The 55,796-nt window shown below is 49.7% G+C and overlaps 1 protein-coding gene across 1 annotated transcript; it reads left to right on the top strand.

Moving 5' to 3' along the window:
• On the top strand, positions 26,374-55,143 carry C8H8orf74 (chromosome 8 C8orf74 homolog). The gene is made up of 4 exons (XM_018051849.1): positions 26,374-26,441; positions 27,953-28,145; positions 53,842-54,173; positions 54,853-55,143. Exons 1-4 carry the CDS (start codon positions 26,394-26,396, stop codon positions 55,141-55,143), a joined length of 864 nt encoding a protein of 287 aa, XP_017907338.1. The 5' UTR covers positions 26,374-26,393.

Below are 55,796 nucleotides of genomic sequence, written 5' to 3'. Positions count from 1 at the left end.
GGGGAGGGAGAAGCGGCAGGGGAGGGGTCACCTTGAGCCAGATGCTGCTGAGGAAGGAAAGGCAGAGAAGATGGGGGTGCCCAGCCCCGGGGGAGGTCGAGGAGTGCAGGCTTGGCGGAGGGTGGGGTGGGGATGGCTCTGAGATCACAGTGCTATCTCTGTGTTAGTCCGGGTTCTCTAGAGGAACAGAACCCGTGGGATATATACAGATTCACAGAAAGAGATTCATCATGAGGGATTGGGGCAGGCAACTATGGAGGCTGGGAAGTCCCACAGTCTGCTGTTTGCAAGCTGAAGGGCCAGGAGTGCCAGGGGTGCGATCTGATCAGACATCCGCAGGCCTGAGCACCAGTTACAAGTCCTGGTAGTGGCAGAAGGCCCAGCACCAGGAGCTGGGTGTCCAAAGGCAGACAAGGGCTGTCCCAGCGCAAACAGTAAGAGAATTCTCCTTCCTCAGGCTTTTTGTCCTCTCCGGGCCCTCGATGGTGCCCACCCCGTCGGTGAAGACCATCTTCTTTACTCAGCTGATGATTCAAATGCTAATCTCTTCCAGAAACACCCTCACAAACACACACTCAGAAATAATGTCTTAATCGCTAACTGGGCACACATTGACCTTATCAAGTTGACACATAAAATAAACCATCACACACCGGTTCTAACAAATGACATAAAATAACCTGGGGAAGCCACGGGGTGTGAGAATAGTGGAGAGGGACCTCTCTAGCTGTCTCGTGGTTAAGACTTCGCCTTTCAATGCAGGGAGTGCAGGTTCGATCTTGGTCGGGAAGCTAAGACCCCACATGCCTCGTGGCCAAAAATCCAATATGTAAGACAGAAACAATATTGTAACAAATTCAATAAAGACTTTAATTATAGCCCACATCAAAAAAAAAAAAAAATACAGTGGGAAATCCCCGTCCCCTGTTCAGGTTGAGGTACACCCGGCCAGCACTCCACTCATGACCCTTCAGTGGGATGGAGGCAGAACATGCTACTTGAGTCTTTTCTCTTCTGGACAATAGATGGGAGCAGTTTGTGTGTGAAGTCTGGAGGTGGAAAGGGCTGCGGGGAGACAGGCCTTGAATCTGGAGCTTGCTGGGCAACCGTCCAACCTTCAAAGCTGTTTCCTCCCCTGTGTGGTGGGGACAACAGTGTTTACCAGGAAGTTGGAGATGATGTTACAAAGCACGTGGCACATAGTAGGACATCAGTAAAGATTAGGTCTCCCTTTCGGTTTAGCTCATTGGTAAATAATTCTTGGCTATGCAATTCAACTTACCCAATCGATGTATGTGACTATCTCCACCCAAGATTCAGGAGAGGAGATGCCCTGTCTTATCCTGATTTCCTGTTTCTGCCCTGAGCTCCTTTAGCACTTCCTGCCTCATTCTCATGCTGACTGTGTGGCTGTCACGTGTGTGTGTGCATGCGTGTGCGCAGCTTATTTCTCCTGCTGTATTAAAGGGGGTGGGGTGAGAATCAGGCATTTGTTTGGGGGTCCCCAGTGCGTGGCACCATGCAGCATGTTTGCTCAGGAAATATGTGCTGAGTATCCGCATGAGTAATGGATGAACGATCATTGGACAGAATGGCCTATGAATCTCTACCTGAGGTTGACCCGATACAGGGTCAGTGAGGTCAGCATTGGGATTTCAAAGCATTCGAGGGCCCTTTGATGGTTCTGGCACTATTTGGAACCAAGAATGTCCTACCCTCTGAGACTGCTTGGTTCATCCATCAGAGACATCAGTTTCTACCGTCTGCTCTTTGGGCTGAGGCTGTACTGTTTGAGTGGTACCCAAGCCACTGCCCTGGTTTATCTGTTATGCTTAGCTGCCCTCACCAGCCCCCTCAACTCAGGGCCTGGGGCCACTGAATCCCAAGTGCCACTCCGAGAGAGAGGCTCAGCCTCTGAAGTACCCTAACCTTGACCTCACTGATTCTCTATCAGGTCAGTCTCAGATGGAGAATCACAGGCCATTCTGTCCAATGAGTGCTCATCATTTACTCATTCAGTTGCTCAGTACCTCCAAGGTGCCATGCACTGAGGACCCCACAATAAATGTCCTAGTTCTCAGCCCCAACCATCTCCTAGTACAGTAGGAGAAATGAGCTGTGCATACTTGTGTCATTCAGGGGCCCCACGGGAAACACAGGGCCCAGTCCAAGGGTGTTTAGGGAAGAAATGGAACTTCCCTGAGTCTTTTCTTGGTAGTAACAAATCTGCCTGCAACTCAGAGACAAGCGTTGAGGTCGATTCCTGGGTTGGGAAGATCCCCTGGAGTAGGAAATGGCAACCCACACCAGTAGCCTCACCTGAAAAATATCATGAACAGAGGAGCCTGGCAGGCTATAATCCAGGGGTCACAAAGAGTAGACACAACTGAGTGACTAAGTGCGCAGGGAATAAACAAGGGGGAGCATGTCTAACACCCTGTGTCCAACAAGGGACAGGGATGTGCCTAGGAGACAGTGTCAGTGGGAAGCTGTGCCTCAAGGGGCACCAGGGAGAAGATAGCTCTGCTGAACCAGTGAGAGCTGAAGCTATGGAGCAGCCACCACCTGGCTTTGAGTAAAAGAGCGCAGACATTGCCTGAGCTATTACCTGGCAGGGAAGGGGAATGAAATATCCCAGCCTCTCGCTCCTCTTTCCCTCTCATCTCCTGCTGGTGCTTCCCACTGGTCAAACCCAACCGGAAGCCAGAGGGCGAGGGAGCCCGAGAGGTAAACCATGGAGGTCAACTCCCAGGTCAAAGGACTAAGCATAAATCAGGCAGGGCAGATGGAGATTTAACAAGCCAAACACCCCAAATGAGATCAGCTTCCAGCCAAAGGAAGCCTTGGGCAGGGTCATCTAAGACTCTGAGTGCATTTCGGCTCCATAAACATGCTCCGTAACTCTACTACCTGCCAGACACTGGGGAGTCAGAAGCCGGCCCAGAGGAGTCCACAGTCTTGGGAGAGAAGCCAAATGACATCTTTTTTTTTTTTTTTAATCCTTCTTGAATCTGTTATCAACCTAGAACAATAGGTGGGACTCCGAACCTTATCATCCCCACCCACCTTAGAAACCCAAAGCTTCATACGCTTTCCACCCTCTCTTGAGCATCCTAAAAGAATGTGACTGGGAGCACTGACGTCATCCTATGAGACCAATTCAGGCCTTCACTGGGCAGTGACTTCCTGAAGACCTACTACATCCTGGGCTTTGTCGAGAAGGACCAGGCGGCTTCTCATGACAGAGGAGTTCTTTAAGGTTCTGCTCTCCAGGCAACTGGGAGCTCTTTGATTGAAAACAGCACGACGAGCATCCCATCTCCTCTGGTTTTCTCTTCCCTTCCCCTCCTGGCACGAAGTATCTTTCAGGGAAGCACCTGAGGAGGGTGATGGGGCATGTGTGGAGAAGGCAGAGGTTGTGGGAGCTCCTTGTACTGTTCTCAAAACTTCTCTGTAGCTTTGGAAGTTCTTCAGATTAAGTGTTGGTCACTTAAAGAGCACAAGTAGTATGGACTTGGGATCAGGTGGAGACCAGTGGGTGGAGGCAGCAGACATGAGAAGATGCCCCCCTCCCCGGTCAGGCCATTGCACTGACCCGTGAACAGAACTGTTCCCATGGAAGCACAGGCTGGGCGATGGGCTTGGGCTCCTGTGCAGCTTTGCCGCTAACTCCATCCTTTATTCAACAGCTTTCCGTGGATGACCTGCCTGCTACCAGGTATGGTGGTAAGTGCTGTGTGGGTGTGGATAAATCGCTTTTCCTCTCTGGGTCTCGGTTTCCTCATCTCTAAAATGAGTTATTTGGATTCAGTAATGCTTGTGGGTCTTTCTAATGCTCACCCTTTCTGAACCCATAACGAAGGCTCTAGGCCATCTCACGTCTGGCCCTTGAAGAGGGATGCTGGGGACTTTCGCAGTAAGGTTAAGGCTAGCTTTGTCCAGCATAAAGAAGGCAAAAAGGAGAGGAGCAGGAAGGTCAGCCACAACCCCTCAAAGTTACAGGGCTACCCTTTGGTAGCTGTAAAACCTTGAACTTGGGCTAAAGAATGAACCTGTCTGCACCTGGTCACCTCTCCTGTATGAAGTGGTGATGTCAGCCCCTGCCCTCAGGGCTCTGTTGGGGATTCCCTGAGCCCTCGCTGCCCACGCAGTGCCTTCCCTCTTCCCCTTCCCTCCTCGAATAGCATCTCAGCACCCCCACCCCCACCCCACCAGCCCCGAGGAGCCTGCTTCATAATGACCTCCTTGGATGAAAGGCGCTGGGGCAACAGGAAGGACTGTTGTTTTAACTGCTCTGCGTTTCCTCCCATTGTCTCCAGCATTATAAACAAGCCTATTCCCCAAAGCCACATCTGATAATCCAGCTGCAGGAGGTCAGTGGTCAAGCAATCAGAAGTGCTTTTAGCTGGGATTAGGTAATTCAGAGCTGGGCTTGATGCCCGCAGCAGGTCGGAACCAACCTATCCTTAATGACACGGGGAATGACCTGGGCATAGATGCCTCTCAGCAGGGAAGATGTCAGATGCCCAAACAGTGACCAGGTCAAGGGTCAGCCCATGCACACGACTCCCTGAGACAGCTCCCCAGGCAGCCCAGCCTTGGAACCTGAGGTCATGACAAAGACCCTGCTCAAGGGAGGCCCTTTGCAATATGCAAAGCACTTTCACCCACTCAGCTGTTCCTTGCAACTACTTCATGAGGGAGATAGGCAGAGTGTTTAGAGGGAGAGAACCTGGGGCCCAGAGATTAGGCACGTCTACTGAAGGTCCACAGCGCAGGTAAGGAGAGAGCAGAGCCTTCTGGACCAGATTTCTGGACTCAGATGGTCAGAAGCTTCGGCCCCTCCAGGCTTATCACAGAGTCTGCCCCTGAGTGGAGCTCACAGTCTCCTTCAGTGTTTCCCTAACGACTGAAATCAAGCCAATTAGGGGACACATTAAAGGCACACTTACTGTGCGTGATGTTGTGAGGGGACCAGAAGAGTCCTCCAGGCCTTTGTGGCATTAATTGGAGGAATTATGCTGTTGTTTAGTCTCTAAGTCGTGTCCAACTCTTTGCGACCCCATGGACAATAGTCTACCAGGCTCCTCTGCCCATGGGATTTCCCAGGCAAAAATACTGGAGTCCAGCAAAAAAAAAAAAAAAAAAAAAATACTGGAGTGCGTTGCCATTTCCTTCTCCAGGGGATTATCCCGACCCAGGGATCGAACCCACGTCTCCTGCATTGGCAGGTGGATTCTTTACCACTGAGCCGCCACAGAAGCCCTTAAATAGAGAAATAAGCAATTTATTGTCTCCTTAAACAAGAAATGAGTATCAGTTTAAAAGTATGTATATACTTGAAAGAGCTCCCCGTTTAGTCAGGCAACCCGCTGGATGTGTACTACGTGCTCTAGCTGATTACAGCTCAGCTGAGCTTTCCTGCAGGGAAGGGGTTAATGGAGCTGTTATTTGTGGTCACTTATTTCCCTAAATTGGTTGAGACAGCAGAGGAAAGGGGGGGGGGGCGGAATAGGAAGAGAGAGAGGAAAAATGGATTAGTTTCAAGATCAAAAGATGCTCAGAGACCCAAAAGGAAATACAAGCTCCAGGGGTGGGGGGATTTTCAGGACTCTGTATCCTCTTGATAAGGAACTAGTTCTTGGGATGGCCCCACCCTCCTGTCTGAAGCCCCAGGGCCAGGTCCCCTCCAGAGCGAGAGCAAGCGATGCACCCCCTGCCAGAGCCGATGAGCAGCTTAGGCAGTACAAACCCAGAACCTGGAAAAATCCCTAAATCCACAACAAGAAACAACATCTAGAAAGCACCTGCTTTGTAATGTTTTGTTACTTGCAGGTATGGCTTATGTCAATGCTATACGTGGACACAAAACTATTGGCTCAGCTTGCCCGTGCAAAGTAAATACATTCCAACTCATTTCCATTCGTCCACAGGCATTTGTGATGCTCTGCCGAGTTCTACCCAGTACTAAAGCAATGTGGTTAACATTGAAGGTAAATGTATAAATGGAAGGATGAAGCAGGAATTTTCCCTGGATGCTTGGGACTTCCACAAGAATTTGAGACTGTTTCACGCAGGAAAAGGACTGAAGAAAGAACTGCAATAATACATTGCCTTGATTTTTTGTTTTCTCACAAAATTAAATCAAACTTTCTGCTCAAATTTTTCGAGGGTTGTACTATTGGGACCAGAGCTGAGGACAAATAAGAAGGTTTACCAGATCGAGGAATGCAGATAAAACCTGTTAATTGTTCCACAGACTGATGGAGGAAATACACATGGGCACTTGGGGCCAGTCATTCTCAGCTCCTCTGCTCTCTGATAGAACAGGCACGTGTCATTTCTGCTGAGGCCCTTGGATTATCTCCAGTTCTGGTGTCTGTTACTCCATTATCATCAGGAAAGTTGATGCAGCGGAGAGAGAAGGAGAGAGTGAAGGGGAGAGAGAGAGAGACTGGAGAAATTTTGTAATCCGGGATTCAGCTAAAGCAGTTCTATCCTAGGCATGTCCCATCTCTTTCCTTTGGCTTCTTGTTGCTGTTTTCAATTTCTTTAATAAACTGTGCTATCTGAGCAGCTTACTGTAAGATGTAAGCCTTTCTATTTCACGACTCCTGGGAAAGCTTGGCTAAATACTACTCACTCTACCAAACCATCAAAATATCCCCAGCCAACAAATGCAGAAGATGAAGGGCATTTAACTTGGCAGAGATGAAACGAAAAGCATTTTGAGTAAAAGGCATGGCATGGGCAAAGGCCGTGGGGCATTTCCCTCCTTTTAGGGCAGGGGTCCCCAACCTCTGGAATCTCACACCTGATAACTTGAGGGACACATTCTCAGCTTCTCAGAAAGGAGGAGAAAGCATTTATAGTAATGTCTTGAGGGAGGTAGGGAGAAGCCCTGTCTTTCCATCTGTTTCTCTTGCCAGGTAACAGAGTCTGGAAAAAGCTGGAATGTGGTCTTTCCTGCCTGGGAGAGAAAAGCCAATCCTTGAACCAAGAAAGAGAAGCCCCAGGTTCAGCCAATGACCTAGACCTAACGTGGGCGGTGGAAAGATGGTCCTTGCTTGCCCTGGGGCTTGCCGGCTACCTTTCACCTGGGCAGGTGATGGTATGTGGCAAAGCCTCCTGTTCCAGGAGCATGTTGATAGATCCATGGAAATTCAGAGGATGGAAGCAAGTGGAAGTTTACAAGAAACTGATTTACAAGACCAGAGCAATAAAACTGGATACTCTGTGTGTCATTCTGGCACACATGGCAGGGGCATGTGGAAGGAGAGTGGGAGGGAGTCAGGGAGGGTAGCAGCATGTTCCAGCATCTGTCAGCAAGGGCGAGTGTTGCCAGGAACTGGTTTAGAATTTGGGGAGGCCCTGTTGGGTTCCAAGAGCACCCAGCCTCGTTCTGCCTTCTGCGAAAACTTGGCTGCTCCTGCCTCTCTTCTCCCAGAGGACCAAAGCTGCATTCAAGGGTTGGCAACTGGCACCACAGAGAGAATGCTCAGGTCCGGGGGTCAGTGACCCTGATGCTGTCTCCCTGGGGCGGTAAGGGCTCAGGGACTTCAAACCACATCTGTGGACTTCTTATTTCTTCTCCAAAAAGTGATGAGGCTGGACAACATGGTCCCTAAAAATCTTGGCCATCTTCAGTGTGTATTTCTGCAGGAAGCCAGTGGCTCTCCTGAGCTGTAAGGGAACGTTCAGGGGTGGCCATCCATCCCTGCCACACCCTGTCCTTAGAAGGCGTCCATGAAGCTGCTGCTGCTGCTGCTAAGTCGCTTCAGTCGTGTCTGACTTTGTGCGACCCCATAGGCGGCAGCCCACCAGGCTCCCCCATCCCTGGGATTCTCCAGGCAAGAACACTGGAGTGGTTTACCATTTCCTTCTCCAATGCATGAAAGTGAAACGTGAAAGTGAAGTCGCTCAGTCGTGTCCGACTCTTAGCAACCCCATGGACTGCAGCCCACCAGGCCCTCCGTCCATGGGATTTTCCAGGCAAGAGTACTAGAGTAGGGTGCCATTGCCTTCTCTGGTCCATGAAGCTACATGAGCCCAATTCACCCCTGCTCTCCACTACACAAAGAGCTATGGTGGCTAAGAGCTGACTAGGTCAAGGTGAGGTTACCATATCCGCCAAGAGAGACACAGTACCTGCCCTTTCCCTGTTTAGCTTTTAGCTGGCCCATTCACTATCTGGACCTTAGTTTTTTCATCAATAAAATAAAAACAAAGTCCCTGCCTATTTCATAGGCTTGCTCTGAGGATGTTATGAAGCTGGTGATGGTGGGAGCTCTGTCGATGCCAGAGCAGCAGTTCTCACACTCGGCTGTGTGTTAGCATTCACCCAGAGCCTCCTCAGAGACCCCTACCAAACTGGCCCTTTCCCAATGTACAATCCTAATGTACAGCCAAGGAAATACTTTTCTTCAACTCTGTGTAAATGCAGGGGCTATTAACGCCCATAAAGATGAAATTTCAGTCAAGCAATTATTCAGTTTATATAAAACTAAGCTGGAGAAGACTTTTGAGAGTCCCTTGGACAGCAAGGAGATCAAATCAGTCAATCCTAAAGGAAATCAATCCTGAATATTCATTGGAAGGAGTGATAGTGAAGCTGAAGCTCCAATACTTTGGCCGCCTCATGTGAAGAGCCACCTCCTTGAGAAAAGACCACGATGGGCTGGTAAAGATCGAGGGCAGAGGAGAAGGGGGCTACAGATGATGAAATGATTGGATGGCATCAACAATTCAGTGGACATGAGTTTGAGCAAACTCCGGGAGACAGCGAAGGACAGGAAAGCCTGGCGTGCTGCAGTTTGTGGGGTCGCAAAGAGTCGGACACAACTGAGCGACTGAACAACCACCACCAGTTTGACCCCATTTCTCTCCTAATGATTGCATATGTTAACGTTGTTTCACATAACACCGAGTGACTACAATTCTTCAGATTCTCCTGGAAATGAGGAAATAAACAAATAGAAAAAACAAAATCTTAATCTCTATAAAGATCTCAAACCAGTGGCTCCCAATCATCAATCTTCAAGACTAAATGTGTATCTAAACCACCAGAGGTTCTGGGTGAAGTTACAGGTTTTCCAAACCCCAGTCCACAGAATGAACGCAAACCTCTGAGTGGGGAAGGGGTCCGAGCCATTGGTCCAGGTGGTTCTGAAGCTCAGCCAGGCTGGAGAACCTCTGCCAACACCTTCTGGGATGGGTACATCCTGCCGGGAAAGAGGGCCTCCTGGAAGGGACGAAGTTGTGTGGCTTTGAGCCTTCGGGTTCTGCTACCTGAGCCTTCGTGTTTCCACCCGGGAAATGAGATCCTGTAAAAGATGGGTTCTGGTGGCGCTCGGAGTCTCAGCCAACAGGTAGTTTACTGTTGTACAGCTCCCATCTCGCAGGCTTCCCAGGTGGCACCGGTGGTAAGGAATCCTCCTGCCAGTGCAGGAGATGTAAGAGACGTGGGTTCGATCCCTGGGTTGGGAAGATCCTGCGGAGGAGGGCCTTTCCACCCACTCCAGTATTCTTGCCTGGGAAATCCTATGGACAGGGGAGCCTAGTGGGCTACAGCCCATGGGGTCACAAAGAGTCGGACATGCAACTTAGCACATGCAAGCACGCAGACACATCTTGAAGCCCTGTCACAGCTGGCCTGAGTGGAGGCTGCTGGTAGACTCAGATTCCATGCTGTTGCTGGCTTTGGCTGGCTCCCCGCTCTTTCCGCACCCGCACTGGCTCAGCCCCTCATCTCACTCAGAAAGCCCGGTTCCCTCAGCCCCCTGCAGACTCTCCTGCCCCATCTTCATTCCCTCCACTCAACAGACACAGACTGAGCCCCAGACTCGGCACTGGACCACCGCAGAAACACGACAGAAACCTCCCTTGCACCTGGAGCTTGGGGTCTAGTCTGGGAGAGAGACGAGGGCAGGGCTGTGATGGGAACAGCAAAAGGCACCACGTGAACAGTACAGACGCACCCTGAAATGTTGCTGAGAGTCTGCTGTGATACTGATCTCACAGCCTCAGCATCCGTTTGTACCCTCAGGATGACGGAGGAAGTGGAGGCTGGGAGATTGAAATTACCCGGAGGCAGGCGACAACTGGGGAATGAAGTTGGGGTTGGAACCCGAAATTGAGGAGAGCAGTGCTGGTTTTCTGAATAAGTGCCCTCTGCGCTCTGCTTACACCTTGTCTTTTATTCAAGAGCCATCGAAGAATCTTACTTTACGTGGTTTTACTTTACGTGCCTTACCAGGGCCCTGGGGAGGATGGACCCAGAGAAGAGGTGATGCAAGCCCTAGAAACTTCCCAGAAATTCCATGTTCCCAGTGCCTGGTCAGGAAGGGAGGGAAAGATGTGAAGTCCAGGTGGAGGCATCCCCTTGTCCCCTCTGGACTCCCCATCCCCAGGAAGGGGTGTAGATAGAGGAAGGCCAGAGATAGCCCCTCAAATGTCCAGGGCCCAAGGCAGAGCCTCTGTTGCTGGTGCCTCAGGGTGGAAGGCATGGGCAGAGCCCTGGGCTCAGACGGTGAGATGGGAGTTCTAAAGCAGTTCAGCTACTCCCTAGCTCTGAGGCCATGCAAGTGACTTCACCACAGGGTGCCTTGCATACAAAGCCAGGAGACACTGCTTGCCTCAGAGACTGCTGCAGTGAAGACAGAAATGGGTAGGAAAAGCCTGTGGTGCACCCCTGCTCTAAGGCACTTTGCATCTTTTTTTTTTTTTCCAATAACAGCTCTCAGCTGTCACCACCTTAGAGCTTGCTTCCGTGGAAGGCAGCGTAGTCCAAGGCCACGCTTGCAAAGGAGCACAGCCAATGATAGGCCCACTCCCCGGCTCTGAAGCCCTGTCCTCCTGCCCCCAGTGGGGCTGCACTAAAGAGCTGTCCTGCCTTCAGACTCCCTGTGAAGTCGGCTGAGTTGCCATCGAGACTCCATGGCAACCTAGCTCCTCCTGCCCATCCTGCTTCTTTCTCTCCCTTTCGCGGGGATGGGCTCTTGTGCCACAACTACTGAAGCCCAAGCACCTGAGCCCGTGCTCTGCCGCAGGAGCAGCCACTGCCGGGAGAAGCCCGCACTCTGCAGCTAGTGAGTAGCCCCCGCTCGGCCTGAAACGAAAGAGCAGCCCAGACAACAGTGAAGATCCAGAACAGCTACATAAATAAGTAAAACTAAGCTTAAAAAAAAAAGAATTCCAAAGTCTTAACTTGGTCAAGCCATTGAAAGAAGCAACCTTGAAACTACCCTCCTCTGGACTTCTGCTTAGATGATATGGGGTTAGACAGCAAACTCCATATCTGAAAGCTACTTTTAGCCGAAATTCTATCTCTTGCAGGCAGAAGCATCCTAACTTGCAACAGTGGCCCAACATGCAGTTTTGACCAAAGGGACCCAAGGACCCAGGGTGGCATCAGCCAGGATATCAAACACGAACTTCCATTATCTATACCCAGAGCAGTGAACTGCCGCTTGACCAGCACTGGCGCACACCATGAACCTGGAGGCCATCCTGTCACACGACAGATTAGGAAATGAGGCTCGGGGAAATTATAAGGACAAGAATCCATGGTTCTTTATATTTCACAAATTGCTTTTATATAGATCATCACACTTAATCTTTACAAAAATGACTATTATTATCCTCATATTATAGGTGAGTAAGCTAAAGCTGATGGGGGATATTAAACCATTAACAAATGCATTGTGTTCTCTAGTTTATGAAGTGCTTTGCACATCATCATTTCTCTAATTATTACCTTTAAATCCCGTCTCTAAGGTGGCATTTTATAGACGAAGAAGCAGGCTCGGAGGGTCGGCTCACTTGGCCGAGCTCCACTAAGCTCCAGGCTGTTCTTCCTACATCAGTGGTTCTCACGGTGCAGGCCCAGGACAGACAGCTTCAGCATCACCAGAGAACGTCTTAGAAATGCAAATTATTAGGTTCCACCCAGACTGACTGAATCAGAACCTCCAGGGTGGAGCCCAGCCATCTCCTCTGCTAAGACCTCCAGATGACTCTGATGCACACTCACATGTGAGAAACGTTTGCTTCGTAGCTTCAAGTTTCTCTTCGCTGACTGGTCCAAAGTTGCCCTGCTCAGTGAGACGGGGGTCTCAGTTAAGGCCGCGTGCTCTTTCTAGCACAGAAAGTGAAAGTGAAAGTCATTTAGTCGTGTCCGACTCTTTGCAACCCCATGGATTATACAGTCCATGGAATTCTCCAGGCCAGAATACTGGAGTGGGTAGCCTTTCCCTTCTCCAGGGGATCTTCCCAACCCAGGGATTGAACCCAGGTCTCCTGTATTTCAGGCACATTTTTTTAACCAGCTGAGCCACCAGGAAAGCCCAGCACGGAAAACTGAGGCTAAACTCAAAAAGGAAGTTGGATCCCGAACCAGAAGATAAAAGCTAAGTTCGCAGCTACTGACCTGAGACTGTAAAATTATGAAGCATACACTGTACTGAAGAGGATTGTCTTTCAACCTTGAAGAAAATTGTCTCAGATCAAAAAGCAGAGGCAGTGCCATTGTATACGTCATACAAATGACAAACAGAATCCAGCTAGTGGGATGGCCAACAATATATCAGAATAGCCACCCAGAAGAACTGAACACTCTTTGGAAACAGATCCATAATTTGGTGTGGGGAAGAGATACTAAATACAGATCACCAGCCATTTACAAATGTGATGTCATCTAAGCCTAAACAATCCTTCCTGGTAGGTATAATCCTGCCACGTTATGCTTAAAGTACCTGGGGCTCAGAAAGCTTAAATAACTCACCCAAGACTCACTCAGTTAATGAATGGTGAAATCACTATTCAAATAAAGGTCTGGTTTTCTCCAGATTCTGAAATTTTTTTTCTTTTTTTTTTTGCTGCTTCACTTTATTATTGATCATGCTGCATGTGGGAGAAAACCTTCCAAAGCAGCCCAGCACCAACGTCTCGTCTGCAACCTTGAGGCTGGCTTGGTCCCCAGTGAGGACCGTCTTTAAGCCCTCTTTGCTTCCACGCCCTCCATTCTGGAACCCTTGCAGTGATTCATTTGATGATTTCTTATAATATTTTCAGACACTGAAGCTGAGGGAAGGTCCTGCTCTTTGGGGGTTCTTCATTAAAAGGAACAATGTCCACCCAGCATGACCCCGGTGCTTGTGGCCACAACCAGACATGTGCACCCACGATCTGAGCCAGAGTGAACATTCTTTGTGTTCCTGTGTGGTTGGTTTGTATCAGCCTGGTACCTCCTGCAAGCCACAGGGTGGTTGCTCAAGAGATATTGTTGACAGATTGATTTACTGACTAATTTATACGACATACTTATCCAATGACATCGGTGTCTTGGAGGGAGTTCAGAGGAAAATAACCAAGCTGATTAAAGGATTGGAAAATGTGCTTTACAGGGAAAGGTTATAGGGACAAGGGTTATTTAACTTGGAGCTGAGAAGCTGATGAACAGTGCGTGTACAGGCCATCTTGTTGGAAAGAAATGATGGCTGGTTGTGCCTAACCAAGCCTCTTCCCAGCTGGAAGCCAGGCCCCAGACAGCACAGATACCACACAAGCAGCCAGAGCAGGGCTGGGCATTGCGGCTGCTGGCGGCCGCCGTCTCTCCCCAGCGCCAGGTCTCCCCCGCCCACACACGTGCATATACACAAACACAAGGACACCCCTGCGCACACACACACACACGTGAAGGCTTGCACACCCGTCCCCCCAACCCCACACACACATATGCAGACATGCATTGGAGCACCTAGGTGTTGAAAATGGCAGCCAGCTCTTCTCTTTCCCCAAGGTTAGCCAAGGCCCTTCCCAGGTCACCGGAATCGATAGGAATCTGCGATGATGCTGACGCATCTTAGAGGCACACAGGGAACAACTTAGGTTATACTTCTTTGGAGGCTGCCCCAGGTGGGGATGTTCGCACTGTCTATGTGGTTCTTTTGGCTGAAGGAAGGGCCAAATGCCCGCCCAGGGCCTCCTCCACAGTCACACTGCTAGGAGGCAATGGCTTGTGCCCTTTCCCATGACTGCGGAGCAGATTCCTCCTCCATGGAAGGAGCCATGGCCGGGGGCGGGGGGGACGAAGAGGATGCAGGCCAGGCTTCAGGCACACTTAGGGGCAGTCACGCTGGGCTTGGTCCTCACTGCTTGAACGCCTTCTGCCAATCACCCTGGTCCCCTGGCCTCGGTCTCTCTGTAGGCAAACCTGGGACAGGAGGATGGCACTTGCCCCACCCAGGGATGAACATGAATGTGAGAAGAACAGGGAGGAAAGAGCTCACAGGCAGATATGGGCTGGGCTTGGTGGCCTTTCCGTAACTTAATCCTTCGGGGCCACCCTCTCCTCTTCTGTAGAAACAGGCTCAGGGTTGCTAGCCTTAAAGCCAGAAAATGCAAAGAGGCGATGCCTAGGGACCCCGACCCACTCCTTGCCATTCTTTCTGTCGCCCTGGCTCTGGGTCCTCCGAAAAGCGAACGTGCCCCAACCCCCCACACAGCGGGTCTGCTCTCCTGCAGGTGTGGGGGGGGGCAGTCTCCCTCCTCCAGGAGCCCGAGGAGGGTCCTCAGAAGAGATTTCTCCCTCTCAGGCTCTAGCGACTGTCTCGTTCCCTCTCCAGGTCCAGGCTCTGATACTAACAACCTGTACGTCAACGAGCAGGAACCTGCATCTCAGCAACGCCGTGTTGCAACATGACCCTCTAGCACACAGCCCGGCCAGCGGGGGAAGAGACCCGGCCTTCTGTCATGCAAGCATCTCGCTCAGGACGTCTGTCCCACAGTCAGGCACAAGCACTTCCCTGTTGGCTCTTGCCCAGACCCCAGATACTCTGCCCCTGGGCTGACCGACCCCGTGACACGGACTCACCATCCTCTGGGAGAGCACAAGGGCAGGCCACCTCCCCTGAGTCCTCTGAGCCCCCTGGGGTGGGGGTAACATCCAGCGGAGGGAAGTCACGCCTCTCTCCCTGCCGTGGTTCAGCCTCCTGGGGCCGCAGGGCTGGCATACTCAGGGCCGCTCTCCTTGTCTCCAGGACCCAGAGTCCCAGCCCCAGAGAGCAGGTACCTGGTCTCCTCTGCCCATTTGCACTGAGGCCAGACACCCAGCATCTCTCCCCAGAACAGAGCTGGATTACGACAAACCCAAGGAGGATTAGGGGGACGCCATCTGCAGAGAGAGTAATTAGCTTAGCCAGCTACACAGACTGTTCCTGGCCCTCTGCCCAAGGGTACACTCTTCAGGACAGTTAAACACAGGCTTGTAGGGGAGCCCGCCAAGCACCGGGGCTAATAGGGGCTCCCCTCGGCCCTGATTCCAGTGGCCTGCATGGGCCACAAGCAGCCTGTGCTGGCAAAGGGCACAGGACACCCACCCCACGGAAACACCAGTCCTGAGTGGGGGACCCTGGGGGATGAGGTAGCTGGCTGGTTGCCATACACGAGATAGGAATTAGGTACATTAAGTCCCCTACATGTGAACCTTCAAGTTGAGAGCTTGCAAAGCGCGTCGGTGTCAGGCACAAGCGACAGCACGGCTTGCCCTCCGTCTCATATGGCTGATGCCCCTTCAGCTCTACCATCTCCCACCTCCTCTCCTGCCTCCAGTCAGTAACTCTTCTTGGCCATTCACTCGATGCCAGCCCCCGTATGCCTGCTGTAAGTACTACCGAACTTTTCAAGGTACTGCACTGTAAGATTAAAAATGTTTATTTTGTGTGTTTGTTTTTTAATATATCATTTGTGTGAAAAGCATCCTAAACCAACGACAGAACAGTACTACACAGCCGACTGTGTTGACTGGGCGCCTAGGCCAATGTTGTTGGGTTTTGTTTCTTGTTGTTTAGCCACTAAGTTGTGTCCAGCTCTTTTGCAACCCCCTGGACTGCAGCCAACCGGGCTCCTCTGTCAGTGGGATTTTCCAAGCAAGAGTACAGGCATGGGTTAGGGTTTCCCAGGTGGTTCGGTGGTAAATGATGTTGGATCTACAAACAAATTGGGTTTACAAACATGCTCTTACAACAGAACTCGTTCAGATGTGGGGACTTAATGTACACAGAGCCCTGAAAGAACCAGCTAACAAGTTAACCCACCCATCAGCTGTTTTCTCTACCAACACTGAGTAACCAGTTTCCCCTGGGAGGACTATTCTTACTATTTTAGAGTAAATTGATCATTTGGGTTTTATGTTGGCAGCAGTTTGGGGGAAACCTAGCATTCTCAAATACACTCTGAGGGCAGAAATTGATTCTTTCTTAAAATACCGTGTTTAGGTGGTCCGGGGTTCCCTGCAGGCAGGGATAACCGTGTGATCAGAAGCATGGTGTTTTCCTCACTGGAAACCAATCGGGTTGATGAGCCATCTGTAGAAACTGCCGAGCCTGAGCGTGCTGGGCCCCAAGCACGGTGCTCTCTGAGGTCAGCTCTCCTGCACTGCCCACTCTTTAGTGGCATGAGCCCTCCACTTCCTCGCTGTCACTGTAGCCCCGCCCTCCTGATATCCTCGAGGGGACCCCCATGTTACCCCCCACCCCGTGCCTTCCGAGGGACCGACTGGTCTCCCACAAAATTGCAGCCTCCAGACCACATTTCTCACTTTGGTGCAAAGTCCCCTGTCCCTTTGGGGAGTTCACCACCTAGCCTGTCCACGCTTGTGCGCTCTTTCTCAGTCCCCTTAGGCACATTTTATGAAAAAAAAAAAGGAAAGAAAATTATGTATCTGTCTATTTGGCTGTACCAGGTCTTAGTTGCGGTATGAGGAAAAAAAAATTTTTTTCATTGTGGCATGTGGGATCTAACCCCCTAACCAGGGATCATACCCTGGCCCCCTGCACTGGGAGCGTGGAGTCTTAGCCCTGAGCCACCAGGGAAGTCCCCCCGTGGGCACCAGTGGCAGAGATCCCTGCTGCCCTCCAGTCCTGCCACCATCCCATGAGACTGTGCTGTGCTTAATTAGTCAGTGGCCTCATGTTCCCTTGATTCAACCCCCTGCGTCTGCACCCCGCATCACCAGCTCACTGCCCAGGACTTGGCCCTCATTTCAGGCTCGACTCTGGAAGCCTCGACCTGTGGGGTGAATCTCAGCCCGGCAGTCTTGGGCTGGCTTTCCTCTCCCGCCACCTCCATCCTTCACCCTTAGCCAACTATAGCCACCTTCCCCAATCCCGTCAAGCCCTCCTCGCTTGAGAACTCTCTGCGCCAGTCTAGCGCCCTCAGGGCATGGCTTCAGTCACCCTCCTGGTCCACTCTTGCCCAAGACAGGAAGCATCTGCGGGTAAGGCCTGACTCCATTCCTCCAACAAATATGCATGGAGTGTCCCCCACATGACAGACCCTGTTCTAGGCACTGGGTCCTAACAGAGCAAAGACCCTGCCATCATGGAGGTTACATTCTTGTGGGAGAAAGCAGAGTAAATCCATACGCGTTAGGTGGTTGTAATTGCTGGGAAGGAAAATAAAGCAGGACCAGAGGCTAGAAGGGCTTCCCTGGTGGTTCAGTTGGTAAAAAATTCACCTGCAATGCAGGAGACCCTGGTTCAGTTCCTGGGTTGGGAAGATCCCCTGGGGAAGGGACAGGCTACCCACTCCAGTATTCATGGGCTTCCCTGGTGGTTTGGGTGGTAAAGAATCAGCCTGCAATGTGGGAGACCTGGGTTCGATTCCTTGGCTGGAAAGATGCCCTGGAAGAGGGCACCGCAATCCACTCCAGTACTCTTGCCTGGAGTATCCCCACGGACAGAAGACCCTGGAGGGCTACAGTCCATGGTGTCACAAAGGGTCAGACACAGCTGACTAATTAAGCACAGCACAGTACAGAGGCTAGAGAGAGCAGGGCGGGAGGTGGGGCGGGCCTTTTAAAGGCGGGGTCAAAGGGTGCATCTCTGGGGCTGCGACCTGTGGTTAAGGCCAGAGTGAAGTGAGCTGGCCAAACAGGCAGCTAGGAAATGAGCTGCCCCCAAACTCCAGGTAGGGCAAGAAAAATACAAAAGCCCTGAGAAGGAACGTGACCGAGGCCTAGAGAGACCAGCAGTGCAAATAAAGTAAAGGAGAGTGAGCGCAGACAGGACGGGAGAGGGAGGCAGGAGCCGCGTTAGGGCCGACTTTGGAGGCTGTGTCTGCATCTCGCACTTTAGCAGGCTGGCGGCTCCTCTGCTCCGTTCAGTCTTTGAGTAAATGAATGAACCGAACTTGGAATCATATGGAGGTTCACTAACAGGCTGAAGTGTCTTAAAAATGACTTTTTTCATCTGTGTATCTGCCCACCCCTTCAGGGTCCTCCCCCGGGAAACCAAGGGTTCCCATCTGTCGAAGGGCTGCATACTTCCAAGGCTTAAATCTGCCTTCAGAGAAGTGTCCACAGTAGGGTAGACTCCTGCTTCCTCAGCATGATTTGGCCTCCATGGGGCTCCTTTTCTATTAATGAGTGGACTTCCCACCCTCTCCAGCCCTGGAAAAGTCTCCCCAAACTGTCCCTTTCTCAAGGCCCCGCCAGGAAGTTGGACGTGCAGCTCACTTTGGTGACCAGGGGACATATCCGGCAACCAAAACACCCCCACTTCCTGGTTCTGGCAGATCACTTTACTTCTGTGAACAACGTTTCTCTGCCTGGTCTATCTTATGACCTGACTTGACCCAACTAGAGCTCAGAAATCAGTCTCCATACACTGAGAGACTGAATATAGCTACCTGTAACTCTAAGACCAAGTAACTAACAGTGGCTTAACCAAGATGTGGGTGGTTTTTCCTCTCACATCCAAGAAGTCCTGAGGTCAGTGGCCAGTGGCTGGTGCAACAGACCTCAGCTGTACCACCAGGGACCCCAGGATGGGATTCCCACCCATGTGCTTGCAACATGACTGCAGGTGTTGTGAGACCCAGTGGCTGTTGTTGAGTCGCTAAATTGTGTCCAACTCTTGTGACCCCATGGACTGCAGCCTGCCAGGCTCCTCTGTCCATGGGTTTATCCCAGGCAAGAATATACCAGAGTGGATTGCCATTTCCTTCTCCAAGGGATCTTCCAGGCCCAGGGATCAAACCCACGTCTCCGGCCTTGGCGAGTGATAAAGAATCCACCTGTCAAGCAGGAGATGTGGGTTCTATCTCTGGGTCAGAAAGATCCTGTAGAAGAAGAAATGTCAACCCACTCCAGTATTCTTGCCTGGGAAATCTCATGGACAGAGGAGCCTAGCGAGCTACAGTCCAAAGGGTCACAAAGTCAGACACGACTGAGTGACTTAAAAACAAACAGCAACAACATATATGTGAACAGAAAGCTATGTATGCCATGTAAGTCCCTTTACAGCAGTGTTATCAGTCAGGAGCCTTCAGGGAATCAGAACCAAGAAGATAGATAGATAACAGAGGGGTAGGTAGGAGACAGACAGACAGATGGTAGGTATTTAATAGGTTGACAGATGATTGATGGGTAATTTGACAGATGATTGATGGGTAATTTGACAGATGATTGATGGGTAATTTGACAGACGGCTGACAGATTAAATGATAGCTAAATAGATAAACAGGTTTCGCTGGTGGCTCAGCTGGTAAAGAATCCACATTCAATGCAGGACCCAATGAGCCATGCCATGTAGGGCCACCCAAGATGGACGGGTCATGGTGGAGAGTTCTGACAGAACGTGGTTCCTTGGAGAAAGGAATGGCAAGCCACTTCAGTGTTCTTGCCTTAAGAACCCCATGAACAGTATGAAAAGGCAAAAGTGTATGACACTGCAAGATGAATGCCCCAGGTCACAGGGGCCCAATAGGCTACGAGAGAAGAGTGCAGAAATAACTCCAGAAAGAATGAAGAGACGGAGCCAAAGCGAAACAATACCCAGCTGTGGATGTGACTGGTGATGCGAGTAAAGTTAGATACTGTAGAGAACAACATGGCATAGGAACCTGGAGGGTTAGCTCCACGAACCAAGGTAAGTTGGAAGTGGTCACACAAGAGATGGCAAGAATGAATGTCAACACTTTGGGAATCAGTGACCCAAAATGGATGAAAACGAATTTAACTCAGATGGCCATTATATCTACTACTGTGGGCAAGAATCCTGTAGAAGAAAAGGAGGAGCCATTATAGTCAACAAAAGAGTCCAAAGTGCAGTACTTGGGTGCAATCTCAAAAACGACAGAGTGATCTCTGTCCCTTTCCAAGGCAAACCATTCAATATCACGGTAATCCGAGTCTATGCCCCAACAACTAATGCCAAAGAAGCTGAAATTGACAAGACCTTCTAGAATGAACACCAAAAAAAAGATGTCCTTTTCATCATAGGGGACTAAATGCAAAAATAGGAAGTCAAGAGATACCTGGGGTAACAGGCAAGTTTGGCCTTGGAGTACAAAATGAAGCAGGGCAAGGGCTAACAGTTTTGTCAAGAGAACGCACTAGTCATAGCAAACACCCTCTTCCAACAACACAAGAAAAGACTCTACACATGGACATCACCAGATGGTCAACACCGAAATCAGATTGATTATATTCTCTGCAGCAGAAGATGGAGAAGCTCTACACAGGCAGCAAAAACAAGACCAGGAGCTGACTATGGCTCAGATCGTAAACTCCTTATTGCCAAATTCAGATTTAAATTGAAGAAAGTAGGGAAAACCATTCAACCATTCACATATGACCTAAATCAAATCCCTTACAATTATACATTGGAAGTGACAAATAGATTTAAGAGATTAGATCTGATTGAGAAAGTGCCTGAAGAACTATGGACACAGGCTCATGACATTGCATAGGACGTGGTGATCAAGACCATCCCCAAGAAAAAGAAATGCAAAAAGGCAGAATGGTTGTCTGAAGAGGCCTTACAAATAGCTGAGAAAAGAAGAGAAGATAAAGACAAAGGAGAAAAAGAAAGGTACATTCATTTGAATGCAGAGTTCCAAAGAATAGCAAGGAGAGATAGAAAGCCTCCTAAGTGATCAATGCAAAGAAATGTGGAAAACAACAGAATGGGAAAGACTAGAGATCTCTTCAAGAAAATTAGAAATACCAAGGAAACATTTCATGCAAAGATGGGCACAATAAAGGACAGAAACTATATGAACCTAACAGAAGCAGAAGATATTAAGAAGAGGTGGAAAGAACACACAGAAGAACTATGCAAAAAAGATCTTCATGACCCAGATAACCACGATAGTGTGGTCACTCACCTAGAGCCAGACATCCTGGAGTGCGAAGACAAGTGGTCCTTAGGAAGCATTACTAAAAACAAAGCTAGTGGAGGTGATGGAATTCCCGTTGAGCTATTTCAAATCCTAAAAGATGATGCTTTGAAAGTGCTGCACTCAATATGCTAGCAAATTTGGAAAACTCAGCAATGGCCACAGGACTGGAAAAGATCAGTTTCATTCCTTTCCCAAAGAAAGGCAATGCCAAAGAATTTTCAAACTACCACACAATTGCACTCATCTCACATGCTAGCAAAGTAATGTTCAAAATTCTCCAAGTGAGGGTTCAACAGTACATGACCCAAGAAATTCCAGATGTTCAAGCTGAATTTAGAAAAGGCAGAGGAACCAGAGATCAAATTGCCAACATCTGCTGGATCATAGAAAAAGCAAGAGAGTTCCTGAAAAACATTTACTTCTGCTTTACTAAAGCCTTTAACTGTGTCAATCATAACAAACTGTGGAAAATTCTTAAAGAGATGGGAATACCAGACCACCTTATCTGACCCTGAGAAACCTGTATGCAGGTCAAGAAATAACAGTTAGAACCGGACATGGAACAACAGACTGGTTCCAAAATGGGAAAGGAGTAGGTCAAGGCTGTATATTGTCCCCCTGCTTATTTAATTTATATGCAAAGTACATCATGCAAACTGCTGGGCTGAATGAAGCACAAGCCGGAATCAAGATTTCCAGGAGAAATATCAATAACCTCAGATGTGCAGATAACACCACCCTTATGGCAGAAAGCGGAAAGGAACTAAAGAGCCTTTTGATATAAGTGAAAGAGCAGAGTGAAAAAGCTGGCTTAAAACTCAACATTCAAAAAATGAAGATGATAGCATCCAGTCCCCTCACTTCATGGCTAATAGATGGGGAAACAATGACAGACTTTATTTTCTTGGGCTCCAAAATCACTGTGGATGGTGACTGTAGCCATGAAATTAAAAGATGCTTGCTCCTTGGAAGAAAAGCTATGACCAACCTAGACATATTGAAAAGCAGAAATATTACTTTGCCAACAAAGGTCCATCTTGTCAAACTATGGCTTTTCCAGTAGTCACATATGGATGTGAGAGTTGGACCATAAAGAAAGCTGAGCACCAAAGAATTGATGCTTTTGGACTATGGTGTTGGAGAAGACTCTTGAGAGTCCCCTGGACTGCAAGATCATCAAACCAGTCAATCCTAAAGGAAATCAGTCCTAAATATTCACTGGAAGGACTGATGTTGAAGCTGAAACTCCAATAATTTGGCCACCTGATGCGAAGAACTGACTCCTTGGTAAAGACCCTGATGCTGGAAATGATTGAAGGCAGGAAGAGAAGGAGGCAAAAGAGGATGAGATGATTGGATAGCATCACCAACTCAATGGACATGAGTTCGAGCAAGCTCCAGGAGTTGGTGATGGACAGGGAAGCCTGGCGTGCTGCAGTCTGTGGGGTTGCAAAGACGTGACTGGGTGACTGAACTGAACTGAGCTGAGCGTGTACTCTTGTATATGTCTTGCATCCAAACTCATGTCTTAGCAGGGGTTCAATTCTGATGACTAAGATGATAAAAATGAAGTTGATGAGAATCAATGTTATGGAGTATGTTTCTGAGTTCCTCAAAACAATTGAGAAATAGTACTACCGTACGATCCAGCAATCCTACCTCCGCATCTGTACCCAGAGGAAATGAAAACAGGATTTTGAAGAGGTATCTGTGTTCTCCTATGTTCACGAGAGCATTTTTCACTACTGCCAAGATACGGAAACAAACTAAGTGTCCACCAGTGTTACGTACACACAATGAAATATTATTCAGCCATTAGGAAGAAGAAAATCCTGCCATTTATGACTACACAGACAGAATTTATGGGCATTATGCTAAGTGAGATAAGACAGCCAGAGAAAGACAAACATTGCATGGAATCTACTTATACGTGGAACCTAAAAAGAAAGTCAGACTCATAGAAACAGAGAATAGGGAGTGTTACCAGGGGCTGGGGAGTAGGGGAGACAGGGAGAGGTTGGTCAAAGGGTTCAGACTTCAAGCTGTATGATGAGTAAGTTCTGAGAGTCTAACGGTGACGGTAAAATAAAAAATAGAAAAATAAAACCAAGGTTGATGATGCTGATAAAGGACAAAAAAGAAACAGTAATGGCCAAATCTGCCCTGAATCAGTCAAGGATAGTCAGAAATCTCTTGGCGGTGATTGTGTATACTGGAGACTGAAGCAAGCAGTTAAGTCAGTTCTACTTGAGCATTAACTAGAGTCTATGAAGCCTGAATGTTCTGAACTTATCTAGAAGATTCTTGAAGTCTGCAGCAGCATTTAGTATGGCCAACTATGGTTTTCTTTTTGGGGGCTGCACTGTACCTGGATCTCAGTTCCCCTACCAGGGATCCAACCAGCAGCCTCTGCAGCGGAAGCATAGGGTCTTGCCCACTGAACCACCAGGGAAGCCCCATTATGGCCAGTTGTTAAGACCAAGCTTCCAGCAGTAGTTTTGTGATCTTATGCAAGATACATAATCGCGCTAGGACCCAGTCTTCTCTTATGTCAAATGGGAATGATAATCATTATTATATCTATCTCATGGAATTGTTGTGAGGATTAAGAGATAATGTATTTAAAACTCCTGGAATATAACTTACAATATTTACTAACTAAAAACACTCTTTAGCATTGTTTGGTAATTCTATGAGATTTTTGTTTTGTTTCTATGACTAAACAGGCCTTTAGGATAAGTAAGCTGAGATATATATATTCATTCCAGAAATGGTAAATAAAAAAGACACCTTAAAGGTTAATAAGTTCAAAGCCAGACTACGTGGCTTTTGTATGGATCTCTAGCAAGATTCAAGGATGTCCATTTTAATAAAAAGAACCCTGAAGGTGTTAGTCCCTCATTCCTGTCTGATTCGTTGTGACCTCATGAACTATAGTCCGCAGTTTCTTCTGTCCATGGGACTCTCCAGGCAAGAATACTGGAGTGGGTTGCTATGCCCTTCTCCAGGGGATCTTCCTGACTCAGGGACTGAACTCAAGTCTCCCACATTGCAGGCAGATTCTTTACTGTTTGAGCCACAAGGGAAGCCTCCTGGGTGTGGGCAAAATGAGTCAAGTGCCTAGGTAGACTCTGTCCATAGCTTGTCTTCATTCTATCGATATCACTTTATGATGCTTCCAGTTATTCACCTAGCAAAAATTTACTGAGTGCCAGCTGCCATCCAGGCTGTCCACTAGGCCCCAGGGCCCCAGGGGTGAAGAAGACATTGTCCACACCCTCAAGGGACAAGCAGGATGGACAGGGAGGCATCCATTCAGTAGAAAGGTGAAATGTCACATCATAGCGTCCTGATAAAGATAGCCACAGCCACTCAGTAACTTCTCTGGTGGTCCAGTGGCTCAGGCTGAACACTCCCAATGCCAGGGGCCTGGGTTCAACCCCTGGTCAGGGAGCTAGATCCCACATGCTGCATCTAAGAGCCACAGGCCATAGCCAAGACCCAGTGAAGCCAAATAGATAAACATATATTTTTAAGGTGAAATGCCACATGATAGGGTCATGATAAGACAGTCACAGGCCTTCAGCATACAGTGGACCATACCATGCATGTTAAGTGGTAAGCAAAAGTCATTGATAAGAGGAAATGCCCTCGTGCCTCACAACCTAGAGGAAACAGGCATCAGAACAAACCGTCAGAAGGATTAAGTGAACACTTACGAAGTATGAAGTGCTGCTGCTGATGCATTCAGGGCTGTGGACCCTGTTACACGGACCCGGAAAGGTTTTCCTGGGAAAGAGGTGATTAAGCTGAGACCCGAGGCACTTCAAGGATGAAGGCAGAGAGAGGTTAGAAGAGCTTCCAGGAAAAGAAGCAGTAAATGTAAAGTTCTGGAAGGGGGAGAGGAAGGGGCTGGAGGAGAAGGAATGGCTCAAATCACAGAGGGCCTTGTAAGCCCCGTGTAGTCTCCTAGAAGGGGCTGCTCCACGAACAACCATGGAAGGTTTTGAAGCAAGAAACTGATGTAGTCCATTTTTCCCCCACTGATATAAATGTTTAATTGCATTTTGAAATTGTGTATCAGTAAAAATAAGAAAGAATAGAATTTTAAAAGCATGGACAGTATGACCCTATTTTAAATTTTTTAAAAAATGTTCAATTTTAATTAAGTTATTTCATATTATCTATCAATTATCTTTCCATCTATCTATATACTCATAGACAATTGCCTGAATATTTCTGACATAGTTAATTTTTAAGTGTATGTGTATCTGTGTGTGCAGAGAGAGGAGTCAATATAACTCACATAAAATATTCAGAGATCCTAAGTGAGCTGCCCTCAAGGTCAAGGAAGGTGGAGTCACATAGCCAAAGGGGATGATGGCTCTGTGTGGTTGGGACCTTTGGGAGCGCTCGCGTCTGGCCAAGACCCCCTCTCAGCCCCCAAAGAGCCAAGGGAACTGGGCAGGTACCAGTGGGAGTGGCCCCAGGACCCGAGGGCTCAACCACCAACTCCCCACAGCATCCCAGGCTTTCCCCAGGATGCTCCTGTGCACGGAGTCAGGGCTTACAGGCAGGGAGGCGGGGGCAGCGGGGAGCAGGACTCGACCTGCGGGTCACCAGCTGGGCTTCCAGGAGAGAGCGAGGCGAGGCTAACCAGAAAAAAGACTGGATCCCCACTGGTCTCCACATGTGGGGTGTTTGTGCAGTACACACGGACACCCTTACGGAGCTGATTTCTGTACCCAAAACTGGGTTGCACAAAACTGAAGTCACAATTCCACTGGCCAGTGCAGAAGTGGGTAGAAACCAGATCCTGGAGGGACGAGGAGTCGGTGAGGAAGCCAGCTTCTCCATGGAGAAAAATCCCCGACTATGGAAGGAAGGAGAAAAGTTGGGCTTGGGTTAGAAAGATGTAGCACCTGAGGGGCCATGTGTATGTGTACAGGAAAGCCTGAGAAGGCTTCCTGCCTGAAGGAGAACAACTTTGAAGGAGTGAGGCTAGAAATAGGAAAGGGCTCCAGGTCGCTGAGCAGCTGTTGGGGGCTGAGACCCAGAGCCCGCTGGAGAATAGGGACCAGAGGAGGGAAGCTGGGAGGGCCACCACCAGGTGGGTCTTCATGACCTCACAAAGCAGGCATCCTCAGCCCGGTGTTCCCGAAGCTCCAAGGCAGTCCTGGCTAGGTCTCCTAGCAACTGGATGCAGGGCCATGGCACTCTTAACAGCCCAGGGAGTGGAAAGAGTCTTCCAACTTCAGGTGAAGAGAACACACGACTTTTAAGACAGCGTGTGCTCCGATTGGTCTAAGAGGGAGGGGTGTCCTCCCAGGGACCCCTGGACAGCTCTCCTGTCCCTGCGTGTCATCTCAGAGGCCCAAGGCAGGCGGGTGTGTGCCCAGGGAATGTGCGTGCCAGGTGTGTGCCAGGCCAAAGTTGGCCCAGTCTTTGGAGCTGGAGGGCTGTCTTCCAGGCCTGCAGTGACAGCCCCTGATGCAGCAGAGCCCACGTGGAAGGACAGAGGAGGTGGGCGTGGAGGTGCTGTGCCCTCCTACAGTCCAGGGAGGGCCTGGGAGGCCCCTGCAGCCCGTCACAGGGGTGCCACCTTCACCAGAGCCCTCGGGCCCTGTGAGCCCGTCAGGATCGTAGGCCAATGTGTGGAGGGAATATGTGTGTGGTTGTGGGTGTGGTGGGGGCTGGGGGGTGGTCTGTGTCTTTGGGGCAGAGAAGGGGGCAGATTTCAACGGTTGCTCAGAGTCATTTCTGAGGCCAAAATGCATGTGCAGTGTGAACACCTGTGGACGGAGGAGAATCTAGCCTGCAGGGCCTGGGCCTCCAGTCCGTCCACAGAGGCTCTGCTGTAGAACTCAGGCAAGACCACCCCGGGCCAGCGGCGTGCACAGGTCAGCCTCTGACCGGCAGTCTCGAGCTGATGGGAGGCAGCGGGCAAGGCGCCCCCGGCTGAGGCTTCCTTCCCTGGCCCAGGAAGGGTGCTTTCATCATCTTTCCTGGATTTTCCAGCCAGCTGTCCTTTCAGATGCTGACCTAGGGGTCCACAAGGGCTGTGGGGGAGGGGAGCGGATTCCCCGGGGCTGAGACAAGGCTCCGGGCTTCCCTCAAGCACTGTCTGCCGTCACTTCCCCACTCCCCTCCCCGCAGGGGAGCAACACGCCTGTGTTCAGTGAATCCCCATTCATGAAACACATTTTCTTACTCCCTGCTTGAAAGGGGCTTGATTCTCCTGCCTGTGTTGGTGATCTCTAAGAAACTTTCTAGAAACGCCAGGTGAACTCTCCAGTAAAACGAGTTCTAACCTAAAGAAAGGACTAAAAGGTACCTTAACCAGTCTCGATGTCCTAGCTTCACCAAGCAAGATGCATTCCTTCTGCTGAAGCATTGCTTCATCCAGCTTCTTCTTGGCTAGTCATTTACACTTTAGTATGAATTTCAGGGTCACATCACTATCTCCAGGCCAGTCTCAGAGGGAAGTCAAATTTTGTTTGAGGGAAGAGGATCATACTAATTCAGGACTTGAGGGCTGCTGGCGGGGTAGAAACCTGGAGCTGCAGCTGCTAGGATGAAAACTCCCAGAGGAAGGAGCAGGGCTAGAAAGGTGAGGGGAAGCTGTCCAGAAATGAAAGACTAATTCTGCCCAAGTGTACCCCTAGTCCTGGTCACTCTTCAGGATCCGGGGGTGCAGCATGGGCTCCCAGTGATGATGATGTCCCGATTCCTCAGTCTCACCCTCCACCCCTCATATCACACCCTGCAGAAACCAGAAGGTCGGGAGCACCTGCGGAGACTGCTGAACTGGGAAGAGTTTGACGAGGTCAGGGACCCCCGCAGAAGCATCTTGCTGGACACCCTCTATGAAAGCATCATCTTCGCTGTGGGCAAAGGCTTCCCATGGAGGGAGGTGGCACAGGTGGTCAAGTTCACGGAAGAGCTGCTCAAGGAAACCAAAGGTACAGGGCAGGCAGGGCAGGAGTCAGTGAGGCCTGGGGAGGGCTCACAGCCCTAGGGGCCCTCCAAAGAGCCTGAAGCTACTTGCTTTCTTTCCCTGGCATTTAGCTTCTTCATATGGCCCAAAAGAGGGCCCTGTCCAGACTTTCTGGAAAGTGGAACAAACAGAATGTCTTTGCTGAGTCTTGGTCCTGATCGCTCTGGTGGGAACTCTTGCCCCATGCCAAGCTATTCACAAAACAACCAGGGGTGTTTGTTTTTTCAGTCAGTCATTTACACTTTAGTATGAACTACATTGGGTTTCCCAAGAGGCTCAGTGGTAAAGAATTCACCTGCCAATGCAAGAGACATAAGAGACACAGGTTCGATCCTTGAGTTGGGAAGACTCCTGCAGACGGAAGTTTCAAGCCAGTCCAGTATTCTTGCCTGGGAAATCCCATGGACAGAGGAGCCTGGTGGGCTACAGTCCATGGGGTTGCAAAGAGTCAGCTACAACTTAACAAATAAACAACAACAATGAGCTTCATCATTAAACCTATATCTCTGGGGCAGCTAGTTGAGAGTAGGGTCCAAGAGAAGTCAATTTTGGTTTTAGAAAAGAGAGAAGGAATAATAATAACTCAGAATTTTTGTTTGGGTCTTGCTTAACCTAAATGTTTCACTATTCTGCTTAAAATCCTTCACTGAATTTCCATTGTATTCCTGAGAGACTGCAAATTGTTCCCAGCGTGCGTTTTTGCTCTGCTGAATGTCTTGGAGGAATCCTCTACAGATGTCAGCTTGCTGGCAGGGATGGGGGAACCAGAGTCAGGTTGTGGAAAGAGCATCCCTCCCACCCCTACCCTGTGCTGGGCTTCAGAAGAAGAGGGTAGGTATCTCTCGCTGTGATCCACAGCGCTAGGCGGTGTGGCCACAGCGTCCCACTCCTCGTCTGAGATGCAGATTCATTCATTAAGCAGATACATGGAGCATCCCCTCCATGACCACCATTGTAGTAATACTCAACCAAGAATCATCAGTGGGTGCTAAAGTCAGTGGCTGAATGCTCGATGGGAAATAGGATATTACTCTGAGGAAGTCTCCCCACAACGTCATTACTGATGGCAAAGGGGAAAAGAATACTTTTAGGGTGAGGGAGCCTGGTGGACACCTCCTTAATCAATGTTCCATCAGTAAGAGGACACAGATTATCGAGCCACCCAATGGGATGCAAAAGAAGCTGCCAGCATCCTTCTGTGATGTTCTAGCAGAGACAGAGAGCCTGACATCATCAGGAAAACACTTCCAATTAAGAGCACTACACAAAGTCCCTCTCCCGTAAGCTTCAAAGCACAGAGGGCATGAGAACCAAGGCAAGACGGAGGAACTGCTCCAGACTGAAAGACACTGAGGGCACATGTCCACTAAACATGACAGGTGGACCCAATTTGGGTCCTTTTGCTGTAAAAAATGTCACGGGGACAACTGGAGAACCTTGGGTCAGGTCTGGGTATTGGATACTAGTGTTGTGCTGAGGGTGATCTCTGGACTCTGGTGGTGGTGGTTGCGAACGTCCTTGTGTAGGAAATGGACACAAAAAGATCCTGGTTGATGGGGCATTAAGTGGATCACTTGTTCTTTAAGTAGTTCAGGAAATTTTTCTTTGTACTAGTTTTTTCTAGCTTCATTGAGATATAATTGACATACAATATTGTATAAGGTATGCAACATGGTTTGATAGATGTATATATTGTGAAATAATTAGCGCAATAAGTTTAATGAACACCACCTCACCTAGTTTTTTTTCTTGGGATGAGACTTTTTAAGGTCTACTCTCTTGGCAACGTTCCAATACACAATATGATGTTGTTAATTATAGTCCTCATGGTTTACGTTATATCCTCAGGTCTTAGTTATCTTATAACTGGACGTGTGTACCTTGGGCCACCTCCACCTATTTCACCCATGCGCCAACCCATGGCTTCTGGCAACCACTTATCTTTACTATTTCCATGATGAAGTTCAGGGCTTTTTTGATTCCACATGTAAGTGGAATCACCGTGATGAAGTTCAGGGCTTTTGTGATGCCACATGTAAGTGAAATCACCGTATTTGTCTTTCTCTGACTTTTCTCACTTGACACATAATGACCTCAAAGTTCATCACGTTGTTACAAATGCTATGATTTCCTTCTTTTATGGCTGAATAATATTCGTTTATGTATGTGCATGCATGTATACCTATGTATGCAAATATGCATATACACCCACATGTATATAGTGTGTATTCACATTTTCTCTATCTATTTGTCTGTCATTTGATGCATGGGTTATTTCCGTATCTTGGCTGCTGTGAATAATGCCGCAGCGAATATGTATTAGTGTTAGTCACTCAATCATGTCCAACTCTTTGCTACCCCACGGACTGCAGCCCACCAGGTGATTCTGCAGAATTTTCCAGGCAAGAATATTGGAGTGGGTAGTCATTCCCTTCTCCAGGGGATCCTCCTGATCCAGGAATTGAACCCAGGTCTCCTGCATTGCAGGCAGCTTCTTTACCATCTGAGCCACCAGGGAATCCCACAGCAAACATGGGGGTCAGATATCTCTTCGAGAGTGATTTCATTTCCTTTGACTATGTACCCAGAAATGGGACCACTGTATCATGTGGTGCCTTTATTTGTAATTTGTTGAAGAATAGATTCAAGGGATTAGATCTGATAGACAGAGTGCCTGAAGAACTATGGATGGAGGTTTGTGACATTGTACAGGAGACAGGGATCAAGACCATCCCCAAGAAAAAGAAATGCAAAAAAGCAAAATGGCTGTCTGAGGAGGCCTTATCAATAGCTGTGAAAAAAAGAGAAGCGAAAAGCAAAGGAGAAAAAGAAAGATATACACATTTGAATGCAGAGTTCCAAGGAATAACAGGAGCGATAAGAAAGCATTCCTCAGTGATCAATGCAAAGAAATAGAGGAAAATAGTAGAATGGGAAACACTAGATATCTCTTCAAGAAAATTAGAGATACCAAGGGAACATTTCATGCAAATACAGGCACAATAAAGGACAGAAATGATATGCACCTAAGAGAAGCAGAAGATAGGCAAGAATACACAGAAGAAGCATACAAAAAGATCTTCATGACCCAGATAATCACAATGGTGTGATCACTCACCTAGAGCCAGACATCCTGGAATGTGAAGTCAAGTGGGCCTTAGGAAGCATCACTACGAACAAAGATAGAGGAGGTGATGGAATCCCAGTTGAGCTATTTCAGCTCCTGAAAGATGGTGCTGTGAAAGTGCTGCACTCAATATGCCAGCAAATTTGGAAAAATCAGCAGTGGGCACAGGAGTGGAAAATGTCAGTTTTCATTTCAATCCCAAAGAAAGGCAATGCCAAAGAATGCTCAAACTACCGCACAATTGCACTCAGCTCACACGCTAGTGAAGTAATGCTCAAAGTTCTTCAAGCCAGGCTTCAACAGTACATGAATCAAGAAATTCCAGGTGTTCAACCTGGTTTTAGAAAAGGCAGAGGAACCAGAGATCTAATTGTCAACATCCATTGGATCATGAAAAAAGCAAGAGAGCTCCAGAAAAACATCTATTTCTGCTTTATTAACTATGCCAAAGCCTTTGACTGTGTAGATCACAACAAACTCTGGAAAATTCTTCAAGAGATGGGGATACCAGACCACCTGACCTGCCTCCTGAGAAATGTATATGCTGGTCAAGAAGCAACAGTTAGAACTGGACATGGAAAACGGACTGCTTCCAAATCAGGAAAGCAGTACGTCAAGGGTGTATATTGCCACCCTGCTTATTTAACTTCTATGCAGAGTACATCATGAGAAACGCTGGGCTGGAGGAAGCTCATGCTGGAATCAAGATTGCCAGGAGAAATATCACTAACCTCACATATGCAGATAACACCACCTTTATGGCAGAAATCGAGGAAGAACTAAAGAGCCTCTTGATGAAAGTGAAAGAGGAGAGTGAAGAAGTTGACTTAAAGCTCAGCGTTCAGGAAACTAAGATCATGGCATCTGGTCCCATCACTTCATGACAAATAGATGGGGAAACAGTGGACACAGTGGCTGACTTTATTTTGGGGGGCTCCAAAATCACTGCAGATGGTGACTGCAGCCATGAAATTAAAAGACACTTGCTCTTTGGAAGAAAAGTTATGACCAACCTAGATAGCATATTAAAAAGCAGAGACATTACTTTGTCAACAAAAGTCCAGCTTGTCAAAGCTATGGTTTTTCCAGTAGTTTTGTATGGATGTGAGAGTTGGACTATAAAGAAAGCTGAGCGCCCAAGAACTGATGCTTTTGAACTGTGGTGTTGGAGAAGACTCTCGAGAGTCCCTTGGACTGCAAGGAGATCCAACCAATCCATCCTAAATGAAATCACTCCTGGGTGTTCATTGGAAGAACTGATGCTGAAGCTGAAACTCCAATACTTTGGTCACCTGATGTGAAGAACTGACTCATTTGAAAAGACCCTGATGCTGGAAAGATTGAAGGTGGGAGGAGAAGGGGACAGAGGATGAAATGGTTGGATGGCATCACCGACTCAGTGGACATGAGTTTGAATAAACTCCAGGAGATGGTGATGGACAGGGAGGCCTGGCGTGCTGTGGTTCATGGGGTTGCAAAGAGTTGGACACGACTGAGCAACTGAACTGACTGAACTGACTGATGGTAGGTATGCTGAACATCTGTTTATGTACCTGTCGTCCACCTGTATGTTTTCTTTGGGAAAAAGTATATTCAAGTACTTTCCCCATTTTTACTTGGATTATTTGAGTGTTTACTGTTGAATTGTATGATTTCTCAATATATTTCAGGTACTAACTCCTTATCAGACATATGATTTGCAAATATTTTTCCTATTCTGTAGGTTGCTTTTATTCATTTAAATATTTATTGTGATAATATTGGCTTTTTTTTTTTTTTTTTTTGGCTGATCTTAGTTCCCCAGCCAGGAATCAAACCCATGACCCCTGCATTGAAAGCACAAAGTCCTAACTACTGGACCATCAGGGAAGTCTCTTTAGGTGGCCCTTTTCATTTTGTTGGTCATTTCTTTTACCGTGCAGAAGCTTTCAGTTTGATGTAGTCCCCCTTGTTGGTTTTTGCTCTTGTTGCCTTTGCTTTTGGTATCATACCCCAAAAATTATTTGTTAAGATTAATGTCAAGGAGCTTTCACCTGTTTTCTTTTAGGAGTTTTATGATTTCAGGTTGTACTATTTTTTAATAGACTTTCTTTTAGAGTAGTTTTATGTTCCCAGTAAAATAGAGCAGAAGGTACAGAGATTCCCCACAGAAACCCTGCCTTCCCCAACCCACACTCACAGCATTTTCCATTATCAACACCCCCCTCCAGAGAGGGTACATGTGTTCTAACTGATGAACCGACATTGATACGTGATTATCACTTCAAGTTCATACTTTACATTGCGGTTCACACCTGGTGTTATTTCTCCCGGCAATCTTGATTCCAGCTTGTGCTTCCTCCAGCCCAGCGTTTCTCATGATGTACTCTGCATAGAAGTTAAATAAGCAGGGTGACAATATACAGTCTTGAAGTACTCCTTGTCCTATTTGGAACCAGTCTGTTGTTCCATGTCCAGTTCTAATTGTTGCTTCCTGACCTGCATACAGGTTTCTCAAGAGGCAGGTCAGGTGGTCTGGTATTCCCATCCCTTGAAGAATTTTCCAGTTTATTGTAATCCACACAGTCAAAGGCTTTGGCATAGTCAATAAAGCAGAAATAGATGTTTTTCTGGAACTCTCTTGCTTTTTCCATGATCCAGCGGATGTTGGCAATTTGATCTCTGGTTCCTCTGCCTTTTCTAAAACCAGCTTGAACATCTGGAAGTTCACGGTTCATGTATTGCTGAAACCTGGCTTGGAGAATTTTGAGTATTACTTTACTAGCCTGTGAGATGAGTGCAATGGTGCAGTAGTTTGAACATTCTCTGGCATTGCCTTTCTTTGGGATTGGAATGAAAACTGACCTTTTCCAGTCCTGTGGCCACTGCTGAGTTTTCCAAATTTGCTGGCATATTGAGTGCAGCACTTTCACAGCATCATCTTTCAGGATTTGATGAAATTCAGATATGCAGATGACACTACCCTTGTGGCAGAAAGTGAAGAACTAAAGAGCCTCTTGATGAAAGTGAAAGAGGAGAGTGAAAAAGTTGGCTTAAAGCTGAACATTCAGAAAACGAAGATCATGGCTTCTGATCCCACACTTCATGGGAAATAGATGGGGAAACAGTGGAAACAGTGCCAGACTTTATTTTTCTGGGCTCCAAAATCACTGCAGATGGTGACTGCAGCAATCAAATTAAAAAACGCTTACTGCTTGGAAGGAAAGTTATGACCAACCTAGATGTCATATTAAAAAGCAGAGACATTACTTCACCAACAAAGGTCCGTCTAGTCAAGGCTATGGTTTTTCCAGTGGTCATGCGTGGATGTGAGAGTTGGACTGTGAAGAAAGCTGAGCGCCCAAGAACTGATGCTTTTGAACTGTGGTGTTGGAGAAGACTCTTGAGAGTCCCTTGGACTGCAAGGAGATCCAACCAGTCCATCCTAAAGGAGATCAGTCCTGGGTGTTCATTGGAAGGACTGATGTTGAAGCTGAAACTCCAATACTTTCGCCACTTGATGCGAAGAACTGACTCACTGGAAAAGACCCTGATGCTGGAAAGATTGAAGGCGGGAAGAGAAGGGGATGACAGATGGTTGGATGGTATCACCGACTCGATGGACATGGGTTTGGGTGGACTCCGGGAGTTGGTGATGGACAGGGAGGCCTGGCGTGCTGCGGTTCATGGGGCCGCAAAGAGTCAGACACAACTGAGCAACTGAACTGAACTGAACTGGTGTTATGCATTCTCGGGTTTTGACCGATGTGTCGTGGCAAGTATCCATCATTACAGTATCATGGAGAATGCTTTCACTACCCTAGGAATTCTCCAAGTCCAGTCATCCTCCTTCCCTCCCCCTCAACCAGTAGAAAGTAGATGTTTCCTCTGCCTCTGTAGTTTTGCCTTTTGTCATTTAGTTGGAATCCTACAGTCTGTCGTCTTTTCAGATTGACAACTTTCACAAGTAATACGCATTTTCGTTTCCTCCATGTCTTTACATGGCAGGATAGTTCATTTAAGGACTGAATAATATTCCATTGTCTGGATGTATCACAGCTGATGTGTCCGTTCACCTACTGAAGGATGTCTTGCACCTCAGCATCCTAGCCTCTCTTCACAGCCTCCTTGTCCACCAGCCTTCCTAACCTATCTCCATCTCTTAACCAGTTCACTGCTTTCACATCATGCATCCGTTCACCAAACCGCACCGTGATTCTTTTCAGACACAAATAAAATCCCATCCGTCCTCTACTTCAAGCCACTCAGTGTTCCTATGGTATATCTTACGTGCACTTGATTCAGCCCTTTCTTTTTATTTCTGGGGCTGTCAGGTGGGCACCCTTCCGTGTCTGTCCTCCAGGCCAGCATGCCAACCCAGTGATCACAGCCCAAAGGCTGAAGCAAGACGTGCAGCGCTCAGGGGCTGGTTTCAGGGATCCTTAGGAAATTTCATCCCACCACAGACAACCCCCCGCCCTTTGGAGCCTTCCTGGCATCCCTCTGGATCCCCCTCCCCGCTGCTCACAGCGATGCCTGGGTACCAGGTTCAGCCTTGTAGTTTGAGCTCTGCCGTGGCTCAAGGCCAGAACAAACAGTGATGAGCAGGAGAAGAATGTCAGCCCCAAGCAGGTGGGAACTCGGGCTCTTTCAAGTTTCCATCAGAGCCTTCCACAGGCTGAGCCCTTGAGAAACAGCCGATGATGATGCAAACCCGACTTCAAACCGAGGAGATTAGATCGCTCTGGCGCTTGCAGTATTTCTGGCTAATGTATACCTTGCCAACACACGGTCTATCTATGTCTCTAGACTCCTAAACCTCAGAGTTACTAGGAGACTTAGTGATCAGAAAACTCAACTCCCTCTACGGAAGGGACTCCCCCTCAACAAGCCAGCAAGGCTTTCCTAGCTTCTGATGGCACTGTAAAGCAACAGGGAGCTCCTTCCTTCTGAGGAAGTTCATTCCTTTGTACAGCCACTCTCGTTATTAGGAATTCCCCCTCATATCTAGTTACACCCTCCTCGGACACCTTCTATTAATACTCACATGCCCAAAGCCTGTCCTCTAGAAGCAGTGGGCGGGCCCTGCAAATACTTAATGGCCTTCATATACTCTGATCATCGTGTCTTCACAAGTCGACTGGACAACCCCAAGTGCATTTTATCATTTTTATCATTCTTACCACGATGTCATTTCTGTAGACCCTTCTACCCCATGGGTGTCCCCGGTGTCTAAGGAAGATCCCCTGGAGAAGGGAATGGCTACCCACTCTAGTATTCTTACCTGGAGAATTCCATGGACAGAGGAGCCTGGTGGACTTCAGTCCATGGGGTCACAAAGAGTTGGACAGGACTGAGTGACTAACACCTTCACTTTCCTTCCTCTACCCCACCTCTTCATCCTGGCCCCTCTCTTGCTGCCCTTCTCTGAGCATCCTTGTGTTTGTTAATGTCATTCTCAAAATATGGCATCCAGATCCCAACACAATACAACCGGCGATTTGACCGGTGCAGTGATGAGGGATTTTATCGTCTCCCTTATCCTGGTGGCGATGCTCCTGTTTCTATAGCATATGGGCACATTTACTTTGTCAGCATCAATGTCACAGTCCTAGTGGGCAGGCAGTGCACCGCCCATAGTCGTGTTCCCCATCCTGCCCTTGCACTTGGCGATATGGAATGCACATGCAGGACTTTACAATCATCCCCACTGATTCCATTTGTCACTGTTGACCCATCTTTTCCTCCTTCTGGCAGCTTTTAAATCTTGATCCTGGGACATCCAGCTTACAAGATCGTCCTCTTACTTTTAAATCCGCTCAAAGTTTGTGGAACTTGGTTGTTACAAATATCAAGTAGGAACACGCTCTTGGGAGGGCTCCCAGTGCCTGAAATTGGACTCGCTGAAGCTATAATTCACCTGGAGGCTCCGAGCCCAGACGGAAGACTCAAATCCTAGTTCAGTCCCTTGTAGGACGCGTGGTCCTAGGCAGCCACACCACCACTGAGCCTCTGATTACACATCAAAAGGGAAAAAACGAAAAAGAGCACCCAATTTGTAGGACTGAGGTTATGAAGATGAAGCCCCCAGCGTGGCTCTTGGTACATGGAGGGGCTCGGTGAGGACTGGCTCTTATTTTCAGGAGGGACCACAGGGACAAAGACCCAGAGACTCGAGGTGGGTGATGTGATTCTGAGACGGCCTGATCAAGCGTGGCCAGGCATGCTTCATGCAGAACCTGCTTCTCATCAGCCTCTAAACATACCGAAGTCATCAGCCCTTTCTCAGGAGCAGCAGAGATGGCCCCGAGACCCTTAAACCTCAGATGCATCAGAAGAATAGGGGCAGGACAATGGGCAGAGGACCTAGAGGTAAAGCAAACAGCAGACTCACCCCCGAAGCGGGGGTGCAAGGAAGGAGGCAGAAAAGATGGCCCCGGGGAACTGACCCGCCAGGAGTGTCGACCTGGCTGGCTCCGGGCTTGGAGGATGCGGACAGTGGGGTGCAGCAGGGAACCCCACAGGTGGGAGCCACCCTACAACTCTGCCTCCTGAGCTGGGCCCATGCCCTCGAGCCCTGCCACGGCACCAACCAGACGATATCTGCCAGAAGGCAGCCAGGCCAGCCCAGACATCAGCTATGTCCGTACTGCCTCCCAGAACCCCATCCCAGGACACTCAAGGGCATGAACAAGCACCTCAATCCTCCGAAGCTGGGAGTGCCTTCCACCCCAGGGCACTCCTTCTCACTCTGCTTCAGCTCCAGGCCCAGTCTGGGCCTGGCCAAAGGCCGTGCAGCAGAACCAGGAGGCACCGAACTCTCCAGTCCGTAGACCTGGGTTCAAGCCCATCTCCAGCATGTATTGCTGTGCAGCCTTGAAAGCATCAGTTTACCTCTCTGGGCTTGCAGTTCCTAACCTCTAAAACGAGGGCCATAAGAGTTCCAACTCACAGTGGGGTTGGAAAAAGACACAGGCCTGCAGAGGATGATAGCGTGCAGACAGGAAGTGCTTGGCAAAGGCCAGCCCCCCAACCAGGCGTGGAGGTGAAGCGGGTCACACAGCAGAGACTGGTTGTCCGGGACCAGAAGTTGCTGCACGCTTCCCCCCATCCCCACCCCTGAGAGTGGGGGGCTTGCTGCCTGGCCCATATCTTGTCTCCTCCTTCCCTGCAGGCAGGGCTGCAGCTGGGTTCAAATCAGGGGCCGGGGGAAGGGAGGTCCAGACTGACCTGTGAGACAGCTGCCCTGCCCGCGGCACACAGGTGAGGAGACCCCAGTACTCACCACTCATTCCCCTTGTTAGGGGACGCAGGCCGTGAGGGGCAGGCAGATCAGATTCCAAATGAGCCATAGTCCTTCTCACCTCCTGCCTCATCTCATCTCCTGCCTGCCTCCTGCCCCCAGGCCTGGCCCACCCATCACAGGTTGTGGGTGCGAGATGCCAACAGCCAGGGTTCTCACTGGCTATCAGCTCACCTTCAAGCTTCTGTTTCGGCTAAAGTCCACACTGGGCTGTCACTCTTCTTGGAAGGTAGCTTCTCTGAGGGTGATTTTTTTTTGTTTGTTTTTGTTTAGTTAATCCGGGGCTGTGGTGGCTGAGTTCTGTTTGCAGACAAGGTAACAAAGTTGGCCGGCAGCCTCTAAGGAGGGTCATGTTTGCACAACAGTGATTCAGAGCTCCGCCAGGCTGGCCGCCAGCTCAGCTTATCTCCAGGCCCAATCGGGGCCCCAGAACCGAGAGGGAAAGGGTGGCCCTTTATTCAAAAGCAGAAGCTGATTCCGCTCCGGCAAACGGCTCACCGGCACGTTCGGGTCTCAGCTCCAAGCCAGAAGAAAGAGTCCTTGTGTTGGCCCCTCCTCAACCAGGCTCCGGGAAGCCCCGGGCAGATCCTATCCTGCCGTGTCCTTGGGGCCCAGGGTGAAGTCACCGCTCTCAGCGCAGAGGGACAGAAGCCTGCCAGCTCCGGCCCGCTGGGAGGAAACCGCAGGAAGTGGCAGATTTTGCACACTCTACCTCAGCTCCAGGAGCGGAGCGGGGAGAGATACTGGGGCATTTGGGGACCTCAGGGAGCTGCAGAAATGCAGGGTGCTGGGGAGACCCCAAGCTTCCTAACTCCAGTGGGTCCATAGCAGCAGAGGCAGGGAGCAGGGAGCAGCCTCCTCCGACTCAGGCTTCGCTCCGCGGGGAACTGAGGGCTGGAGGCACCCGAGCTCACCCGGGACCTGGGGACACTTGCCCAGCACCCCTGGAGCCACTTTGCAGCTTCTGCCTCTTGGCATCATCAACGTCTGGTGAGCACCGGCCTCCTCTGCACATCTGGGCTGGGGAACACCTCTTTCCTGCTGACCTGGTCCCCAAGTCATGAGTCTGGGAGGCAGTGGGCCTTGATGACCAGTCAGTGGAGGCAAGAGGTGATCAGGCAAGGGTCCAGTGAACTGGTAATGGCCCCAGCATCTGTGATCCCACCCACAGCCACTCCTGACTCTCCAGGAAATGTCATCCAGGCAGCTGTAGGGTGGCGGGAGGGGGCAATGACTCCCCCAAGCTCCCTGCACGAATGCTTCCTCCCAGCGCACTCACAGCCATGCCCAGGAGCCACCCCGCCAGCCCCTGAGCATCTGCCCACGTGGGGGAACCTCCAGTGACTCAGGACCAGCGCCGCAGAGAGCAGGTGCCCCCTGCCTTCCTGAGAGCCTGTCAATCTAGCGGCTTTCTCCTGGGCAGCCCAAACACCACACCCCTCGGACTAAACCCTTGGAGACAACTTTGCTGATGGAGAATGGACGTTCCCACAGAGGGCACTAATTGAGATCTTAGGAGACCATCTCTTGGGGCAAAGAGGCAACTCTTGTTTCTTTAACTTTTTATTTTGTATTGGCATACAGTCGATTAACAATGTTGTGACAGTGTCAGGTGTATGGGGAAGGGACTCAGACATACATAGACATGTATCCTTTCTCCCCCAACCCCCCTCCCATCCAGGCTGCCACATAATGTTGAGCAGAGTTCCCTGTGCTATATACGCTAAGTTCATGTTGGTTATCCATTTTAAATACAGCAGTGTGTACATGTCCATCTCAAACTCCCTACCAAAGGGCAGCTCTTATCTCAGAGATCTTCCCCTGAGTGTATTCGTTTGCTCAGGCTACTGTAACAAAGTTCCCCACACTGGGCGGCTTCAACGACAGAAGTGTATTTTCTCTAGTTCTGGAGGTTGGAAGTCCAGCATCGAGGGATGAGCAAGACTGCGTTCTTCCAAGGCCTCTCGGGCTTTGCCGATGGCCATCTCCTCACTATATACCGCACGCGGCCTTTCTTGTGTGTGTCTGTGCCCTAATCTCTTCTTGTAAACACATCAGTCATAGCCGATTAGGGCCACCCTCATGACCTCATTTAAACTTAATTACCTCTGTAAAGACCCTGTCTCCAAGTACAGGCCTATTCTGGGGTCCTGGGGGTGAGGACTTCCACGAATGGCTAGGGGTGGGGGAGACACTGAGTTAATACAGCCCATGATGCTGAGACCGCCAGGTGGGGCTGAACCGGTCAGCCCGCCAGAAATCAAGGCGCCACTGGACCATTTCCTGGGAGGCTGCACCTGCTGCAGAGGAAGGAACAGAAATCTCAGCGGTTTCACATGAAGCATCTGTCAGCCTCACTGTGACCTTGTGTCAGAGACATTATTTGTTTTAATTGGAGTGTGATTGCTTTACAGTGTTGTTAGCTTCTGCTGTATAATGAAGTGAATCAGCTATATATACATATATCCCCTCCTTCTTGAACCTCCCTCCCACCCACCCCTCCAGGTCATCACAGAGCACGGAGCTGAGCTCCCTGGGCTCTGCCGCAGCTTTCCACTAGCTCTAGGTTTTACACATGGTAGTGTCCATAGTAAATCCTAATCTCCTTATTCATCCCCCCTGCCTTTCCCCATCCCGAATCCACACGTCTAGTCTCTATGTCTGTGTCTCTATTCACGGTCTGCAAAAAGGTTCATCTGTATCGCTTTTCAGATTCCACATATGTGCGATATTTGTTTTTCTCTTTCTGACTTACTTCACTCTGTGTGACAGTCTCTAGGTCCATCCATGTCTCGACAAATGACCCAATTCCATCCCTCTTTATGGCTGAGTCGTGTGCCATTATATATCTGTACTACATTTTCTTTATCCATTCATCCGTCAATGGGCATGTAGGTTGTCCCCTGACTTGGCTGTTGTAAGTAGTGCTATGATGAACACTGGCGTGCGTGTGTCTTTTTGAATCATGGTTTTCTCGGGGTATGTGTCCAGGAGTGAGACTGCACCCTCGGCATCAGCTGATGTGTTCTGGCATGGACGTGCTCCCTGTGTGGGGTGGGGGTGGTACTAGTGTCCTTGGGACCAGACTTCCGGCCCTTCGGAGTGATCCCCTGCCCTACCTCTAACTTCCCATGTCTTTCCTCGGTTGGTTGGAGATTTTGGTCGGTCTCTGAGTCCCCATTGGCAGAGGGGACAAAGAATGGTATGAAGTCACCAAATATCAGTCTTGGTACAGTGCCCTGTCCCTGAGACAGTGAGATTACACGGTCATTTTCACCTTGGGGGTGATGAAGAGTGTGAGGATGAAGATCCAAAGTCAGCGGCCCTTCACCAAACTTGAGGCGGCTGCAGGAGGCCCCCACCTCACCCTAGAAGGTGGGACTGTGAGCTTGGTGATCACCATGGCTGCTTAGAATCAAAAGGACCCCAAAAGTCACCTGATTCAAGCCTCCCTCCCTCCCACCACCACCACATACCAGCTAACTGCCTGCTCACTCCTCCACTGATAAAGCTCTCACTTCTAGAATGTTCTCCCTGCTGCTGGACTGAAATCTGTCTCTCCGAGGCTTCCATCTGATGGCTCCTGTTCTGACCTCTGAACCTTTCCAAGTCAGCTTAATCCTTGCTCTGCTCACTCAGCCATCCTCCAGCCAGCACGGGCAGAGCTCTGCACCAGTGGGTGGGGAAGAGCAAGCATCCACTCAGCAGTCGTGATGCGCAGGCTCTCCGCATGGATCATCTCATTTAATGCTCACACCGAGCTCGGTTGGGTGGGTACTACTGTCCCCATTTCACAATGATGCAACTGAGGTTCAGAGAGGTTAGGTAACTTGCAAATTGTCACACAGCGAAAAATAATACCAGCATTAACCTTGAGATTGCCTGGCACCAGAGTCTGTCCTTCCTGCCAAAGCTATTTAGCAGTAGCCAACTTCTCGAGGACTAGGGGTGAAGGATGGTTGAAGGGTGTATTTGATGAGCAGAAAAGGCAAGAGGACCACTAAGGACAAAGAGAAGAGCTTAGGCAAAAGCTCATAACAATCTTTAAAATATCTGATCCTGTGTTTGCTCCTTGAGTTGCAAGAAAGTGAACAGGAAAGAAATCTCTAAAAGGACAACAAAATTTTTCTAAATCTTAATGTATGGGTAGATTTTTCCTTTAATGTGGCTATTGGTTTTTCTTTAAGATAAACACAAAAATTTAGTGAATGGGGGGAAACATTAAGGCACTCACTCAAAAAATTAAACATAGAATTACCCCATCCATAGAATTACCTATGTTCCAGCAATTCCACTCTGGGGATACATCCAAAAGAAGTGAAAGCAGGGACTGGAACAGATATTTGTACACCCACGTTCATAGCAGCAGTGGCCAGACAGTGGAAGTAACCCATCAACAGACGAATGGATAAACAGAACATGGTCTATACATGACATAGAATATTATTCAGCCTTTACAAGAAAGGAAACTCTGATACAGGCTTCAGTATGTATGAACTTTAAGGACCTTCTACTAAAGGAAAGAAACCAATCACAAAAAGACAAATACTGTATGAATCCACTTATATAAGGTCCGAAGAGTTGACTCATTGGAAAAGTCTCCAATGCTGGGAGGGATTGGGGGCAGGAGGGAAAGGGGACGACAGAGGATGAGATGGCTGGATGGCATCACTGACTCGATGGATGTGAGCCTGAGTGAACTCTGGGAGTTGGTGATGGACAGGGAGGCCTGGCGTGCTGCAATTCATGGGGTCGCAAAGAGTCGGACACAACTGAGCGACTGAACTGAACTGAACTGAGGGTGATCAAATCTGTAGAGACAGAAAATGGAAAAGGATTTGCGGGGGACTGTGAGGAGGCGAAATTGGAAGGTAGTGTTTAATGGATACAGTTTCAGTTCTGCAAGATGGAAAACGTCCTGGAGACAGGTGGTGGCGATAGTTTCACGACAATGGACTTAATGCCACTGAACTGTACACACAAAAATGGTTAAGAAGGCAAATTTTATGTTGTGTGTATTTTACCACAATAAGATTAAAATTAAGAGGTTCTAGTGGGAGTACTGTAGTTCTGTGGAGCCCACGTCTTCTGTTCACCATAAAAATACCCCAGTAGCGGAGGCACACTTCTTGGAGCTGGAGAACCTTGGTTTGAGTCCTGATTCTGCTTGCTACAGTAAACCTCAATTTCCTTATCTGTTAAATGGCAGCAATTACCTCTTTCATATGTTGATTGTGACTAATTAAATAAATTGATGGATAATTAAATGCTTTAAACCTATAAAGTAGCACACCCGTGCAGTCTGGTTGTATTATTATTTACTAAGAGCTGAATACTGGGCAGCAACTACATGTCCGGAGCTTTTTGGAAAGATCCTTTGGAAATGAGAAATCTAGTCTTTTCCAGCAGGTACTGAGAAGTGCACAGTAGCAGGGAGAGAAGAGAACACTCCAGAGATCTGGGGAGAGCTGTGAACTATTGGGTCCTCACTACATGGTCTGACCAGAAGGGTTGCCTCTTCTTCTGTTCTCTGCAACCCTCTAGCTGGAGACAGCCAACTCCCAGCCATCCTTTGCCCTTAGCAGCCGGTGTGGCCAGGAGAGAAAGCACATCAGCATCCCATGCCCCACCCCCAGCAAGGAAGAGAGAGTCTCCAGGTAAAGACCTAGGAGAGAGTGGATTGAGGAAAACCAGCCTCTAGGAGTCTGCGGAGTCCTTGGGGAAGACAGGTTTGTCCTGGAACAACCCCGGGGAGTGGGGATGCCTGGAATCGTCATGATGACAATGATGACAACCATATGATTTATTGAGTGCCACTGTATACCAGGGTTTCCCAGGCGGCATTAGTGGTACAGAACACGCTGTACCCAGGTGGCGCAGTGTACAGAACAATGCAGGAGATGTAAGAGACACAGGTTCGATCCCTGGGTCAGGAAGATCCCCTGAAGGTGGGCATGGCGACCCACCCCAGTATTCTTGCCTGGGAGAATCCCATGGACAGAGGAGCATGTCAGGCTACAGTCCATCGGGTCACAAAGAGCTGGACACAACTGAAGTGAAGTATGCACGCACGCACTGTGTACCAAGCACTGTGGGAGCTCCGTCCCTTATGCTCACATCTAACCCTACGAGTTAAACGCTTTTACTGCCTCCATTTTACAGATGAGAACACCGATGGCCATAGAGAGAGGCAAAATACCTCATGCAAGTAGTTAAGAAGCAGAAACAAGCTGGGAGGCCACAGCCGCCTGAATTCCCAGTCTCTGCTCTTACAACCACAGAAAGTTCTGAGGCACAGCCCCAGCGTCAAGGCCATCTTCAGGCCAGGGGCTGCCCTGGGCTCCCGGGTGGCCTCCTTGCGACTCTGCATGGTGGCTGAGAACAGAGTGCGTGGCGGGCAAGGTGCAGTGTGACCGGATCCTGGGTACTGTGGTCTTGGTGTCCGTCAGGTGGCAGCCATCAGCATCCAGGCAAGACCCTCCACCAGCAAAAAAAATGACACCTCGCTGAAGGTTCAGGTGATGGTTAGCATTCTTAGAAGTAAATATTTTTTAAAGAAAGGGTTGCACACTGTCTTTTAGACAGAGTGCTATTGTACAGTTAAGACTACAGACAATGTAAGCGTAACGTTCATGAGCACTGGGAAACCGAAAAATTCAGGGGACTCACTTTATCGCAATGTTCACTTCATTGCAGTGCTCTGCAACTGAACTCGATAAACGTCCAAGATCTGTGTGTTTGCCTCCAATAAATCTAAGAAATATTGCATAGACTTAACCCTTTCTGATGATTTGCTGAGCTTATTAGCATACTCTGCTGTGCTCGTGAGCATATAAAGGACACCTGTTTAATTTCCCTGGCTCCAACCTATGTTCAAGGCCACGCATTTCTATGGAATACCTGTTGCAAAACAACCTTTGGAAAACTGTGACCGAGAGTGTTGGGGGCCCCTTCCAGTGTCCATCTCCAGGGTTTACTAAGCAAGTCCAAGCCACTTCAACCTGGATGCTGAAACAGGCCTCCGCAGGTCAGGCTGGGGTTGGAACTCCGGCTCTGCAACCCTCCAGCTGTGTGTGTGCATGCATGCTAAGTTGCTTCAGTAGTCGGGTTCAACTCTTTGCCACTCTGGACCATAGCCCACCAGGCTCCTCTGTCCATGGGATTCTCCAGGCAAGAATACTGGAGTGAGTTTCTATGCCCTCCTCCAGGGGATCTTCCGGACCCAGGGATTGAACTTGCGTTTCTTATGTCTCCTGCATTGGCAGGCTGGTTCTTTACCACTAGGGCCACCTGCGTGCCCTGCAGCATATCCTTGACCTCTTGGAGCCTCAGTTTCTCTCGAAGGTAAAGTGGGGATGGTGGTTATACCTGCTCACCTTGCCAGGAGGCCTTGGACAGAGCCTGAGATGACCCAGGGCATGAGGGCCAACAAAGGGAACTCCCTGAACAAGAGCCCTCTCTTGCCCAAAGAAAACACACACCCTCTTCCGAGCTGGCACCAGCACCCTGGGGTGGATGAGTTTGGCAGAACCTTGTCAAGGGCAGAAAGGGGGCCGTCGGGGGCAGCATTCGGGACCCCAAATGGGGGTGGGGCGGAAGGTCCTGGCTTTCCTCCACTTTCCCACCATCCCAGGCTGCCCTGGCAGGAGCTCAGGTATTGGGAACTGTAAGCCAGGTCGGGCTGCAGCCTGACCGGTTTCCTCCCCTCGCAGCCAAGGTGGGGGCAACCAAACTGGTTTGTCAGGGGCCACCAGTGGCACCTGGATTCTCCCCCTCATGCCCACCCAAAAGGAGCAGCTCCTCTTCTCCTTTCCCAACCCCCCCCTTCCATGTGCTCCCCCTTGCCCAGCCCCAGATCCTACAGTCTGGGTGGGAGGTAGGGAGGGAGCCCAGCCCACCTGGTCCAGGCCCCATGCCCCTTTGCCCTGATTCTGGAGCATCTAGGCTGTCATCCCACCCACGCTCTCCGCAAGCTCCTCTCCCGACTCCCACCAGCTCCGTGCAGGTGCTGGCCTCCAGGCCCTTGGGGACCGTCTTCAGGAAGTTCCCAGCAGCCAATGCAAATGAAGCCAGCCACTCCCTGTAATTGAAAAGCAACTTGCAAGTACAGATCTGGCCGCCTGGCAGCCGGAGGCTTCTCCAGGAGACTTAATCCTTAGCTTTCTGAGTCATCGGGGGCTTCTCGGCTCAAGACTAAACAGAGGGTGGTCCAGGGGCCAAGCGTGTCTTGTAATCCAGCTTTGGACAACCTCTGCTAAAAACCAGAACTGGTCCAAAGAGTGTCTTGGGGCTGAAAGTTAGAATTCCACCCAGGACAAGGCCCACACTTGCGTTTCATGGCTGAGGTCATGGCCAAGACTGTAGGAGGGCCTCTGCCAGGATGACAGGCAGCTGGGACACCTGTGGGTGTTAGCACGATGGGGCCCAAGGACTTCTCACTTCAAACCTGGGCTCCATGCTTGGCTGCTGGCCTGGCCAAATGGGACAGTGATGGCTGCCCCCATCGGGAGGGTGTGGGTGACCCCAGCTCCACGCAGGTACTGCCCAGCCAGACAGGAGGAGAGCAGAGCACCCTCTGGCAAGTTCAGCTCTGCAAAGCCCAGAAAAACTTCCATAATTCACCTCCTCAAGTCTACAGGTGCCTCCACACAGTCCTGAAGTCCAGCTTTGAGCATCAGAAACCAATGACCTCACACTGCTACCCACCCTCTGGGACACATTCACTGGCCTTCTCCATCATCCTCCACACACCATCCTTCAGAAATACCCTCCCAGCATCTCACTTCTCAACTTAAGGCCTCTGAGTGGCCTACACGCTATCCTTCCGTAATACCCACCCAGCATCTCACTTCTCAAGTTAAGGCCTCTGAGTGGCCCGGGGCTCTCAGCTGAGATTCTTAACCTTTCCTTTAGGAATTTGACGATTCTCTCTATGGACACTCTCCTCAGAAAAAAAATGCATGCGAAATTACAGATGCAATTCTGGGCCCCGGTCAGTCCTGAGAGCCTTCCTTGGATGTCCTCACGTTTCATGAATTCCAGTTCAAGAGCCCAGCTTCTGTGGTGAAGTCCAGTGCCCTCACATGATCTATACAGCTTGCCCTCTGCAGACTGAAGCCTTCAAGCCCTCTGTCCCCAAGATCAGACCCTCAGACTTCAGTTTTGCTTCCCAGAAACTCCAAACCAGGTGTGGTCCCTTTACGCGTCCAAGGTGCACTCCACTCGCCTCTGGTCTCTGCCCTTGCTGACCCTCCGTCAGGACTGCCTATTCCCCCCGACTCCCACCAAACTCCACCTCGTTGTCCCACACTGGACTCCACAACCTCCCTGAAGGAAAGCTTCCTCCGCTCCTACACTCAGCATCCTGGGTCAGGACATTTCCCCCGTGTGAACATCTCTCCTGGTGTCTGGTTTTGCCCTAAGCCTGGGCACCTGCTCGCATGTTGCTTTTGCAGGAATCCTCAGTTCTTGCTGTCATCATGTCGTGTACACAAGCGTCATACAAAAAGAACAGGGACTCCATTCTGGCAGTCCATTGGTTAAGACACCACGCTCCCACTTCAAGGAGCGCAGGTTTGATACCTGGTTGGGGAACTACGATCCCACATGCTGTGCAGTATTATGGTCAAAAAAGTGAAAAAGAATTCAACCAGAGACTGTCATTTTCTATCCATCCCTCCACAAAAGCAGAAAAGAGTAGAAGAGATGCCCACCGAATCCGAGCAGTGCAAAGCTCATGGCTTTGCAGGAAGAGACCAGGCGCCAGGTGTCACGGTCTCACGGCAGAGAAGAGTGTTATGGGGCTTTGGCTCCAGCCTTCTACCAGTTGGTCAATCCGTGATGGCCCCTGGGTATGAAAGTCTGAGTTTTCTGGCTCAGTCTGCCTCATAACTCTGATGGAAGTCAGGCAGCAGTTCTCATCCAGACCCCATCCTGGAGTCAGGGGTTGTTTTTCTGAGATGGTTGGGAGTATGTGTATATGGGGAGGGAGGGGGTGCTGTATGGAACCCAGGGCTCCCGCTGGTCCCTGGGGCACAGGTTCAGGGGTGAAGGGGACCCCAGGATCAGCAGCTAGCTTATTTCCTGGCACAAGAGACACTCCAAGGAATGCATGGGTCACTGGTCTTTGTGACACAGGTGGGAAGCTATGGGGCTCGATTAGAAACGGGAGGAAAGTGCGTTGCTCTGGAGCTGCCGGAGCTGTGTCTCCACTCACGTGGTTTTATCACTATCATTTCCCTGAGAAGCTGTCGCATTTATTTATTTTTCTGGGTGGGTGGTTGTTGTTTAGTTGCTAAGTCATATCCTACTCTTTTGCGACCCTCATGGACTGTATCTCTCCAGGCTCCTCTGTCCGTGGGATTCTCCAGGCAAGAATACTGCAGTGGGTTGCTATTTCCTTCTCCAGGGGATCTTCCCAACCCAGAGATCGAACCTGAGTCTCCGGACAAATTAAAATGTATCAATTTGTCAATAATTGAGAAATAAGTGCTGAAGTTACACCCCATGATTCCCTCATCCACCGCCTTACAGAGTCACCACTCCAGTTTGTAGTGAGAACACTCAGGATAGACTCTTGCAGCACATTTCGAATACACGGAGCAGTGTTGCTAGCTGTGGGGATGTCCTCCGTGGCCCATCTCCAGTGCTTTCTCGTCCTGTATAACTGAAGCTCTGTCCTTGGCTCACAGCTCCGCATGCCCCCCTCTGCGTCTGCGAGTTCCACCTGTTTAGACTCCAAATACGAGTGAAACCATGCAGTATCTGTCCTTCTGTGTCTTGCTTATTTCATTTAGCATAAAGTCCTTCAGGTCCATCCATGTTGTTGCGAATGACAGGATTCCCTTCTTTTTAAGGCTGAATAGTATTCCACTGTACGTGTGTGAATCACCATTTATTTAACCATTCATCTGTCAACAGACCTGACCCGACACAGGCTGTTTCCATACCTTGGCTCTTGCGAATAACGTGGGGGTACAGCCACAGCTTCAAGATCCTGGTTTCATTTCTTTGGATGTGTACTCTGAAGCGGGATTGCTGGAGCCTTTTGAGAAGCCGTTTTAGAGATTTTTTTCCCCCTAATTGCCCAACCTCATCAAATTTCAATAACATAGGTATCCTGTATGTCTGATTATATACTATATGCATATCCGCTTTATACATTATAAAGCTTACTCTTTATATTCAATGCAAGGTTAAAGATGAGTAAATAACATTTTAAAATCAAATTAAATTGAAAAACGATTAACATCAAACTTAACTGTACTTTCTGAGTAACTTTTAATGCAGCTTATTTATGTACCTAATTTGTAATTGTCAAATTATATAAGCAAAGAAAAGTGAAGTGAACTCGCTCAGTCGTGTCCGACTCTTTGCAACCCCATGGACTGGAGCCTACCAGGCTCCTCCCTCCAAGGGATTCTCCCTCCATGGGATTTTCCAGGCAAGAGTACTGAAAAGTTTATATAAATAATCTTGACAAGAGCAATGCAAACAATTCTTAAAATGTCATTCAAAACTGTTATTTTCCTGGGAAAACAGTGGGCAAAATTAATTCTTTAAAATTATTTTCAGTAAATTTAACTTTCAACTTTTGCTTAATACAGCGAGGTAACCAGTTGATAAGGGATGTGGGGTGGGTGGTCTAGGAGACCTCTGTGAGAACCAGGGGCCCCACTGGCTGCTCTCTAGCCTACCGGCCCCAAGTCCTCAGCATTCCCATTCCTCAGATGAGCCACGTTTTCTCCAACCACTGGGCCTTTGTACACGCCATTTCTCCTGTCTGCTTCCTCCTTTTCCACCTTTCTTTGCTCAGTGATCCCCTCTGACACAGCTCATCCCAGCTCCTTCCCCACTTCCTCAGGGGCCTGCTCCCTGACTTCCTTGAGAAAGTCCCTTCTTTCCGTGGTGTGCCCACCCAGCACGAAGCAGCCCTGAGCACGATTATACTGTGTGTGTTTCCCCCAGCACTCCACCACCTTCCCGGACCACGGATGAGTTCTTGAGCCATGGAAGGAAGGCCCCCTAATGAACACTTGTTGAAGGGATAAGTGAGTAGCTCCGCTACTACACTCCACATGTCAGCTTGTCATTGCTCACTAGACATGTATTGGCCCTCACTGGCCACAGAGCGCTGAGCTGGGGGCTGAGAAAAAAGACAGTGTGTCATCTGCCCACCTATCTTCTCCCCCCCAGACTGGAAGCTCTCTGAGGGCGGGGGTCACAAAAGAGGTACGTCCCACCTGTGCCATATCCTCTTGGTGGCCCTCCTGCTCCTTAAGGGTCCCCAGGAAAAGGCTGTGAGTCAGGCAGGCCTCCATCCCCCTCCACACCCGACCATCGGTCCTGCCGCTCAGATCTGCCCTTGCTGCCCGTGTCTGCTGACCTGGCACTCTCGGGCCACGGTGCCTCCTGTCTGGGCTGGGCCGAAGTCTCCCCGCAGGCCGCCACGTGACCACGGTCTCCCTGGGCAGGCCCTGGGCTGCCTGGAGTACAAAGCCCTGGCTTCTAACACAGCACTCACGGCCCTCCCATCTGCCTTCCTCCCACCTCTCCACTCAACATGCGGTTTTCCGCCTCCCCCGACAGGTGCCAACGACAACAAACGCAGTCTTGTTTCCCCCCCCGTGCCATGTGGCTCCTTGCCCCTTGGATCTTGCTCAGGCCTCACCCACGCCGTCCCTCCCCCATAATCTTTCCTGGCTCAGTCCCACTCAGCCTCTGAGAGGTCGCTTAAGTCTCGTCCTCTCCAGGAGAACCCATATCCTCAACGGAGCATTCCCCGTCACCTGATTCTGTCCCTTTTTACACACGTGTCACTATCAGCTTGTGTATCTCTCCTGTGAGAACTCTGAAGGCAAGAGATGTGCCTAATAAAACATCCTAATGCTGCTAGAACTTAGCACGCTACTACTACTACTAAGTCGCTTCAGTCGTGTCCGACTCTATGCGACCCCATAGACGGTGATTAACAGGCCCTCGGTAACAGCTTGACAAACTTATTGTGGATGGATAAATGGGTGGATGCACACGCACGGATGGAAAGACGGTTGGGTGGAGAGACGAGTGACTGAATAGTGAGTGAATGGACGGTAGGTGAATGGAGAGATGGATGAACGGATGACGAGTGGACATTCGGATGGTGGACAGATGGATGGAGAGAGGGATGGACGAATGCAAAGACCTATGGAGAGATGCAAAGATGTGGCCTGGAGAGTTTTCTCACAGTGCAGAAACAAACACTTCTTTTCCTAGAGCATTCATTGACTACTGCCTTGCAGTGGGCTCTGTACAAGGCACTTGGACACGCCATCCCATTTGATCCCCCTAACAATGCTATGAAGTAAACATGACTATTCTCCATTTTACATCTGAGGGAATGGTGGTCCAAGAGTCACAACTAGGAGGAGACAGAGCTGTGTCCATCACCCAGGCCCAGCACCCTCCCCTACCCCATGCTGAGACAGGGTACTATCTTGGACCGCGGAGTTGCTGATTTGCCTTGAAAGGAAGGGAAAACACAGCCCACTAACCTTTAATTCTGCAGGATGGAGAGGCTCCCCCTCCCCCCCCAGGAGTTGCTGTTGTTCAGTCGCTCGGTTGTGTCTGACTCTGTGACCCCATGGACTGGAGCACGCCTGGCTTCCCTGCCCTTCTCTATCTCTTGGAGTTTACACAAATTCATGTCCATTGAATGAGTGATGCCATCCAACCATCTCATCCTCTGTCACCCTCTTCTCCTTCTGCCCTCAAATTTTCCCAGCATCAGGGTCTTTTCCAGTGAGTTAGCTCTTCGTGTCAGGTGGCCAAAGTATTGGAGCTTCAGCTTCAGCATCAGTCTTTTCAATGAATATTCAGGGTTGATTTCCTTTGGATAGACGGGCTTGATCTCCCCTGGGAGGCTGAAGCCTACATCCTAGTGACACTTCTCAGCACTTTCTACTGAGGCTCAAGGTGGAGCAGTGCTCTGTGTGCTAACGTTTCTGTAAAGCCCTGCTCTCAGACTCTGGGGAGAGTTAAGGTGAAAACACTCATGCAGAGCCAGGACTGAGGAGCCAAAGTGAAGGCAGAATCAGCGGGTGGGGAGGGCTTGAGAAACAGCCCTATGGGCCGGGCAGAGACAGCCCCTCCTGAAGGCCCAGCGGCACTCTGGCAGGGCCTGAAGAGGGTGGTCACCGGCTGAGGGGGATCTGCAAGCAGGCTGGCCTCCACCCCAGGAGAAAAGCCAGGCTCCCTGTGTGCAGCGCCTGGTCTCCGTCTTCATAGCGGGAGCTGTGGAATCCCCCTGTCTGTGCCCAAGCTCTTGTCCTGCAGAGCTGACACTGAGTCAGGGGGCGAGAGAGACACGGCTGAGCTCACGGTGCCCCTGCGGGTGGCATCTGTGTGAGGGTCCAGGGTCCTCTGTCACTTGTCCTGTCCTCTCCCTGCCAGAGATCTGTCCACAGGGCACGCACCTCACTCAGCAAGACCCTTTACTGAACTACCTCTGTCTTGAGATGCAATCATATGCCGGGGAGAGTCCTGCCCTCCTGACCACACTCTTACCCTGAGCCTCTGATGGAGTTGTGAGCAAGAGGCGTGAAGTGCAGACTTCTCAGGTGGTCCAGTGGTTAAGAATCTGTACTTCCATTGCAGGGGCCATGAGTTCGATCCCTGGTCAGTGAACTAAGATCCTGTACGCCACACAGTGCGGCTGAAAAGTAAACAAATTAAAAAGAGAGAGATGTCAAAGGAAGAAGATGGGAGAGGATGGTTTATCCTCCAAGGAGCATTGCTCAGTGCTACCCTCAGGGCTGACCTCTACATGGTCTAAACAATACTTGCCTAAGTCAGTGACCCAAGTGGCCAGTATAATGTCCCTGTCTCTGCAACCATCTCACACTCCACTCATATCAGAATCCCTTTTATACTCTCACCTCCTTCCTGAAGGGTCTGAAGTGGAAATAGCATAAAGCACAGCTGAAATAAGCCTTTAAAACCAGAGCTAAATGTCAAAATATAGGCAAGGAGTGGGATAATCATATAAGAAAAAAATAGGATAAATGTAAGTTACTGCATAAAATTGCCCCCTGAGCTCCCCAGGAGCCAAGGGAAAAAGGGAAACATGATACACTCCATGGCTTTCTCAACCTAAAAAATGGTGACATACAACAGTTGGTAGGACATGGTCTCTGGGGTCAGCACACATTGATCAGCCATCCCGGCTGCTTTGGTCTGGTTCATACTTGCTACCAGGCCCTTCTGTGCCCCCAGGTTGCTCCATCACCGAGGCCGTGACAATCCTGGGAAACAAGCTCAGAGATTATCAGGGGCAGTTCAACACCACCCACCTGCTGGCCCTGTGCGACTACTTCCACAACACCTTCATCCGCCACTACAAACTCTACCAGTACGTCCTGGGCCAGGACCGGGATGTCAACCTGACTGTTGCTAACCTGGAGGTGTGCACGCCGCCCCAGCCGCTCCCACTGGCCGAGGGCAAGGACCGGGAAGTCTGGAAGCATGAGCAGCAGCTGGAGGGGCTGAGCAGCCGGGTGCAGAGCGGACCATGCTCCGCTGAGGTGCGCCTAGAAGCGGACCTCAACGTTCCAGCTGCTGGCAGCAGCCAACTCTGACAGAGAAGTGAGAGGGGCCCGTGGGGCAGGGGGCGGCTCTCCTGCCCCAGTCTCCGTCCCTTTCCGCCAAGAGAAACTGCGGGCGGGACCCTGGGGTCCTCCCCCCTGGGAGGGTGCAGGAGGGCACAGGCTTTGCGCACATGTCTCATGAAACATCCTTCAGATATACAATTCATGTCCCCATTTTAGTGATGAGATGGCTGAGGCTCAGAGGGTTTAACTGATCACCCAAGGTCCCCAAGCTGGCATATGGTCGAGTTTACATTTGGACTGAGGCCTGGTTGACCCCAAAGTCCAAGTTCTTTCTAGCACAGATTCCACCAGAGGAGCCCCCGGTTCCAAACCACCATAGACTCCCAGAGCTGGCATTCATGGAGGCCTGGGGGATGAAGGAAGGGCCATGGAGGTTTCTTCCTCTCCCCGCCTTCTGATCTTCTGCCAGGGCCTCCCACTGGCTGAACCCAGTCAGTAGCGACAGGTCAACGGAGCTGGTTGATGCACCTCTTAAAAGTCAGCCTCCTGGGGCATAGAGTAGGGTGGAGATGGACAGAGAGTAAGTCTGGGGAGCAGGGGATAGAAGGTCCCAGCACACTAAGAAAGGAGGCAGCTGGGTTGAGAAGTGGCACCTGTGGTGGGACTCTGCCTGCAGATGGCCTCAGCTTTCCCCAGACCCTGTTTACCAGCCACATTCTGTTTCTTGCAGGAGCTAGAGAAACTCATCAATGAGGCCATTCACATCCAGATCGAGTGCCTCAAGGAGCTGCTGCAGTATGAGATACAGATAACCTTTGATATTTTGGACCTGAAACTTCAGAAGAAGACTCTAAACCTCAACGCTCCCATCCCTCCCTTGGTCCCCATTGCTGGTCAGTCAGGCCAAGACGAAGCTCTTAAGTTGTCCAAAACCAACAAAGGGAAGAAAGCAAAAGCAAAGAAGTAGAACGCCCCTGATGTCTACGGTCTGAAAACTGATTGAGGAAGAGCCATTTTCAGTTATGAAAGGATTATGTGATGCACTCAGCACCCAATAGGTCAGAGGTTTCTAGTGATTAAAAGAGACACACAGAAGTCCTGGCTGCAGTACTTGTTGAATGTCTGTTTCTTGCGTAACTGAGTTACGTGGGTGAAGGAGGTGGGGACAGGGAAGACACAGCATATATTGCATGTTCTGTATCTTCTTGCTGGACACCACCTTTCGCCTCCTGAAAATCCAATCCAAATAGATTTTCCCTGCAGGGTGGGAGAGGGCTGTCCCCATGAGGCCAGTCAGACACCACTGGTGACTAAGCCTGAGCTCAGACAACAGACACGAACAACACATCAGCCCCGGGAAGGTCTCAACAGGTGAGAGGGAGGGTGGTCCTGTCCCTCAGGGAAGACCTGCAGCACCGTCGGGGGAGCAGGTGCTGGGACCCCCTCCTCTCTGAGGATCTACCACGTGCAGCCTGCTGTACCCACCGGCTTTCCAGCTGGAGGGCGCAGAGCCCACACCTCTGGAAAACACTTCCTTCGGTGAGAACCCATCTTGTTTAGCCTGAGACAGGGGAACCGGCACCATCCCGGAGGCCAGAGGCCCAGCGTCGCACCCAGCAC

Source organism: Capra hircus, chromosome 8 (assembly GCF_001704415.2).
Source record: "Capra hircus breed San Clemente chromosome 8, ASM170441v1, whole genome shotgun sequence".
NCBI classification, from domain to species: Eukaryota; Metazoa; Chordata; class Mammalia; order Artiodactyla; family Bovidae; genus Capra; species Capra hircus.
This window is presented reverse-complemented; position numbering and strand designations above follow the sequence as displayed.

Coding starts and splice junctions, on each gene's coding strand:
- C8H8orf74 (XM_018051849.1), top strand. CDS start 26,394: ATGGCACTCTTAACAGCCCAGGGAGTGGAAAGAGTCTTCCAACTTCAG. Junction 26,442..27,952: donor AAAGAGTCTTCCAACTTCAG/GTGAAGAGAACA, acceptor CACACCCTGCAG/AAACCAGAAGGTCGGGAGCA. Junction 28,146..53,841: donor GCTGCTCAAGGAAACCAAAG/GTACAGGGCAGG, acceptor CTGTGCCCCCAG/GTTGCTCCATCACCGAGGCC.